The sequence below is a fragment of the Chenopodium album genome, chromosome 9, assembly GCF_948465745.1.
Source record: "Chenopodium album chromosome 9, dcCheAlbu1.1, whole genome shotgun sequence".
Taxonomy (NCBI): Eukaryota; Viridiplantae; Streptophyta; class Magnoliopsida; order Caryophyllales; family Amaranthaceae; genus Chenopodium; species Chenopodium album.
The window spans coordinates 67,102,168-67,173,648 of NC_137842.1; the positions used below are offsets into that span (position 1 = coordinate 67,102,168).

The following is a 71,481-nucleotide window of genomic DNA, read 5'->3' on the forward strand; positions in this document are numbered from 1 at the left end:
TTGTACTAGTTTTATTATTTCTACGAGAAGAATAATTTTAATTTTGGCAACACCAAAAAAACAAAACCCTTCTAATTTGGCAAAACCTTCCAAGAACATGAAAAGACAAATTTACCCCTCAACTACTGTGTGTAACGGTAACAAAAATAACATGCAAGAAACAACATTCATTAACTCACACCTCTCAGTCTCTCACATTCTTCCATACACGAGTCCTCCTTCATCTATACTCCACCACATCAATATTCATGGAAGTAAACAAAGGTTTTTTCCTCTACAAACGCACCCATGTTAAACTCAGTGAACCTGGCCCCACTACACCAATCAAATGGATAAAAAATTTAATCAGACGGTTAAAACAGTAAAAACTAACTAAAGTGTAAATAGACCACTTTCAACAGCGTTACACCATATATACCCCCAACTTTTTCCTGCCACGTGATAGTTTTCTCACTTTCTTGGTACCACAAAGTAGGGGCAAAATGGGTATTTCATTAAAACGGCAACAACGTTGACACTTTTGTTCTTTGTCTAAATTTTTGGTAAAGTACTGTAACACATTATCATAAATTTTTATATTGATCCCAAATAGTATTATTTTACTAATGAACTCCCGTCTTCTCGCCTATTAGACAATGACACAATTACGGAGTACAAAGTATTTCTTAACCATTATTAATATAATTCTATTGATTTTTTCTCAAGAAAAGTGATTATATCGTCGCTCTTCTAACGTAAGAGTATTCATTATTGATTTAAGACTTATTTCACTTTACAAATCACAACATAATTTTGTACTACATTCCTAAATCAAAATATAAAGTAATTTACCATTTTAAATTGTTGAAATTTCTAAAAGAAATGCGAGGAAGGTAAAAGTAAAACGACCACCCATGAAACAGTCAATGATATGTTTTGGTGGTTAGTTTTCACACCATGTTTCCGAAAATACCCTTTTCTGTTTATTTCTGCTTTTTAGGCCGGCAATTTTAGAGTTTTTATTAAGAAATTTCGCGTTTTTGTATTTTCAAACTGAGCGTTTTAGAGAGAGAGTGAAGAGAGGAGAGAGAAATCAAAATGAGGTGACAAAAATTTATCCTAAAAAAAAAAAATTAAAACACAAAAATTCAAGTTTTTCGGAGGATCCGATATTTTTTGTTGGGATTTTTCGGAATTTTTTCCCCTTTAATGAGGTACACTATCTTAGACTTAACTCTTCTATAATTCTTCAACTGTCAAAAAAACAACGGCATTATTGTTTTAATTTTGAAATTAATTACTTCTTAATTGCTAATTTAATGCATAAAGTTTCGATCTTGATTTCATATTCTGTGTAATCTTGCTATTAATCTTAAAATTTCGTTGATTTTAAGATTATTAAGGGCTGTTTCATTGACTTTTCAAATTTTTAAAACGGTAAAAATATAAAAAAAATCTTAGAAAAATTTAAGGTTGTTCAATGTAGAAGAAGTTTCAGAAAAAAAAAAAAACTGAATTTTAAGAGAGAGAAAGTAGAGAGAGAAAGCTTGGGTGGGTTGCTTTAGAGTAAAGGGAGAAGCTTTATTATTAAGATTGCTGGGATTTTTATTTAATTTTTCTTTTTTGGAAACTTAAAAGGAAAGATCAAGCAAAGTTTGATTAGTTTTTGATTTATGATTATCAACCTAATCCCATGATTATAACCTCTAAACCCCCGTGTTTTTCTGTCTCATAAATCTTAATTGTTTAATTTTGTTGTGTTTTTCATGTTAATTGAATTAAACCCAGTTAAGAAAAGTGAGAAAATTGCTATAATTAGTTTCCTTTTCTCTTTATTTTTTTCTTTTGTTTTTTGGGTGTTAATTTTGCAGAGAATAAGGTAAAAAAGGTACTTCATTTGCTTTTATGAGCTGTTGATACACCAAATTTTAATGATGACAATGCTTTTCTTGTGAGCAATTAACTGACTTTGTTGATTTTTGGAGAATCTAAGGTTACTAAAGTGAGTTGTTAATTTTGTTGTAAATGTTGTGTTTATTTCCTATTTTAGGGTGTTTTTTGCATAAGTTGTGTTGTTGTGAGTGTTGTTGATTGTTGTATTATGGCTACATTATTCAGCTTTGGGTGTTGAATGGGGGCTATTGTCGCCGAGGAGTCAAAGAATTCGGACAAGATGACCGGAGGGGCGGGCCGAGAGGAGAAGATCTTGGTGTTGGTGAGGTTAAGGCCCTTGAATGACAAGGAGGTCTCCAAGAACGAAGTAGCTGATTGGGAATGTATTAATGATAGTACCATTTTGTATAGAAATAGTCTTCAAGAACGCTCTGGACTTCCCACGGTTTATTCATTTGGTAAGGCCAAGCTTTAACTAGTAGATCATTTAAAAATCGTGATCATATGTTGATGCTTGATGCTCGATACTCGTGTTTATGTCCTTTTTGAGGTATAGGATTGCAAGGAAATTGTGAATTTGTGATGGATATATTATGTAGATAAGTGAAAATTATAACATGTCTAATGTATGATTATAATATTTTTGCTCATGCATTTCTCGAACTTTGACATTTTAACTTATAAGGTGCAATGTTCTTGGACAAGTGACTGCATTGTAATTAAAATGGCTGTTAAGTGAAGAACCCGTGAGGGCCCGTGATTAAGTGAATTTTTTAATGATTTTGGAGGTTGATATTATATGTTTGTAAGCTGTAAGTATGTGCTTGTGCTCAAATGGAATGTAAATTCTTGTATGTTTATTATTAATTTTGGTTTATCTTTCTCTTGTTTGGTAGACAGGGTATATTCAGGCGATTGCCCATCCAAGCAGGTGTATGAGGAAGGAACAAAGGAAATTGCTCTTTCTGTTGTTAGTGGGATTAATTGTAAGTAAATATCCGTGTTTATATATCTACCTCACTAGGTATATATTCAGACGATACAATTTGACTATTTTTGACGTTTTTTTAATCGAAAACCTTTTTGCTCATCAGCCAGCATTTTTGCTTATGGACAAACAAGCAGTGGAAAAACATACACCATGAATGCAATTACCGAGTATACTGTTGCTGATATATACGACTATATGCAAAGGGTAATGGAAACTCAGAGTACTTTTTTTCTATCTTGGAACTTTGGATAACTAAGTCGAATGAATGTTAGTATGTTACTAAGATAAGCTTCTGTGGTCTTCAGCATGAAGAGCGGGCATTTGCTCTCAAGTTCTCTGCCATGGAGATCTACAATGAAAATGTGAGGGACCTTCTTAGTTCGGACAATACTCCTCTGAGGCTAATGGATGATCCTGAGGTAAATATAATTCTCTTGTACTAGAGTATTGCGAGAATGCAATTATGCAAAAACTGATATGCTTGCATTTTTCCAGAAAGGAACCATTGTAGAAAAGCTGACCGAGGAAAAATTAAATGATTGGAGCCATTTAAGGAAGCTTCTGTCTATTTGTGAAGGTAAAGCTCTATGACTACCAATTTGATATATTTTCTCTGATATTATGTTCTTGTTTATTCAATTTTATCATGACATTGCAGCTCAAAGGAAAGTTGGAGAGACCTCCTTGAATGAACATAGCTCAAGGTCACATCAAATTCTGAAACTGGTATTATTTTTTTCTTTGATGTTTTAATTGAACTTTATTTCTTATAATTTTTGTATCCATCTCTTTATTTGTTTGTTGATACATGCAGACAATTGAGAGTTCTGCTCGTGAGTTCATAGGCAAGGGAAACTCAAGTACCCTTTCAGCTAGTGTGGTAAGCAACTCAGAATTCAAGTATCTCTAGTCTTATTTTGAAAAAATGTTTAACTTTCTGTATATCAGTTCTTCAATTTGTCTAAATATATTCCTTGAGGTTGAGGTTGTCAAACCAACATGATTTTATTGGTGTTCATCTGCAGTTTTTTATTGATCTAGCTGGAAGTGAACGGGCAGCTCAGGCAATGTCAGCTGGGACACGATTAAAGGAAGGTTGCCATATAAACCGGAGTCTGCTAACACTAGGGAATGTTATCCGCAAGCTAAGGTTTCTTCCTGAATCCAGTTCTCTAATTTTCTTTTTCTTGAAATGCCTTCTGACATACCGCTACTGAGATAAACTATGTTTTAGAGTCGCTTCTTTAGTGTGATGTTTAGTGTTTAACTTTTCAGTATGGCCCTTATGGATTTCTTCTTGCCTGCTTGTCATAGTGATACTCCGTATGTGTTACTTTAGAAGAATACTACAAGAGGGGGGGTGAATTGTAGTTTAAGAGAATTGAGCTAACTTTTTGCGGAATTGAAAACTATTAAGTTGCAGGAACTAGAAGTGAACACAGAGAGATTTTACATGGAAAACCTCTTGGCCCTAACAAGAGGAAAAACCACGACCACTTGGGATTTTAGGAAAGATTCTCCACTATAACAGGGCAAACCACCTATTACAAGCTAAAGAATCAGTCTTCAAGTTCCTCTACGAACTTGAAGTTCCCAGCAGCAAGTCCCACTACTTACTGCTCTTCTCTTCTCTATTCTCTTTTCTCTCTTTCTCTTCTAACTTCTCTAAGAGTTCACTCAAACTCCCAATTCCCAAATTACAACTCAATGACAAATTTCTAGTGAAAGTAATTAAGAAAAATACTTAAGTGGAATGTGACTCTTGACTCTTTTTGTAAATAAGAAAAATAGATAAAAGTGTTTGAGCAAGGTGAAGTTATTCAGAAAATAACTTCGATATTTATAGGAAAGTGTTGCTTGAAGAAAACGCCATAATCTCCACCACTTGCACCACCACTGTTTCATATCAACTCCACTACTCAACACCAATTCCAAAACTCTTAATCATGTCCTAGAAACCAGGGCACGTTTAATTCTGAAAGAAGCAGTATGTTTATAAGTGGGGAAGACTAAATCAAACAATCAGTAGCGCAAGTTTAGGAGAATTAATTTTGCAAAGATATTTTTCCAAAAGATAGCTCCTCAGCGTTTAAAAGATAAAAACAGAAAATATTTTCTCAAACAACTTCTCCTATATTTTAGCAAGTCAATAATTATCCTTTTTCAAATGCATTCCACTTAGCATTAATCCTAATTATCTTTTACTTACATAAAATCTAAAATAGAAAAATACTTCAGACTTTATGCTTCTCTAAGAAGTCTCTTCTCCGAGTCTTCTTTCCTTAGCTTCTGCTCCGAAGCTCCTGTTCCTTCTCAGGAACTCTTCAGCTGATCCCTTGAACTTTTAGCTCTGCGTTTGCCTTAGCCTTGAGTGAATCCTGTGACTTATAAACAAACTGCAAGACTCTCAAAATTCATCAGTTTACTTGTTTGTCTTGTGTTATCATCAAAACATCAAGGGCAACAGTATGTTACTTAGTAGTATCCTCAATGGGTAATTGACGACTAATTTGTGGTAATGGGGTAAATGCTAGCTCTTTTGTTGCTGATAGTTAAGTTCACAGCACCTTCTGATAAAAAGTACAAGTACTTGGAAATTCTTGCTAAATTTTGTACTCCTAGGTTACTTAATCCAATCTCTCATATTTTTGTTTTTACAAAATAAATTTATTTCCTCGTGTTACTTGACGGTTAAATCACTAGTGATCGTTGGGTAGCACCTTCATTGACTGCTTATCAATCTGTACTCTTTCTTACTGCAGCAAGGGAAGGCAAGGACATATCAATTATAGGGACTCTAAACTGACTCGCATCCTGCAACCCTGCTTGGGAGGCAATGCTAGAACTACCATCATCTGCACTCTGAGCCCTGCACGTAGCCATGTGGAGCAGTCAAGGAACACTTTGTTGTTTGCTAGTTGTGCTAAACAGGTGACAACAAATGCACAGGTGAATGTTGTCATGTCAGACAAAGCCTTGGTCAAACACTTGCAGAAAGAACTGGCCAGACTGGAAAGTGAGCTAAGGAGCCCAGCTCCCACATCATCATCTTGTAATTGTTCAGTGACAATCAGAAAGAAAGATCTTCAACTTGAGAAGGTAATGTTTCTGCTCTGAGCTTTTCTACGAAGGTGTTTGAGCATTCTAGCTCTATCTAGTAGACTTGGCAACTTGGGTATGACCATGGTTCAGTCGATTGGTTCTATCTAGTAGACTTGGCTCTATCTAGTAGCTCTATCTGTATGAGCAGTTACCTGGTTTGTTTTGTAAAATAGTGAGATTTACACATTTTTTTCTAAATATTTACTCCATCCGTCTGAAATAATAGCTACTACTATTTTGGGATTTATGGACAAAGGATTGAGAAATAGAGAGAGTGTGGACAGCCCAAATACAAAGGTTCTTTAAGTAACATTATGTCTACTGATGAACGAATATACTTTGAAAATCTTCCTCTTTTTGGTACTGCAATCTAGACCAGATTAGCTAATGATTTTATATCTTAATATGCTCTGCTGCATGTGAGATTCATTTTAGTCTGTCAGGAAGCAATGTGTGTCACAGGAGCAACTATTGTCCAGGGTTAGAAAAAGAATGTATTATACTATGATGCACATTCTTATACAGTTACCTGAACGAAACCAACGATTATCACTTTTGGTCTATATGCTGTATCTACCAATTTATTATTTTTTTTCTAGCTATTGAATTAATATTGCGTTGGTCCGTTGGATGCTAAAATATGTCCCTTTTTTTTTAACAGATGGAGAAGGAGATTAGAGAGCTGACAAAGCAAAGGGATCTTGCTCAATCTCGAGTTGAGGATCTATTGCAAATAATTGGAAATGATCAATCATCTAATAAACAGGTAATTAGACAATAATTCCTCCGTTTTATAGTTGCAACGCTTCTCTTTTCACATGTGCCAGTGCGTAATTTCTATCACTTGAATCACTTATTACCAATAAGTAACTATCATTTTCCTTTTTTTTTTTTTCTTTTTTTTTCTCTTCTTGAAATTACAAACTGTTTGAGATGTACATAACAATAATTTTCGTTAAGCAAATAGAGTAATTCATTAAAGAGTGTAAAAGTTGAGTACTAAGGTATGTGAATAGTGTAAAAGTGAAGTCGTTGCAACTAAAAACAACAGGAAAAAGTATTAATATTGTTCAATAAACTTGTTGCTAGCTGAGAGCATGCTTCTATTTCTGTGGATAGTGACAAATCTCCATTCATTAAAAGTAAATGCACCCTGAAATTTGCTGCTTTGGTAACTAATTGTCTCTGTTTTTTTCCATCAGCAACGGCATAAACCCCATGCAAAGTGGAAAGTATCGAACAAATGGGAAGACGAAGGTTCTATTTCAGACTCAAGTGTGAACGGTCATCATCGTGTGGATGGTGTCCAAGATGAAGACGATGAAAGTTATATTGAAGATCCATCTTCACGGGCATTAGAGCATGAAGATTATACATCTGAGATGGGTGACGACCAGTGTAGAGAAGTCCGATGTATTGAGATGGAAGGATCTGAAGCTTCAACTACGTTTGGTAATGGGCATGGAAGCAATGGCAGGAGCTCCCATCAAAATGGTTATTTGTATGGTTCATTGGAACAAAGGATCCAGGAAGTGCAAAGGTCAATTGATTCCCTTGTTAGTCCTCAACCTGAAAATCCATCTGTGTGGGATGATTCTGCCGATGCATCAAGCTCCAGAAGTATGAATTTCAGTAAGGTTCGGGGCTCTAAGGGAAGTTATTCAAATGGCCAATCTTATCCCTCGAGTAAGGAAGAGTATTCGGAGAGAACCCCTCCTAGTGATGTGGAGATGGACTACAGTGGCAGACCTGGAGAATTTAAAAAGTTTGCTGTACTAGATTATGGTGGTAACTCTGAAAAGTTGTCACGTAATGGTTCTCAGTCATCTGTCGGAACAGAAGTTGTTGACGATGTTAGATCACTGAGTGGGAACAATGTTGCTGATGAGGAGATAACAAGTGTACAGACTTTTGTTGCAGGCCTCAAGGATGCTAAGCTTCAATATGAGAAGCAACTTGGAGACGGCCAGGTTAGCATACTGCTATTCTCAGTTGTAGTATAGTAGCACTGGTAAAAAAAAAATACGAGTAGATCTCAGCATTTAATCATCTAATCTGCAGTTTTTTTCCTGATATTTTCACTTTTATTTTTGTTAAGAGTTTTTCTAATCCTGCCAATTATTTTAAGATATTATTTTTGAATGGTGCTGGATGAATACATCAAAACTACCTTCAAGTTAGCTAAATTAGTCCTCTACATTTTGGTGAGATTTATAATTATGTATTATTTTGTTGATATGATTAGGGACCTCCTGAATTGAGAAAGTCGTTGAGAGACGTGGGATTGGATCCCATGATTGATGGAGAAGATTCAGAAGACACTACATTGGATTGGAACTTGCAATTTGAAAAGCTTCAGAAAGCTATTGTTGAACTTTGGCAAATATGCAATGTTTCATTGGTTCACAGGACCTATTTCTTCCTTCTTTTTAAGGGCGACCCTACGGATTCCATTTATCTGGAGGTCGAGTTAAGGAGGCTTACTTTCCTAAAGGATACATTATCCCATGTTAATCGTTCAGTAGATGGTGGACATGCACTGAAATTGATTTCAAGGTTCACTCTTCTTCCTTCCTCCAATTACTTATCAATGATTGCCTTCACACTTTTTTTTTTTTAATTAGAGTTTTTGTAGTATGTTATGGCGTACTTCTGCTTTAGTTGAACAATATAACCAGTAATAGACTAATTTAAGGTTGAAACAAGCATCCAACCAAGTAAAATGTGTTTGGTGGTGAAACAGTGAGAAGGCACTTCGAAAAGAAAGGGAGACGCTGAGCAAGCTGATCAACAGAAGGTTTCCAAGTGAGGAGAGGAAGAGACTCTACACAAAGTGGGGTATAAAGCCAGATTCAAAGCGTAGACGAGCACAGCTTGTAACTCGGTTATGGACAGAGACAGAAGACATGGACCATATTGTGGAGAGTGCAGCTATCATCGCCAAACTAGTCAAGTTCTCAGAGCAAGGACGGGCGTTCAAAGGGATGTTTGGGCTTAGCTTCTCACCTCCAATTTTAAGGAGGAGATCATATGGTTGGATGAACAGCAAGACATCCCTTGTATGAGTATTTAGTGTATGACTTGTGTTAGTGTGTAGGTAATAGGATCTATCTATATATAGTCGAAGTTAGCCACAGATATCGTTCGATTTGATTACAGTGTTGCCCATTCTTTCCACGTTTGTAGGTGAACAGAACATTGTTTCTGTGATTCTTGTAAGCTCAGATTAGGGAGTGTATGTTGGTTTTTGGTTTTGTGCTGCTTCCTGCTGGTGATTGTATCTAACTAAGAGTTGATGAATGGGAAAGTTGTTTTAGTTACTTATTTTTTCGCTTCGAAGTTGGTGTGGTGTGACATCTTTTACTAGTACAAATTATAATACTAATGGCTTGGAGTATTGTATTTCACAATATACAACAGTTTGAATATCTCATGTTATTAATTATTATTCTAACCTAATATAATTCCGGGCGCTATAGAGTATATGCCACTTGATTTCTCTATAGAGTATGCCACTTGATATAATTCCGGGCGCTATAGAGTACATGTATTGGTTTATTTTTGACACTAAATGTGTTGTAGATCCACCTTGATTTCTCTATAGAGTATGCCACTTGATTTCACTATCAATCTTGCATTTCTTGATTTAGGCTCTTGTCAATTTTCACAGCGGGCAAGGTGCAAAAGTTAAAGGTATTCGAGGGTTGTGTACCTACAAGTCATTAGACCAAGATTTTTTAGTCTGTTAATCCTAGTCTTGCTCACAATTTCCTTTTCCCACGATCCGTCCAAATGTTTTATATACAGATAGACTTACGAGTAATTGATCCTTCCTCTAGAATGTGAATTGGTGTCAGTGCACGTCAATTTATTGAAGGACATTGTTAAATAGGTTGATTTGATTTAGAAGGCTCAACACTTTAACCAACTAAGTTAGTTGACATTCACAACGCAACATTAATCCGCATATGCCACATAACATTAAAGATGTGTCTACTTCGTATATCTTTACTTGTTACACATTACATGTCTACATCATTTACCTTTCGTCATCAACGGTCATAAAGCCAAAAAAAAAAAAAGAAATATTTTTAAAAAACCTCCTAACGACGTCGTAGGGAGTGAAACTCAGTTACTCACCCCATTGTTGTAGCAAATGCAAAATTTCTCTAGAAAACAAGAAAAGAAGAGAGAGAAAAGTTGAAAGAAAATCCAGAGGAGAGAGAAAATGAGCTTGTCGACGGCGTCGTTCTTTGCCAGAAGAGCCGCTCAGAAGCAGAAGGTCCGCCTTCTCTACCGCCGTGCTCTCCGAGATACCCTCAATTGGGCCGTTCATCGTCATCTTTTCTACCAAGATGTATTCTCATTTTCCCCAATCTCAAACCCTAATTTCATTCCCATTTCCCCAATTCATTTCTAGGGTTTTGATCTGATTCCATGTGTTTAATCTTTCTTGCTTTCTTTTGATCTTCTTGTTTTGCAGGCTGATGAACTTCGGAAAAAGTTCGAGGCTAATAAAAATCTGGTACCATTTCCCTTCTCCTTTTGATACAATGTAGAAATTAGGAATTAATGTTTTTTTTTTTTAATTAGTTAATTTTAATGGGTATCAATTGTTCAAATTAATACACAATGTATTGGATTAGTAGCTGAATTAGAGTGTATAAGTGGTGACATTGACAAATGGACAGTCTTTCGATCGAAATTTGAGTGCTTTTGTGTATTCGATGATCAGTAAATTTTGGTGCTTTTGTGTTAGAAGGTGGTGCTGTTGATGTTAGTTTTAGTGTACCTGTATAGAGAAATGTGATTGAGGTATAATTTTCGATAGCGAATAGGTTATGCAATTGCTGATTGATTCAACTTTGTGTGATTCTTACTGTGTTTTTCATTGTGTTATAGGAGGACCTTGATACAATTGATAGAATGATTGCAGTTGGTGAATCTGAGTACAATAAGTGGCGACACCCTGATCCTTATATTGGTAAGCAATGACATAAACTGTGGTTTCTTATTGTTTGATACATGTTTTCATCCATTGATTGATTGACGTGTAACTGCGTAAGTTGTATATCAATGTCATTAATTGTAGTGTTTACGAAAGGAGCTTTCTACTTTGGAACCTTCATAAATGCAATGTATTGTAGGAAGATGCTATATTGGTTAGCTTAATGTATGTATTGGATAGGAAATTAGAAGAAGAGGATAAAATAAACACCTTTGATCTCAATTTGTTTTGTTTTTTTAGATTGGCGGAGCGGGTTGTATAAGAAATCTTTTAAATGTTTAACAGACTGTCCTTACTCGATTCTGCAACTATATTTGAAAGCATGGCTGCTTAGGTTAGTGACTGCTTGGAAAATCGTTTTAGATGAGAGAAAATTCTTTTAGCTTGTAGCATTCCACAATGTAGGTTACATCAGAACCTTAATGATTACATGTATTTTGATCCTTATCCAATTGAACCATATGTGTCAACAGAGTTTCTTCCTGTGTTTTTCTATTGCTCGCCAATTTTAACTTTGTGTCACTCTAATGCCTGGTGTGGAGTCTTAAGATAAATCTGTACTTCTGTAGTGTGCTAAATAAAATGGGTCAATGTTGAGATTTTTCCATTTGCAATTTATAAATATGCCAACACCCTTCTTTTTGAACAAGTTAATGAAGTCTTATTGCTCTTTGTATCTTATAGTGTTGTAACTTGTTGATAATGGACACTGTAACTCATGCCTTTTCAAACCCTCTGCAGTTCCATGGGCTCCTGGCGGTTCAAAGTTCTGCAGAAACCCAGAGCCACCTAAAGGGGTATGTGACAATGTGCTATATGGCTATATTCTGTTCTTTCGCTGGTTGGAAAGTGTTTATTCTTTCTTTGGCACAACTATTCTGTTTTGTCTCAGGATACTCATTTCTGATTATTGACATCATATTGCTATTTATTTACCCTAATGAAATGGAATGTGATAAGTGCTCTATTTTTGCATTACTAATATTTAAATTTTGTACCAACGACAGCTTGTGTTAACATGGCTTTATGTAAGTTTCAAATGTTTGCTGGTTTAAAGCTTTGTTGTCTTCATATTGTAATTAATACGAAGTATGACTACCTTCAAGCATCAACGTATCAAGCTCCTTTGGCTGATTTTAAATAAAATGTATTTTGATTCTTTTGTGGAATATAAACGCCTCTTTTTACGCATTCTATGCTAAGAAAAACCCCTTAGAATACTCTTGCATTTGCAATCACTAGCCATGGAACTAATTCTATTTTAATTACTACCTCTGATTTTTTTTAGTTGCAACTAAAAAAAATCGGAGGTAGTATGATTTGTGGCATCATTTAGGTGCCATTTTTTACATTGGTATTGTGTCCCCCCTTTCCATTTGTGTGCTATTGGTTGTGCATGTGTGTTCAAGTGTTAGGGTGTATACCTCTTCAGTTTACTGATTTGATAAAACAACTCCTCCTTACCAAGAGTGGGGAGATTCTTTTTTTGGTTTCTTTTGTCCCCCTTTTGGAGAGAATTACATAGAGCTGTTTTGGGCTTTGTGGTGCTGGTCTCTGTTTCAATATTATTCAATATCATCTAGCAGCGTTGAATAGTTGCCATGACTCATGAGTTAGCAACTCAATGATGTTGTCCACTTTTCTATGCTCATATAAGTTAGTTGCTTGAGATTATTTGATTATTTGGATCAATTGCTTTCTTTGTGCTCTCTTGTTTGTAAATATCTTGAATTTATTAAGGTTGATTTAATTTGCCCATTTGATTTCTGATTTCTACCTTGCCTGTTTCTTAAACTCTGTCAATTGCAGATTGAGATTATATACAACTATGGCCAAGAAGAGGCCGAGCTAAAGTAGCTGCATATACTTGGTGCCGTAAGTTTGGCAGTGACCCATTTCTTTCTTTCTCCTTTTTTATTTTAGTGGAAAAATTGGCTTCTGACCTGACTTTGGATTGTGTTCTTTCAGTGATTGTTAGTCTTATGTGCTTCCTTACTGGTTGATGCAGATGGATTATTCTGCCTGTGGTGGGAAGATAATGATGAAGAGTCATCTCCTGTTTGCATTTAATTACGCTTCAAACATTTTGAGATGTTCAGTTTCCCGTTTTGAAATTTACCTAGGTTCTCCGCACTTCATGTAAACTGTTTGAAAATTTGTGCACATGAATTGTTAATCTTCTGAAGATGTTAATAATTTACCATCATGAATAAGTTTCCTTCTTTTGTTAAGGCATAATTCAGTAGCTTCTCTTATGGTAAATTGGTGATTGTGGCTCGGGATTGTATCAGACAGGGAGCACTCTCTTAATTGCTAGGATGCCGTTACTGTGTGTTGGACATTGAGCCAATAACTTGGTATTGCTAAGAAAATGGGAAATAAGCTTGTAAATTTCAGTATATACTTCGTAGCTGGTTTGAATTATCTTACATTCTTGCGGCTGCAATTGCCACCAGGACTCAATATCGACTAGGGGCTTAAGAAGCCACCTAAGCGAAAGCCTGTTGTTACACGGCATTTATGCAAGATTATAATAATAATAATGATTATATACTGTATAATAAAGGTTCATATATTATGTTCAAGAGACTATTATAAATCCATGGTTTAAAATGTGGTGAATTTTAATCATGTTGTCAATGTCTTTTGTCAACCTACCAACCAACCCCTTTCATCGTTGCAAGACTAACATTGTCTACTGGAAGATATACATCAATTGTAAATTTGACAATCAAAGAATTGCGGGAAGACTGCGTTGCACCTAGAGCTGTCAATTTGGGTAAACGGGTCGGATTTGGGTCAGGTAAGAGTGGGTCGGGTCAATTCGGATTAATTCCATAACCTATGCGGGTTTGGTTTGAGTTGGGTCATGCTTGAGTCGGGTCATACTTCTTATCAGGTTTGGGTCGGGTTTAGGTCAGGTTAATAACAGGTCGGGTTACATTTGGGTCGGGTGAACAATAGGCCGGGTTTAATTCGGGTTTTGACGAGTTAAAACGGGTTAGGGTAATTCTCCGGTTCGAGTCGGGTTCGGTTCAAGTCAATAATTTGCGGGTTAGAATCAGGTCGGGTCATTCTCGGGTTTGAGTCGGGTTCGGTTCAAGTCAATAATTTGCGAGTTATAATCAGGTCGAGTCATTCTCGGGTTCAATTCGGGTTCGGTTCAAGTCAATAATTTGCGGGTTATAATAAGGTTGGGTTATTTCCAAGTCGAGTCATTCTCGGATTCAAGTCGGGTAATGTTCAAGTCAATAATTTGCAGGTTACAATCAGGTTGGGTTATTTCCAAGTCAGGTCATATTCGGGTTCAACTAACTATAAATAGATCATTATCATTTTTATCAAGCTAATTATTTCCTTTGACTATAATATATATGGCAATATACTAGGGAACTATAGTCCATAAATTAGGAAGATAATTATCTCCTTTGACCATACAACAAATATACTATATTTAACTCTTAAATTTGAGGATGATACTCCTTTCTTTTGCTGGCCTGGACCGACTTAGTCTCTCTAGACAAAATGCTTTGATCAACAATAATAAGGTGGTCTAAATTGCATTTAAGGTGATTTGAAATCGCGCCAAGAATAATTTTGGTTGAATTTTGGGTCAATAACAAGTGTTAATTTCAAGTCGAGTTAGTAACAGATCGGGTTGAAATTTCGGGTCAGGTAAGTAATAGATCTGGTAAAATTCGGGTCGATCAATAACAAGTCGGGTTGAATTTGGGTCAGGTTAATAACAAGTTGGGTTGATTTCGGGTCGGGTTTGTAACATGTTGGGTTAATTTTGGGTCAGGTTAGGAACGGGTCAGGTTGAATTCAGGCCAGGTTAGTAACAAGTCGGAATAAATTCGGGTTTTGACGGGTTAAAACAGGTTTGGGTCAATTTAGGTTCAAGTTGGGTTCGGTGCAAGTTATTTAAATTGGCCATTGCAAACCGGTAAATCGGTGCAAGTTGTAAATCGGTAAATTGGTTGTTTAAAGGCAAATTGGATAGTTCCACCCACCCAATTGGACTCCCGGAGGGTATAAGGGACCATGGTAAATATTTCGTCAATTTTTATTTCCGGGAGAATAAAAGTCAAAAAATTCTAAAATTGAAGGCTAAAATCCATGCTTTTTCAGTAATTTTTGAGGTTTCGAGGCCCGGTGTCGAAAAGCCTTGAAACTTTATGTGCATCTCGAGGTCATATAATGTCGTTTAAAACCATATATAATCATTATATGTTGTCATAAATGTTCGTGGTAGAGTTGATTTAATGAAATCGGTGCAAGTTGTAAACTGGTAAATTGGTCGTTTAAAGGGAAATTGGATGGTTACACCCACCCAATTAGACTTCCGGAGGGTATTAGGAACCACGGTAAAAATTTAGACAATTTTTATTTCTATGCGAAAAAAGTCAAAAAATTCCAAAATTAAAGGCTAATATCTACGCTTTTTGAGAAATTTTGGAGGTCTTAGGGCCCGGTCTCAAAAGCCTTGAAATTCTAGGGAATACATCTCTGGGTCATATAATGTCATTTGGAACTATATATGATCATTAAATGTTGTCATAAATGTTCGCGGTAGACTTGAGTTAATGAAATCGGTGCAAGTTGTAAATCGGTAAATTGGTCGTTTATAGGCAAATTGGATGGTTCCACCCACCCAATTGGACTCCCGGAGGATATTAGGGACCATGGTAAACATTTAGAAAATTTTTATTTCCGGGCAAAAAAAGTCAAAAATTTCCAAAATTAAAGGCTAATATCCACGATATTTTAGAAATTTCGAAGTTTTCGAGGCCCGGTGTCGAAAAGCAATGAGATTTAAGGGGATACATCTTGAGGTCATATAATGCCGCTTGCAACCATATATGATAATTATATGTTGTCATAAATGTTCGTGGTAGGTTTCAATTAATAAAATCGGTGCAAGTTGTAAATCGGTAAATTGGTCGTTTAAAGGCAAATTGGATAGTTCCACCCAGCCAATTGGACTCCCGGAGGATATTAGGGACCATGGTAAACATTTAGACAATTTTTATTTCCGGGAAAAAAAAAGTCAAAATTTTCCAAAATTAAAGGCTAATATCCACGATATTTTAGAAATTTCGAAGTTTTCGTGGCCCGGTGTCGAAAAGCAATGCGATTTGAGGGGATGCATCTTGAGGTCATATAATACCGCTTGCAACCATATATGATAATTATATGTTGTCATAAATGTTCGTGGTAGGTTTCAATTAATAAAATCGGTGCAAGTTGTAAATCGGTAAATTGGTCGTCTAAAGGCAAATTGGATGGTTCGTTCCACCCAGCCAATTGGACTCCCGGAGGTTATTAGGGACCATGGTAAACATTTCGACAACTTTTATTTCAAGGCGAAAAAAAAGTCAAAATATTCAAAAATTAAAGGCTAAGATCCATGCTTTTAGAGAAATTTTGGAGATTTGGGGCTCGGTATCGAAAAGTCTTGAAATTATAGGGAATAAATCTCATGGTCATATAATGTCTTTTGGAACCATATATGATCATTATATAATGTCATAAATATTTGTGGTAGGCTTGAGTTAATGAAATCGGTGCAAGTTGTAAATCGAAAATTTTTTCATTTAAGGGAAAATTGGATGGTTCCACACACCCAATGGGACTCCCGGAGGGTATTAGGCACCATTGTAAACATTTCGGCAATTTTTATTCTCGGGCGAAAAAAAGTCAAAAAATTCCAAAATTGAAGACCACGCTTTTTGAGAAATTTTGGAGGTTTATGGGCCCGTTGTTGAAAAGCTTTGAGATTTTACGGGATACATCTTAGGGTCATATAATGTTGTTTGGAACCATAAATGATCTTTATATGTTGTCATAAGTGTTCGTTGTAGGCCTGAATTAATGAAATCGATGAGAGTTGTAAATCGATAAATTGGTCGTTTAAAGGCAAATTGTATGGTTCCACCTACCCAATTGGACTCCCGGAGGGTATTAGGGACTATGGTAAACATTTCAACAATTTTAATTTCCATGCGAAAAAAAATAAAAAAAAATTCAAAAATTGAAGACTAATATCCACGCTTTTTGAGAAATTTTGAAGTTTTCGAGGCCCGGTGTCTAAAAGTCTTGAAATTCTAGGGAATACATCTCTGGGTCATATAATGTCATTTGGAACTATATATGATCATTATATGTTGTCATAAATGTTCGCGGTAGGCTAGAGTTAATGAAATCAGTGCAAGTTGTAAATCGGTAAATTGGCCGTTTAAAGGCAAATTGGATGGTTCCACCCACCGAATTGGACTCCCGGAGAGTATTAGGGACCATGGTAAACATTTAGATAATTTTTATTCCGGGCAAAAAAAAGTCAAAATTTTCTAAAATTAAAGGCTAATATCCACGATATTTAAGAAATTTCGAAGTTTTCGTGAGCCGGTGTCGAAAAGAAAAAATAATTAAGGGGATACATCTTGAGGTCATATAATGCCGCTTGCAACCATATATGATAATTATATGTTGTCATAAATGTTCGTGGTAGGTTTCAATTAGGGATGGCAGTGGGTCGGATTAAATGGGAGACCCGCCCCATATCCGCCCAAGTGGGGCGGGGATGGAGGGAGGTTTGGCGGGGATGGGTATAAAATGTGTACCCGCCATGGGTGATGGGGCGGGTATGGATTTTAGAGTAGACCCGCCCCATATCCGCTCCACCCCGTACCTACCTTATACCCGCACCATATTATTTTTAGAAGAGTTGAGAATTTATGAAACTTGATACCCCCTAAGACCCAATAAGATTGAATAGTGAAATTCCTAAATTTCTTAACCTAATTTGATATAATCGTCATTAATGTGATACAAAAGAGCATCATGGCAAAGGGTTTGAGGCAATTTTGGGGCGGGTATAAGGTGGGTATGAATATCCAAGTGGGTGATGGGGCGGGGATGGATCCAATCTTGTACCCAGTGGGGAGGGTATGGATGTTGATATTGTACCCGCCACGGGTGGTGGGGCGGGGATGTGTATAAGATTTTTAGGCGGGTATGGGTATAGAGGTACCATCATCCGCATCCGACCCGCCCCATTTCCATCCCTAGTTTCAATTAATAAAATCGGTGCAAGTTGTAAATCGGTAAATTAGTCGTTTAAAGGCAAATTGGATGGTTCCACCCACCCAATTGGACTCACGTGGGGTATTAGGGACCATGGTAAAAATTTAGACAATTTTTATTTCCGTGCGAAAAAAGTCAAAAAATTTCAAAATTGAAGGCTAATATCCACGTTTTTTGAGAAATTTCGATTGTTTTGGGGCCTGGTGTCGAAAAGCATTGAGATTTTACGAGATACATCTCAGGGTCATATAATGTCGTTTGGAACCGTATATGATCATTATATGTTGTCTTAAATGTTCGTGGTAGGCTTGAGTTAATGAAATTAGTGCAAGTTGTAAACTGCTAAATTGGTCGTTTAAAGGCAAATTGGATGGTTCCACCCAGCCAATTGGACTCCCGGAGGGTATTAGGGACCATGGTAAACATTTCGGCGATTTTTATTTTCAGGTGAAATTTTTTTTTTCTAAATTTAAGGCTAATATCCACGCTTTTTGAGAAATTTTGGAGTTATCGGTTAGAGCTGACAATTCGGGTAAATAGGTCGGGTTTAGGTCGGTAAGAGTGGGTCGGGTCAACTCGATCGGGTCGGGTTAATTCAGATTAATTCCATAACCTATGCGGGGCGAGTTTGGGTTGGGTCATGCTTGAGTCGGGTCATGTCGGGTCATACTTTCTTATCGGGTTTGGGTCGGGTTACATTCGGGTCGGGTGAACAACAGGTCGGGTTTAATTCGGGTTTTCACAGCTTAAAACGGGTTAGGGTAATTCTCGGGTTCGAGTCAGGTTCAGTTCAAGTCAATAATTTGCGGGTTAGAATCAGGTTACGCTGGTCATTCCCGGGTTTGAGTCGGGTTCGGTTCAAGTCAATAATTTGTGGATTATAATCACGTCGAGTCATTTTCAAGTTGGGTCATTCTCGGATTCATGTCGGGTTTTGTTCAAGTCAATAATTTGCGGGTTATAATCAGGTTGGGTCATTTCCAAGTCGGGTCATTCTCGGATTCATGTCGAGTTATGTTCAAGTCAATAATTTGCAGGTTACAATCAAGTCGGGTCATTTCCAAGTCAGGTCATATTCGGGTTCAACTAACTATAAATAGATCATTATCATTTTTATCAAGCTAATTATTTTCTTTGACTATAATATATATGACAATATACTAGGGAACTATAGTGTATAATTTAGGAAGATAATTATCTCCTTTGACCATACAACAAATATATACTATATTTTATTCTTAAATTTTATGCTCCTTTCTTTTGCTGGCCTGGACCGACTTAGTCTCTCTAGACAAAATGTTTTGATCAACAATAATAAGGTGGTTTAAATTGCATTTAAGGTGATTTGAAATCGAGTCAGGAACAATTTGCATTGAATTTAGGTCGGGTTAATAACAAGTCGTGTTGATTTCAAGTCGGGTTAGTAACAGATCGGGTTGAATTTTTTGGTCGGGTTAGTAATAGGTCTGGTAAAATTCGGGTCGGGTCAATAACAAGTTGGGTTGAATTTGGGTTAGCTTAATAACAAGTCGGGTTTGTAAAAGGTTTGGTTAAATTTGGGTCGTGTTAGGAATGGGTCAGGTTGAATTCAGGTCAGGTTAGTAACAAGTCGGGTTAAATTCGGGTTTTGACGAGTTAAAATGGGTTTGGGTTAATTTCGGTTCAGGTCAATAATTTATGGGTTACATTCGGGTTGGGTCATCTCCAGGTCAGTTCATGTTCGGGTTCGGGCCTCACATACTCGGGTCTAGGGTTGGTTTCAGGTCGGGTCAGGTCGGGTTTGGGTCACCATTTTTTTTAGTTCAGATGGTTTGGTTAATAATTGGGTTTGAGTAGGTATTTTGGGTCGGGTCAACTTTGATAGCTCTAGTTGCACCTCTTTTTTAGTTTTTATTTTTTTATCTTAATTTAACTAATTTTCAAATAACCCTTTATTTTAATTTGACTGGTTAAAACCAATAATTAAGGGCTTGTTTGGCATCATTTTTAGTTTTCAGTTTCCTATTTTTTTAAAAACTAAAAACCAAAAATAAGAAATAAGAAAAAGGTGTTTCCACTTTTCTGTTGTCAGTTTTCATAATTATCATGATTTTAATACGTCTAAATAATTTTTGATTCATTATGTAACATATATAATGTACTTTTAAAAATCAAAAAACCAAAAAACAGAAAATCACAGCGATGCCAAGAAGTTAAGTACATGTAGTTTTGCATTAATAAAGTGAAAGTCTACCCTTTGATCAACTTTGTTGAACGTTTTACCTTTTCTTAAAAGAAAAGAGTTGGTATTTAAATTGTTCTTAAAAGGATAAAATTGAGATTTAAATAAATCAAATTTAACAATTTTAAAAGGCAAAGATTTGTCCAAGGTAGTATTTACCACATCCAAAACAATTATCTTTAATGAAAACGTATTAACCTTCTCTATTCCGTCTTAATAGTATCAAACTTGCTCAATTGTCTCGATAAAATTTTCACCTAAAACAAAATCCTTAAAACCGGATTTTTTTAAAGGTTTCCACCTTCGTAAATAATTGACAAGTGCTTCCTTCAGGTTAATAGCTACGATGCTGTTATATAATGGCATCACATTAATCCAACAATAATAACATAATTAGCAAAAAAATGTGAGTTACTATATTTAATCAAACGTGATGTAACCCGTTAATACAAGATTGGACAACGTAATTAGTGGCTTAGTGCTACTCCATACTCAACTCAACTTCCACCAACCTTCTAATGGAATTTCCCCCTAAATTTAAAAGTGGAATTAGTCAAAATATATGCAACTTCCATTTTCTGGATTTGGAAGGCACGGACCCAGTTTCTCTCTCCTATTTTTTTGCAATTTATGTGGTTCTCTAACTACCAGATCATTAAATCTTATTGTAATATAACAGAATTTGTCAACCCATTTTATTTTATTTTTTTATGTAAGAGAACAAGTCATATTACTCCTCTTAACAAGCCTATAATGTCTCCTACTAAGTGTTAATTATTAACCTTCTTCACACGATCAACCAAGTAAGTGGAAGAATAAAGCTGATTATGACATCCAAAACTCAGATTTTATATCTTTGATCATCATTAGCTATAGGCTGTTAATTGTTAAACCTATTTAAGCGACGAAAATCCGAGTGACAAACGTTGCAGTAACCTTCCTCTGATCTTTCTCTCTTGTGTTTCATCTGAAGTTCTTACGTGTCGTTACAAGAAGATACTGGCAATGGAGGATGATGAGGCTAAGAGAGGTAGAAGAGGTTGTACGGATACTGTTCGGGTTATTGGGTTTGTGCTTCCGTTGGTCATGCTTGTATGGATGGTCCATATGGGATATAGACTGACAACTGAAACGAGAGATGATGATGGTGGTAGTTTTGAGGGAAGCTACATAGCTCTTTTGTTCGGGATTGTCACGGTAGTTTTTGGTTTGATCTATTTCATCGTCGGGTTGACCATTGTTGCAGAGTTAGCTCAGGACTTGGTAGCTTGGGCGGACAAGGAAGAAGACGGAGAAATAATCAGAAACCAAGGTAATTACAATTTAATTTTATAGTATTAATACAACATTGCTTAATCAGAAACCAAGGCAATATACAACGCCATCAGGAATGTTAAAAAGAGTTACGCTAATTGGCTAACAGTTTGGCATACAACGGGGCAAAAACTCTTTCATGTCTTACTCTATCTCTTTCATTGACTATAACAATCTCTAGTTTGGTCCATAAGGGCATTTTGGTAGATTTGTCAGCATTCGTCGCCTAAGTTTTTAAGCAAATACCAAATACACTTCTTTTGCTATATGAAACAGCTAATCAAGACAAACATATTGGAGTAAGAATAGAGGGCCTAAATCCCTAAGCGAAATTTCTTATTCTCTACAATTCATACAATATACTTATGAACACATTAGCTCTGTTTTCTTGAATGAATGATACAGTGTAATAGTCTAACTATATGTAATACGTGCACAGAAAAGGAGCAGAAGACCATTTGTCAGATCGTTATACAAGTTTTAGCCACCATGATTTCAATGTTCATGCTCACGTGGACAATATACTACGGGTATAGGCTAGCAGCAGAAGCGCAAAGGGTTGTCATGTACAGTCACTTGGCATTCTTGATAGGAGTAATTACCATGGCTTTTGGCTTCATATACTTTATAATTGGGATTGCTCTAGTAGCAGATTCTGCACTACATCTCTCAGGAAGATTACAACAAGATGGCTCTGAAAGTGATCTATCCTTAGGCAAAGACATAGAAGCTAGTCTTCTGGTGTAATAGGGCAACCACCAGAGAAATACCACTGACTACATTTTTTTGTTCTGGCTGCTAACAAGCTGACACCCTATATGGTGTGATTATGTTCACCGTATATGGATAACGCCAAGGTGCAGACTTTACAATCCTGAAACAGGATTAAGCTACAACTCTTGTAATAAGCTCGACTGGTGGGAGAGGAAGAAGAAACAGAACATGCAAGTGACGCATCCTTTTTTGAGCAAAATTTCAAGACACGATCACAAGAAATGCATTTGAGAAGAGCGATTCCAGGGCATGTTCCATTTGACTACTAGATCACAACTAACTGATCAAGTTTTGACTCTAGACAGATAATACAGTAATTCTAATATGAAAATAATTTAGGATAGAAGCATGACATTAAGCCATTAAATTCTATACAGTAAATGTTCTTATATTGTAAGTTTTTCCAAATCATGGCATTGTATGCTGGATATTATCGTATTTAAGTATGTTTCTCCATATGTAAGCTAGCTATACTCCTAGAGATGAACTGATAAGATTCCTCTAAGCAAATTCTAAGTTTTCACTTTCTAGGCAGCATTACAAAATTGTCTCTCTATATCTGATCACATCTTCTGTTTGCAACTGACTCACCAATTCAACAGAAGTTAAAACAGCCACCTTTCCCTCAACAACACTTATAGCTAGATCCTAAATGTGAAGCTTACACAAAACCATCAGGTAAACATATAAACACACAATAAGAAACCTAATGCACTGCATTGAACAGGATTCTACAGAACGCACGCCTCACACATGAAGGCTCCCATGTAAGGCTGTAAGCTCTCAATTCGTAGATTTGTGATCAGTACCTCCCTTGGTTGTTCAAAGGGAGTGCTATTATGAGGCATAAACCACCCCAGACCCACTGCCACATCCTCCCATCATTAACAACTTATCCACCATAAATGCCACCTCCCTTTACCACATCTGAAATACAACAAATTAATCTATATACTCCTAGAATCGGAATCACCGGACACAATCGAGGTTTTTAAGAACGAACATGGAGTCCCTCTAATTTCATAGCCAATGCCAAATAATAGACTTCCTAAAAATCCTAATCTACGTATAACTCTATGCTTTCATTCTCCAGTTCCACATACTATTAATGCACCCTTCACTAATTGATATATTGTTTTCAGCTCAATATACTATCAAAAACCATAGAAAATCCTCTAAACAATCCAGGCATCACACAATACCAATCAAAATTAAACAGAAACCCAATAATAAAACCAAACAAACTCACATTAACAACCCCCATATCATAACATAAATACTTGTATTTCAAATACCAAGCACAAAATTTCATATTACCATTGATCCAAAATCAAAAATTAACAACAACCCAATTCAAACATAGTAACATATTATTAAATCAACATCCATAATCAGCAAATATCAGCTGAACTATAACGAAAAATAACAAAAATTAGATAACTTTGAAAGGAAGAGGCCAAGGAGTGTTACTGGGAACTTCAAGTTTGTCTTTAAACCTCTGAATCATATCTTTCTTCTTGGGTCTGGAATTACCATAAGAACCCTTGAATCTCTTTCCTCTCTTCGTCTTCTTGTCACCTCTTCCGCACACTATTGCCTCTGGTATTGATGAAGAAGACGCCATTGATGAATATGAAGAAATTGGGGAAGCTGGAATCTGATGGGTTGACATTATTCTTCTTGCAATTGAGCTGCATAACTGCTTCATCGCCATTTTTGCTCGGTTTTTTTTATGGGATTTACAAATGGGGTTTTCAATCGGATTTTGGGGTTTTAGGAATTTTGATTGAATATTATTTTTTTATTTAAGATTGAAGATTGAAATCGGTTGTATTGGATTTGAGGCTTTGAACTTGATTTGGGTTCAATTTTGCCCTAAGGTTTTGAAACTGAGCCCATGTTAGCACTCACCCAATTGACCCAATGTATTTTTTAATTTATTTATTTAATTTATTTAATTTTATTTTTATTTTTTTTGTGAAAGATTGACCCAATGAATTTTTTTCCTTTTTTATTTTTCTCTTTTCATTGAAAGAAATTTGCAAATATTATTACTCTATATCATAAAATGGTAATCATTGCTATGGCCTGATAAGTTTCGGGTTTAGACAATATTCTTAGTCTTAAGTTAGAATCTGGCTCGAAAATCATAATTTAATAAAGCGAGTTTTGGTATGAATTTTCGACTAAAGTCTGGCCTAACCCAATCTTTGACAAAATTTATTTCATTATTTCTATCTATATAGAGTGTATTTCTAATTTGGGATGTCTCAAATCGAGCTTTTGTTGTATTGAGACATTGAGTTTCTTAAATTGTCAATTTTATCATATTATTCTAAAATTCTTCTTTCGTATTTATTTTATTTTATTTTTTTTAAGGTATGGTGTTCGTGTTGTTGTGATAAGAACGCTTGTTCAATTGTAACTATTGTGCTTACATATATCATCAACCATATGAGTAGTTATGCTATTTAGAGCACAAATTCCTTTTTTTTTTTTTTTTTTTTTTTTTTTTTTTTTTTGACACAAGAGCACAAATTTCTTATAGAAGTTATTTAACTATTAAGTAATATGACCTATACATAGTGAGATGAAAAAGAACATACTAGTACAAGTTTTAATTAGTTTATGTACCTTTTAATTGTCAATCAAAGCACCATAAAGATTTTGGCTTGGTATTTGATTACCACACCACCTATAGCTCATTTGCAAAATAATATTATTGAAAAATAATTTTAACAACCTTTAATTTATCAATAATACTCGTATAAGCTTTCTAAGAAATATGTAATCATTGAACATTGATGATACAAATTACAAAGTACTCCGTACTAGACAATAATTACCCACTGATTGAAAGTCACAACTCACAAATTATCATGTCCAAATCGTGAAGCTCTACTCAGTCACAAGCTAATTGAAATTGTTAAGTCTTTGTCCTTTAAATCCCTATTGATAAATGAATCTAACTTGGTTTTGTATGTTGTAATACCATTAGGCCTTCACTTTGTCATAGATGTCTATTTGCCTTTTTTTTTTTCCCGGTTATGACAGAAAAATTAAAAGACACTAATAACATATGGAGTACTCCTGAGTCCTCACCCAAACTCTTATATAACCGAAAATCGTACTCTCTTACATCAACCATGAATTCCAACAAGTTGTTCATGACATCCAATTGATCAAATCATATGTGATCCCATAAGATAGACAACACTTATCACCTCATTCTTTTTAAATATGTAACAAAATTAAAGCAAGATGAAATAAAAATTTGGTTCAATTAATCAAAGCATCATGAAGTTCCAATGTCCAGTCAAAAAGAATCCTCCTTTACACCAATGAGGTCAAACAAGATCATCCCACCAAATCTCAATTATACAAATTTACCACAATTTACATTTTCATATTTCATACGGAAAGGAAAACACCTGCTATAACAGATCACATGTTTTACTGTCTTTGTAATTTTGGCAAAACTTATTTATTTTTTTGTTTTTTAACGGTTAAATTAATCCTTTTCTTACGTTAGCATAAAACATTATCTTTTTTTTAAATTTATTAAAATTCATATAATATGAAAATGATATCTGAAATAATTAATTTCTGACAATTTTATAATGAGCTAATACATAGTTTTTGATCAGCAACATTATCAGAATTCACCAGAAAATTCCTCAGAACTTGTTTGCCTGCCATTTGACACCTTTTTTGGTTCTCCAATTTTAGCTAAAATTTTATTTCAGCTAATTTTAAGCAAAAAAATGGTACAGTATCTTTTTTATTTTTATTTTTCTTTTTTTACCCAACATTTTCCCCTTTTCAGATTTCTGAATTTCTGGCCTCATAGTATTGGCATGCCATATTAATTATAGTACGATCCAATGACGTCCATCTCCTCCTTTTTTTTCATGTTCATTGAGTGAAAATTACTGTGTTACACTAATCAATTAATAGCTAAACTAATCAGATCTTGCTCTAATTATGATTGAATTTAACTTATTTAATCTACACAACATTGATAGAATTACTAAATAGTAATAATCAATTAATCATTATTCATATGAGTTATATCTTTGCACTAATAATCATCTTATTATCAATCATGCATCGATTCATAATATTCAAATCTTTCAAGATAGCTAGATTAATGACGACTTTGTATGTAATCAATTGATGTCAATAAACATGAAGGTCACAAATTCAAATAAAAGTGAAATGAGGAATTGGTTAATTTACTATTTCTATAACAATCAAATATTGTTTACCTACTTTTTTTTTTTGTGTGTGTGTGATGATCTTCATTTAATTTGCTACCAATAATCATTGTGTAAATAATTTGCTAATTAATATCAAAGCTTAAAAATATTAAACAAAAACAAAAAAGAGTCAATAAATACCATTTGCATATAACACTAACATAATTGAAATAATTACACACATTTAACAATATAAAAAAGAGGTTATATTACATGCATAATAAAGGCTACTAATAATAATACCATAATAATATGCTTAATACCATATATAATATGAGTTTATATTTACACAAACTAAATAAAAACCCATCTACTAAAAACGACTAATACAAGTATTATGCATTAATCTTCTATATTAAAGTTAAACATTAGTACTATATTGCCATAATATGTGTAATTAGACTAATTACTAATTAGTCATCCTAGTATAAGTAACTAAAAACAGATATAGCTAATAGATTAATTAGAGCCAAAGTGCACCAGCCTCTTTAAGGAGAGGAACAAGAGAACCATTAATATGAGAAGCCATAAGAGACTCAATCCCACCTAAAAACTTCCCACCAACAAATATCGCCGGAAGCGGGTGATGCTCACCGGAGAGTTGGTACAACACAGCTTGAATCTCGGCGCTACCCTTGTCTGAATCGAGCTCGATAACAGTAGGGCCAACGCCGAGGCTAAAGAGAAGGCGCTTCGCTACATGGCACATACAACAATCACTTGAACTAAATACCACCACCGCGCTTTCGCCTACCACGGCCTTAACTTTGTCATACATCATAACCATCATACTGTTGTTGTTGTTGTTTTTGTTGTTGTTGTTGCCAATTTCTTGAGTCATTTTTAGCTCTTTTACCATTGCCATTATTATATGTTTGTTAGTGAAGTAGTAGTAGTGAGATGGTTTAGGAGGTATTTTGGTAGAGAATGTTTTGAGAGAGGGAGACAGTCATGATCTTTTTATAGAGGAGAGTTGTACTATACAAGTAGTTTATTTGATTTTTTTTTTTAATCAAATTCAAATGTCAAGGGTAGAGAGGTAAATTACATGTATGTCTAGATCTAATTTTTACCTTATCCTAAATTCCTAATTAACTTAGGGTTTTCTTAACCAATTAAGGGCAAAACTACAAAGCATTTTGAATTGATGATTATGTTGCTAAAAGTATTTAAATTATGCTTTTATAAACATGGTGAATATTTGAATTGGTGCGCTTATTATTTTTTAGGTTTTGGTTTTGTGAAATTGCAAAATTAAAAGCAACGAACAACTATTAATTAGCAAGGATCGATATTGTTTATAATTTATATGCGAATAAAATTATATTTCGCACTAAATTTCTTTTGTTATGTGTCAACGGTTTGACTAGACGAGTTACCTTCATTCTTATCAATTGTGTGTGTGTGTGTTTTTTCCCTTTAACTAGGTTAGATCCCGTGCCATGCACGTTGATTTTTTTTTTTTTTTTTTATTGATTGAGAAATATTATAATCATAAATTAGTCAAGAAATAATAAAAGTATGTGATATGTTAATTTGATATTTGCAATTTTAATTGTAGCTTCCAATACACAACTAAAACAAAGTAGAAAAAAATCTTTATTGTAAAATAGATCACTAATTATTTAAAAATATTGATTTTTGGTATATATTGCCCAATTTTTATTAGAAAGATTTGCGAATAAATCTTTTATTTTAAATATAATAAGTATTACGTGTCAATATGGAATATGTACAAAATAAAATGATTTGTTTCCCTGATTAAAATATTTTTTTTTAAAAAAAATTAATTAAGGACACACCAGGAGATGACACGTGTCATCGCTGGTGTGTCTTTTAGTATATAGTATTGATATTTAGGTATTTTACATAACTATATAAATTTTAAGAATTCTAGTTCATACTTTCCATACAATAATTTTACAACTTTACTTCTTAACTTTTTATTGGTTTAGAATTTATAATCCTTTTGAACTTGTTTGACTAATTCGAATTTATTTCACCCTAATTATTTACTTTTCTAGATTTCTCAAGGTTAGCTTAGTTTAAACATGCTCATTACACAAATTATAGATTTATAAGCCAGGCCTACAATATATATAATCAAAAGAATTGTTATTCGTCACACCATACCATACATGATACATATATATTGTACATACAATTAATTGAGACATTTTTACATGATAAAAAAAAAAAAAAAAAAATAGAGGTCATAATAGTACTAAAAAAAAGGAGGAAGTGATATGGAAAAAGAGGAGGATCTTTAATGGCATGCCTTTTGTAGCCCAGGCTGGTGCTGTGGTTCCTAGAAGGCAGTACTTCTACTTGCCTTTCAATTTAATCTGGCAGTACAAATACAAATAGGAGAGAGAAATATGCATCATCATCAATATATCATGAGCTTTGTCCCTTACCTTAGGGATCTCAACATTTGGAACATTTCAACTAACCCCTCAAATAACAACTCTAGTGTACTACACATGATCAAATCGACATCGCATAAGGGTGGAAAACATTGGTGTTGGTTAAACTACGACTACACGAGTTTAATTATGGATGTTATTGGAATACAGGGTACCGTATTAGAAACATTTAAGGTGTTATAAAATTGTTTATTACGGAGTATTAATAATGATAAAAAAATCTCTTACATAATTAGTAAGTAATACTTGAATCAAGAAGTTTTATATACCTATATTATTATTTGCTTACATATTCACAATTATAAATGATCATCAATCATCATTTTGAATGCCAAGTAATGGATAGCATACATGTGTTACTTAGTATATGAATAATATGATTGTTTGCTTTCACCAAAAAAAAAAAAAAAAGGTAAATAAAAAGAAAAATAAATAAATAAATTATTTTCTTATATATAATTCACAATGTAAATGGTCATCATAGTTCTTTTGGTTTTTAACATGTTGAGTTCAGCAAAAATTGACTTATTTTTTTAATGATATCCGATAGGTGTTTCTTAAAAAGAAAAAAAGGTCATCGTCGTAAATAGGCTAGCTATATTGATAGAAGTTTATATGATAGAAGTTTATAGTCGGATGCGTTCTAATTATATAATTTTTCACTTATATTTTGACACTTGAATTTAAATATGGGCACTCCATAGTCCATAGTCCATACGACACTAAGATGCATGAACATAAATGAGTGTGTCTTACACTTGAGCATGAGTTAATACTACCCCTGTTTTATATTAATTGGCTATTTGCAACAATTTAACATAAATTAGAGAGAAAAAAATGTCAAATTGTCGCAAATAATATGAAACGGAGGTAGTATTTGACACTTTTAAAGGATTTTGATTAGAAACACGTGATCAAAATTTATACTTGTATAAATCTTTGTCTTTTGGGATTTTATTAGCACTATAAATAACATTGTTCATACCAGAGCGTAGTGTCATACAAGATATGTGACACGGATAATTGATACTCCATATAAGAAAATAAAAGTGTCAAAATGAGAATGTGACACACCAAAACTTCAATGAAAACTACTCTCTCCGTGTTTTAAAAAGTGTTACACTATGTGCAGGTCAAACTGTAACACTTATTAAAACACGGTGAGTTTAGCTTATCTGATAGCAATAGTACGGAAGTTACTAAGCAAAAATTGATGAAATTGGTGGGAAAATCACATTGTGACTTTAAAATTACTAATTTGAGTCTCACCAACTACAAAATGATGCTCGGGAGTAGAGGGATTTCCTTACGTATCCCTCTACTCTCAAGCGTCAGTATTCGGAGTTAGGCTGAAAAAAACGGAGTAGCGTTATTAAAGAAATGGATCCAAGGTCCAATTAACAAAAATAACAGGTAGATAATCCAAAAGATATTGATCAAAAACCGTTGTGGCTCAAATTCTTACACGAGGAATAAACAACACGACGCATCATCGACTCATCGTCTTCAATTTCTTCATGTTCCCTCAATTTTATAGACACCCAAAAATACTAAAAATAAAATAAAAATTGGAGCTTGGTTTGGTATTGCAGAGCATCAATGGAGGTTTTCAGAGCCACAAATCCTTTGTCATGGACTACATCAATCTCTAAGCCCCCTTCTTTTCACATTTCCTCTAATTCCCAGGTTCCAAAATTTTGTCTTTCTTTGTAAATTAACCCAATTTCAAGCTTATTAATTGTCTTAGTTTTGCCCATTTTTTTCAGGGTTTCGAGACCAGAAAGTTAAGTTTATGGTGTCTCAGCAAAGAAAATGGGTCTGACCCATCTTCCAAGGTACTGCATTTTTCATAATTCTTCAATTATGAGTGTATTATTTTCTTTGATATTGGTTATTGTTGGTTCATGACATTTTGATGATTAATTTGTGATTGGCATTTACATTGTATTCAAATTATGATTATCATAATCTTCTTTCTTGTAAGATATTCTTATTTTTGGTGGATTGGGAGTTGCAACTAAAGTGATGTTGACTGAGTTTGATCTTAGGTTTTTGATACTAACCCCTAGACTATAACCATTTAAATTATACTTTACATTAGGGAATTGGGGAAGATTAATAGCTGGAGTGGCTAAATGAATTCAAAGTGATAGTAGAATGTGAAATAGTATTACATAAGGTAGCTTATAAAGCATATATTTCTTCAGAAATTCATTTGATATATTTTATTTGTTCATAATCATAGGGCAATCAGATGGTTGTATCAATAACAGGGGCTACTGGTTTTATTGGCAGGCGATTGGTTCAAAGATTACAAGAAGGTAATCAAATGAATGTGTATTGTATTGGCTTTGTATCTTGATAATGATTATTTCTTTTGATTTTTTACATGTTGAGTTGAATTTTTATAGTTTTGGGTGCTATATTTGGACATTTCACTGTTTAATTTTGTTGAAAGTAGGAGCCTTTATGGCTTGTCTAGGTTGCTACAATATAGTCCTTGCTCGAATAGCTAAGCGATCATCCTCATGTAGATTAAGTGATTGGTTATTTAGTTGGCAGTGGGTCTTAGTACTATGGATGAACATGAATAAGAAACAAGTTGAGGTTTAAGGACGTTTTGTAAAAGTGATGATTATGATGGCTAAGACTTAGGAACTATTTGCTAAGAGTAATTCTACCTAAAGGCCTAAACACATTTGGCTTTGTACTGCGCGTAACAATGTTATGGACAACAACAGACTATTTGCTGAATTCATATAATGTTTTTATGACTATTTGCTGAATTCATATAATGTTTCTGTTATCAAAGATATCACAGCTGGTTTTCTCTGTCCTGCACGTGGGGCAATGGTTATGAGTTACTGGGGCTAATTTCCTTCTTATTATTACTTCAGATAAACATCAAGTTCGTGTCTTAACGCGATCCAAATCTAAAGCTCAGCAAATATTTCCCGGTAAGAAGGTAATGATAATGCCTATAATGTATACTAAATGTGTGTGCACAGCTTTTGAATATTAATCTTAGAGTTTACGTCCTATAACAAATAACCGATTTTGTTGTTCTTAATTCCAAAAGACATTTTTTTTTTGACAAGAAATTCCAAAAGACTATACTTATCCAGTTATCCTTGTTTTTACTTTTTTCATCTGCAGTCAACAAGTTCCCAGGAATTGTGGTTGCAGAGGAACCACAGTGGAAAGAGAGTATTCGAGATTCAAATGCTGTTGTAAATCTGGCTGGTACTCCTATCAGTACAAGGTGGTCATCAGAGGTATGTATTAGTAGCCTCAGTACACCTATATGGCTACATGTATTACTGTATTAGTTTCACAGTCATCAGGATTCCGAGTATGATTTAATTCCATTCACTGTCAATATACATAAATGTCCTCTACCATTTAATCCAAAAGAAGGATCTTTATTTAGCTCATCAGTGAGTCTCAAACCTAATATTGTTATTACCATATTTAAAGAAGTGCAACACAAGATCTCTATCTGAAATACAGTCCAGACCTTAAAATAGTTGATTGCAATTTCTTTTCCTCTATAACAGATCAAGAATGATATCAAGGAAAGCAGAATAAGGGTCACTTCTAAGGTTAGCCCCTTCAGTATATTTTCATCTGCAAATTGCTTCCTTCTTGTTTTTTCTTGGAGAAGTAAAATTGCATATCGCCTTTTCTGTTTATTATAGGATCTAAAAGGTTGCTATACCATTTTCATTCCTTCTTAATTGTGACATTCTTTTCCTTTCTGAAGGTTGTAGAGCTAATAAATGACTTGCAACCTGATAGCAGGCCTTCTGTTCTGGTCAGTGCAACAGCAGTTGGTTATTATGGTCAGTCTGACAAACCATTGTCTTGGCATATTATGTACTTGTATATTGCATCTCCACTGGGCTCAATATCATACTTATTATTTTGTATGTTGCATCTCCTTTGTGCTTGGTATGGTGCTTATAATGTTTTCTTATGTCTTAATATTTTAAATACCCAGGCACAAGTGAGACGCAAATATTTGATGAGAAAAGTCCATCGGGAAATGATTACTTGGCTCAGGTGAATAATATAACATTGATTATGTGCTATTTCATGCTATTAAGGATAGATGCATCAAGTTGTAAGACTTGTGAACCATATTTTTGGATTTAAGACTCTAATATTGTTGTTTCTTGGTATCTAGCATGTTCCAAGGCTGAATTTTCGGTTCCCTTTTGATTGTTTTTGAAATGCAGCAATTTGTTTGATGGCAATGCATAAGAAGCATGTGGTTTTATTCTAGCCATCTCACAAGCCTCTGTAGTATTAGATCCTTGTAAAATACGAGTGCTTTATTGCTTTTAGAATCCCTTAGTTTTTTAAACAGAAAATCCAACTTAAGTGGAATCGTCTTAACTCTTTAAGAATATGCAAGGAAACAGATATTATTTAGTGGTGGTAGTTCATGATGAGTCAATATTTAAAAATATGATGGTTACTTGTCAGCAGCTTTCCAGCCTGGTGTAACTGATGTTTGAGGCCATTAGATGCAATCCTTAAAGACTTTATTTTCAATTTTTTGAGAATTTCCCATGCTCTTCAACTGAGTATAAGCTTGTGGTAAACCTTTATTATTGGGCTCTGGACATGAGGCAGCCAAGGGAAGTCTCTCTCAATTTCTGGGTCTAGGGTCTAAGTGTTCTCTTTTTGGAATTATCTGTCCATGTCTGACTGGAAACTATCTTCTACCTTTGATCCTGACCATTGTCGTGGAAGTCTTTCAAATTCCATTAAAAATTTCTCCTGTTGTCCTGGAGTTGGGGGTTTATATATGTTTAACTTTAAGATGTATCCTTTAGAATCGGCCTATCTACAACACATTGTTGGATTTTAGTGTTGAGGATAAAAGTTGTCTGCAATTTTCTTAAGATTTGCCATCTAGGGTCTAATATGCTTGATTTTAGCCTTTGGAATGGAATTTCTTGCATAATGTTGGATCCAGGTGCAACATTTGTCTCAGAGACTAACTCCTCTGAAAGTTGAAATCTGGGCGCCTTGCACTTCTTGTCTTCATGAGATAAGGATGATTTTGTATGCATTAGAAGTTTGTGGCTGTGAATGCTGAGTACCTTTCTGCCTCCTCCCCACTGCATCTTTTAGGATGTGGTAGATCATCCTTACTGACATGCATTTACCTAATCGTGATAAGCAATTCTGTCTTCCTTCCCCTGCATTCTCAAGGATATTGTTTAATTCATCCTTATATACATCATGTACCTAATATTGATAAACCATTCTTCAGGTTTGTAGAGAATGGGAGGCCTCGGCACTGAAAGTCAACAAGGATGTAAGGCTAGTACGTATTCGCATTGGCGTGGTTCTAGGAAAGGATGGCGGTGCTCTAGGTACTCATTCATCATTAGAAACTGGTGTTATCATTTCAGCTGAGCTTCTCTCAAGAGCATTATCTAATGAATCTTTTTTCCTTGCATCATTCCTGAGTAAAAGATTTATGCGATAGTCAACTGATCTTGACTTTTCTTCAATTATCTGCAGCCAAGATGATCCCCCTTTTCATGATGTTTGCTGGTGGACCTATAGGGACTGGAAAACAATGGTATAAAGTTTACTCCTATCTTCACTCCCTTAATCCTTTTTATACATAAATGGTAATGCTCTCAAAAAACAGTGATTTTTCTTTGTTATATTAGGTTTTCCTGGATCCATTTGGATGACATTGTAAATCTGATTTACGAAGCTCTAGTAAATCCGAGTTATGAAGGTTATATTCTTTTTTACTTGGGCTTTAAATCTGTATCATAATTATATCTTGACTGCTTATAGCCAAAAATAATACCGTCTTATGACTCTTATCATTAGTCCTTTATTATAGCCAAAAATAAGATTCAGCCTTTATATATGAAGCTTTTGTTCTGTATTTGATGATGTGCAATTGATATTTAGGAGCTAGGTCGTGTAACTTATCTCATGCGGCTTAGTTGAAAATTTTGGTGTACTAAACAGTGGATGTCATTTAAAATTCAGGTGTTATCAATGGAACTGCTCCAAACCCTGTTAGACTAGGAGAGATGTGCCAACATCTTGGAAATGCCTTAGGCCGGCCCTCATGGCTGCCAGTACCAGACTTCGCACTCAAGGCAGTTCTTGGAGAAGGAGCTACCGTAGTAAGTTTTTTCTTCCTTCTGGCTCCCGTGCGCCTGTTCATTACTTCCTCTCCGGGTTGCTATTTGTGCTGATTCGTAATGGTATACGAAAGGAAACAAAAGACTCATCATTCATTCATTTGCTCTTGGCCCCTCACAGGTTTTGGAAGGGCAGAAGGTTCTTCCTACAAGAGCCAAGGAATTAGGTTTCTCTTTCAAGTATGCCTACATAAAGGATGCCCTGAAAGCTGTCTTATCATCGTAAAGTGCAAAAAATTGCTTGAGAAACTGGTCATCATTCTTTAAAATATTTTTTGGGCAAACATGCTAGAACCATGAAGATCTCTGTTTCAATTGTGTAGTAGACAGAGAACTGGGTGTCTGTTTTGTTTCTCACCTTGTTGTAGATTAATGAATACTTATACGATGGCTACGTGATGTCTCCGACAGTCCGATCAGAGTTTGTGAAATATGCGCATTTAAGGTAAACTTCTTTTGTTAGTGAACTGAGAAAGCTAAATTGCATTTTGCTCCTCAGTAATAGGAACTTTACCAATTTCTGCATAATATTCACAATTCTTACTATATACAACTACAAATGTTTCTCATACTTCTGTTGCTGCTTAAAGTGAGTTTTTTTGTTTGCATTTCTGTTTATCAACTACGACCCGATTAACATACTAGCTGCCCTGATTAGAACCGTGCTCGGGCTGACTCTTAAGTCCTGATTCCTGATTCGGTAATCCTGGCCAGTTAAATAGTTAATAGGAAGAACAAAAGAAATACTGTACCATGAATCATGAGCAACTACTTTTGAAACTAAACTTGAAATTTGCAATATTAAGAAAAAATCCGGTGCCAGGTGCTCGATTAAAAAAGGGTGAATTATATCAATGTTAAACACGCCTAATTAATCCAAGTTAATACATAAACTAAAATTAAGTACCTCCGCAATTTGCACAACGTTTAACCTGTGCTAGTGATTCAAAGGATATTTACTTTTAAGATGCTCGCTTTAGAATTCCCTCAAAGAGATGCCTACTTTAATGTTTATATAGTTGACAAAATTCGTTTCATATACTATCCCTCAATTTGTAAATACTCTCAATTGTTTTACGCCACGTTTATATGAAATATTAGGAATTTGTTATAGAAATACTTGTACAATAATTGTGTTAGCTAATGTACCTTTAATCAGAAAAATTTTGAGGGTAGAAACAATCAAACGCCATGATCTTGATTCTAGAACACAAAAAGAGCAAGCATAATCTTGATTCTCCAACTAGCTTGACGTATCATTGTCATTTTTGCTAACATAGGGCTCTATAATTTGACAACGTAAACTCTCTCAATCTCCCCCTCTTGTGCTCTAAAAGTCTTAACATGATTGAGGACCCACTATAGATACTTTTTATTTTTTATGGTAAGAAGAAGGCCCATCGAAAGGAAATTCCTCTTAGAATGAGCATGGTGAGATTCGACCCTTGGCTTCACGCCTGAAAGTAGGAGAACTAGCCAACTACTCTAGCATCCTATCTCAAACCTACTAAAGATATGAAAGGGCAAAGGGGGTTATTCCTTGAGAATCAGGTGCATACCTAGTGGCCCCTTGACTTCTCTATAAAAGAGTAGACCTAGCTAATACAAATAAACAAACTCACAAACAAAAAAACACATACATACACCAAATAGAACCAAAAGTTTCCAAACTAATTTGCAAACATGCAATGCTATCCTCCCCCTCCAACTCAAGGGTGTCCTCAGCAGCAAGTTTGTCCTCCACAATTCATCCCGAACCACGGGTATGGAGGCGGCTTCTATTCCGGGGGTGACGTTAACCATTCCGGCATACAAAAGAATGGAGACATCAAAGTCGGAAATAGCAAGGTGAAATCCGGAGGTGTTGATATTGATTCCATTGGTGGTAACCATAACAATCAATGTGGACAACAAACCACTGGCAATATTTCATTAGGCAATATTGGTTGTTGATTTTGATTACATATATAAATATCAATTTCATGGCCTAATAATATTACACTTTCAATCGAATACTTACTTTTAAAATAAGACTGCTTGAACACGAGTGAAAATTCTACTAGCTTATTATGTATTTACGTGTTAGCATATATGTACGTACGAAGTATTACTTCGTGTTATCATCTATTATATAAAAATTAATTACTACGATAAGTATATATTATTCCTTATTAGTCTATTGTGAACCTTTTGTTCTAAATTTCTAGCTATAAAAATAATATCTAATTAATTGTTTACTTCATTTGTACTATGATTTTTAAAGTACAAATTCTTTGATGATAAAATGGCATGATGATGAAGTTGACCAAGTGTGAATCTTAATTTCGGTTAACATATATCAACTATTCTATTATTGTTTGATAATCATTTTTTCTTTTTACAAGTTGATAATCATGTTCATTTTTAATATTAAATGTTCATATTTTTTTTTTTTTTTTTTCACTTTTTCCCTTTCCTTATGAGATAACTCTTATGAATAATGTGTAGACAATTAAATCCTCTAAAATGTTTATATACTTTATTACCCCCATTAATGCTAATTAGCTATTTTTTAAACTCTTGACAATAGTGTGCGGACATTTATACCCCTACAAATATTTGTTTACATACCTTCCCTTATTAATGCTACTAAGTACTAACAACTAAATTTGTGATGTAAGGCCAAACCGAAAGACCTTCCGGCCAATTTGTGATAACTAAATTTACGCTAGCTATGACGCTCGCATCGCACACGTTAGCCACCCTATTATTACTAAATGTTCATTTTAACATGTTTATTTTTATTACTAAATGGTCATTTTTTTTACGTAATCTTAATTTTTACTAAATGTTCATTTTATAGAGTGATTTAGTCATCCTTTGATTATATAATAATCATGCTCATTTTTAAATAATAAATGTTCATTTTATTAACATATTCACTTTATAGCGCTAAATATTCTTCATTTTACGTGTTCATTTTTTATTACTAAATATTCATTTTTTTACATGTTTATTTTTTATTACTAAATATACATTTTTGTACGTGTTCATTTTTTTATTACTAAACTAGTTATTGGCCCGGGCGATGTCTCGGTACATCGTATTTATAATTAAGTTTGATCTAAATTAATTAAAACAGTTAATGTTAAACAAGATAGATTATAATAAAGTGATCGATGAAAAATATAATAATCTATATTATCTTTTATTAATATATATACTTAAAATATATGCATGTCAAATTTAAAAATGGAGGTTTTATACATATGAAAAGTTTTTTATGAAAATTAAATATTATTATAGAGAATAAAGTTGTAAAGTTATAGAGTAATATTAATTAACTACACATTACATACTACATACAGAATTCAATGTAGTGAGAAAAAAAATGATACACATAGGATGATACATGTCGCACTTGCAGTGGCGGAGCCACTATAGGAACATGGGGGGACAGCTGTCCCCCCATTTTTTAAAAAAAATTAAAAAAATTATTTTTGTAAGCATAAACAGCTTCAGTAAATAACAATATATATATATATATATATATATATATATATATATATATATATATATATATTATATGTGCAACTAGTACCATAAAGGCTGAATATGGTTTGGTGGCTGTAGGGCTTAGAATAGGGCTTGTTTATTCCTTCATTTTTAGGATCGAGTCTTCACAAATACATATTTTTATTTAATTTAAATTCCTTTTTCCTCTTTTGAGAATTTTTTATTTCATTTTATAGTTTATACAAAGTGCTCCCATTTAACTTTTTTTTCTTGATTTTGGATTTTTCCCTTTTATTTACTTGTATTTGGATTTCGTTATATAGTGTATAATATATACTTCGTATATTTAAAGTACAGTATTATAAATCTTCAAACCTCTAACTACTCTCATTTAGCTATTTAATCAAGTACCGGCGTACTGCCTTGTTGATAATGATTACTAATGTGTTATTCGACTATATATGATCTTTTGATGAATACATATTTCCGTAATTTTTTCATCTCTTTAATTATGTGCGCTTAAATTCTATTTTATTATTTTTTGTAATTGTTTGGAACTAATTTTACTTTATAGATTACATTGTAATAATTTCAATAGTCAAACAAAGTTGTGTTTATTTTTTTCGAATGTAACCCAAATCTCTTTATATCTATTATCAATTTATTTAAATGCTTGTTATTTGATTAATCATATTTATTACATAACTTAAAATTGGGGTTTACCAACAAAAAATTATTTTTTTGGTTGATAATTTTCTTAATATATATGCAATGAATCTTTTAACCACTCCTCTTTTGTCATATAAGAATATTCGTCATATTTCATATGCGATTTTAATTACATATTAAGCAATTATGTTACCAAAAAATTTTGTCGATTTATTAAACATTTAAAATTTGTCCTCTCGGATTACAAATTCTGGCTCCGCCACTGCGCACTTGTTGCACTAAATAATAATTAAGGGTGACACGTGGCGTTAGCAGGTTGTTCCTATTGTGGAGAATAGCACATATGCGACAATGCTCGACTAACGTTTACGGCAGCCTGTAAAATAGGTTGAACAAAAGCAAATTCCTATTTTTGCATCAAAAGATCAACATCATACAAATATATGTTTGGTATTTCTCCAATAATTATATTCAAAGTAAGATAAGGTTAAAAGTGGTTAAGAAGGCTTATAACCACATATATTCTAAGGCATTGTTTCAGGCATAAAAGTTTTTCAAAAAATATTCCATGTTTCCTCAAAATCTTAAAAATATCAAGTGTGTAGCCACTGTATGTCTGTATGACTAGTATGAGTAAGGTAACACAATACCAATTGATTGTTGGTGCAGTAGTGGATTGGAACTGCATCTGAAAGGGAGGATCCGTGTTCGATTCCCCACAACAACAGTAGGGAAGGGACTGAACCCAACCTCCTATAATTGATCCCCGAATTCAGGTTATGTGAGAGTTGCATAGTTAGCACGGTATGATTAATTAATTAATTACATACCAACATATATTGATACTTGATTGTGTTCTAGATCATTACTTGTAATCTTATAATTAAACGAATTTTGTAACCTTAATAATATGCATATTTTTTAAGAAGGTGACCATTCAATGATGAGGTGCTCATTTTCAAATGTGAGTGAGTGACTAATCGTATCATTGAAGGTTGACTGTTTGATTCAGAGGCCCCATTCCTATGAGTTTATTTCACCCATAAATGAGTGATACACAATTCACTACAAAAATTTCGCCTTTTAGCAACAGGTGAAATCCGTTGCTAATTGCTAAAAATCCGTCGCTGGACATAGCTAGCTACGGATTTATCAACGGAATCACTCCGTTGGTAAAAGCCTTGTCGCTAAATGAATTTAGAGACGAAAAAAAAAATAAAATTTTGAATCGAAAAAAAAGCTGCTATTTGGGTCGACCTCACTCGGGTCAACCCGACTCGGCTTTCCATGTAACGCTCCTTGAATCTCAAATCGCAATATTACTGTTAGTAGGAGTCGAACCCGTGACCTCAATGTCAAATATTGATACTCTTACCAACTTTACCAAATATTATTTGTTTACTTTTACGCACATAATTGATAATAAATGAAAGAAATATTAGAGACGGAATTTAAAATCCATCTCTAGTTTAGAAACGGAATTTAAAATTCCTCTCTAATTTAGAAACGGATTTTCAAATCTGTCTCTAATTTAGAGACGGATTTAAAAATCAGTTTCCAGTTTAGAGACGGATTGAAAATCCGTTTCTAGTTTAGAGATGAATTTAACTTACATAATTTGTCTCTAATGTAATATTTTAAATAATTAGTTTCAAAAATTATCTAGAGACGGAATAAAAAATCCGTTGCTCATATTAGCAACGGAAAAAAAAAATTCGTTGCTAACTTAGCAACGGAAAAAAAATTCCGTCTCTAAATTTAGCAACGGAAAAAAATCCGTTGCTAGATTCATCAACGGAAAAAAATCCGTTGCTAATTTAGCAACGGAAAAAAAATCCGTTTCTAATTTAGAGATGGATTTTCAATTCCGTTGCTAATTTAGCGACGGAATTTTTAATTCCGTTTCTAAATTAGAAACGGATTTTTAAATTCCGTCTCTAAATTAATTTAGAGACGGATTTTTTGATTCCGTCTCTAATTTAGAAACGGATAAAATTCCATCACTAGAATTCCGTTTCTATATGGACAGTTTTTTGTAGTGAATGGACAACCACGCGCACAAAGATCATATAAGACTAATTAAGGAGGAATAATGAAAAAAGAGCCCTTGCTGTCAAATGACATATATATTTCATGCATCGGAATATATTATTTGTTAAAGGTAGTAAGAAAAATACCCTATCGAGTTAGCACCTAGTACTGTATGTCTGTATATGTTAACTTGTCAAGGTTAGTGAAGGAGTCGAGCTATGGGTAAGGGAAAAAGACCCCACCCCAAAAGAGTTTTGCCTTGTATCATGATTGCTTGTGAGTTGAGAAATACAAATCCTTCTACTAGCTAGGTCAGGCCTTGCTTGATATTTTTTTTTAAAATAAGATAAATTATCCTACTGAACCGACATCTTTCAAAGGTTTAGCCAGCTAGTGCTTGATAATAGAGGGAGAAGGTTAGGGGATCCCACTACTCACAAGCATTAAAATTTGTAGTTAGTGAGGTTCGAACTTGTAAAATCAAATTCACAAGATGAGTTTCCCACCAACTCCACCAAGCAGACCTTGCTTGATGCCTTGATGTGTATTGCATAAGAATAATCTAAAGTAGGTAGAGCTGTCAGTTTCTAACCTGAACCGTAAAACCCGTTGTTTCGAACCGATTAAAAAGGAACTGAAACGTTAAAAACCCGTTTTCGAAAACCGAAAATCGACTCAACCCAATTTTTTCTAACCCGAAACTGAATTGAACCGAATTTGTGCGAACCGTTAATGACGACCCGACCAGTTATCAACCCGAAACTGAAAATAACCCGAACCAATTACGTCTGAATTCGATAGTAACCCGACCCATTCTAAATAGAAAATTGTTAAAACCCGGTAAAAATCCGATAAACCTGAACCGGTCTAACCCGTAACTCGTTGTGACCGAACCATTTATAACACGTAACCCGTAATGACGACCGAACCATTTCCAACTCGTAACCCGTTGAGACTAAACTGCTTATGACCCGTAACCCATTGAGATCGAACCGTTTACGACCCGTAACCCGTTATGACTGAGTCGTTTACAACCCGTGACCAAATACGTTTATGATTTGATCTGTTTCAACCCACTACTCGATAAACCCAACACTTATTTATGACTTAATTTGATTATAGCATGACCCGTTCCCACCCATTATCTGACTAACTCGACTCGATAATAATGATCCGAGCAACTCGATTTTAACCCAATATGATTTGGACTGAAACCCACTTCAAATTGGGTAAACCCGTTTTCAAATCGACCAAGTTTAATCCAAATCGATTATGACCGGACCCCCGATTTCACCCGATCTGTTTTGAACCGAAACCCATTTTCAAACCAACCTGGTTTAACCCAAACTGATTATAACCCGAACCGATTACATACAACCCGATCCGATTAGATCCCAAACTGTTTTGAACTGAAACCCACTTTAAACTGGCTAAACCGTTTTCGAACCGACTCGGTTCAGCCCAAACTGATTATGACCCAAACCAACTACAATCCTTCCCGATTAGGACCCTCGCGCCTGAATAGAAACCGCAATGAATAAACCAAACCAAACTGAACAATGATTTTAATTTCAAAACTGACCCAAACTGACCCGCTACTCATTTCAACCCGTTATAATCCGAAATTAATAAACCGAACCAGTAAACCCAAACCCTAACTGTTTATCCGAATTGACAGTTCTAAAAGTAGGATATCGTCCCGGGCCTCCTGGCCTAGCTAGGATAAATAGGAATATATTTCATGTTTTTTTTCTTTGTGCTCACGAGGGGCTTGTTCCCAGAAAACAAAAATAGGAATATATTTGATGAACGTAAGTCACATTGGTTAGATTCTTATATTCTATTAATCAAAATTATAGTACATTTACTTAGAAATTAGAATCGGCTAGTCACTAGTAAGTGCTTCCTTTACCCCTCTATAAATTGGTAAATTCATCAAGCAAATCTTACACAAAACCATACATTATTATAAACAAAAAAAAAAAATAGTATAAACAAGCTAATTATTAAGCCTCCTCAAATATAGAAACCATGCAACAACAAAGGAAAAAACCTCAAGGAAGCACATTCAACTCGGGTGGCAACTCAAATGGATCAGGGACACAGACGAATGGAAATGTGAATGTTGGTAACAATACTAAGAAGAAATCCGGGAGTGTTATTCCTGCTGGAAGCGCATTCAACTCGGGTAACAACTCGAACGAATCGGGGACACAGAAGAATGGAAATGTGAATGTTGGTAACGGTACTAAGACTACTAAGAAGAAGAAACCCGCCAGAGTTACAAACAGGAATAATAATCCAGGCGGATATACTCTATGGTGGCCTAGAAGATCGTCCATCTGGGGGTGGCCATGTTAATGCTACCAACATTAACATTACATTGGTGCTAATCAATTATCACATGATTTAAGGCCACCTAATTATATTTATAGATTTCGGTTTGGTGTTGTTCCATCTATCAAATAAGATGTGCGTGCTAAGATTAGAGTACACTATTAGTGACTAATTGTGTACTTAAATTATATTTGTATGTGTGCAATATAGCTTCGAATGTATGAATGCTTTTGTTGTTTAATTTCCTTGTCAAGCTATATATATAAAGCTTGTGTATTATTATGTAATGAGTGGAGTTGAAGCTTATATTATTAAATTATGTAATGACTCTAAGCTATGGTTTGTTGATGAATTGCTAAATTAAACCTAGTTTTGGTACAACATTTCCCTTGAACAATTAATTATATATCTTTGTGCAAAATCCACCATGCATCATCTATCCGATTACAAAAGATTTGCTATAAATAGAGAGTATAAAATGCATGTCATGTTCGTTAGGTCTTAATTTTATGGCACATTTAAATATTCAACAAACCACACGTAAAGCTAGCTTAGGGGGTGTTTGCACTCACCGGACTACCTATATATATATACACTCCACTAGCACTACAAGAAATAAGATCAAAGAAGGCAACTCTAATCGCCCTCTTAGAGCCAAATTTCGCCTTCTTAGGCAAAGAGGGCGACTTTTAAATCGCCCTCTTAGCATCGTTGTATTAGCTTCAGAGGGCAATTTAGATGTTTCGTCCTCTTTGTATGAGATCAAAGAGGGCAAAAAATTTCGCCCTCTTTGAATGAGATCTAAGAGGGCGAAAATTTTTGCCCTCTTTGACTGATTCAAGCAAGGCAACTTGTTTGTTCGCCCTATGAAATCAACTCAAACAGGGCAACTTAGTCGTCCTCTTTGTCCATTATCAAGAAGGGCAAAGCAAAAAATCGCCCTGTTTGTTGATTTTTTTTTTATTATTATTTATTTTTTAAAAAATTAGTTCTCTATAATAATATTAAAAAGAAAAAGTAATACAATTATATAATTATGTAATCAACATTATTTATTAGCAAAAAGTATATTACAAAAGAATGTCTTTACAAGAAATATATATATATATATATATATATATATATATATATATATATATATATAAAAATAAAAAAATAAAAAAAAATAAAAAAAAATAAAAAAACTACTTTCATAAACATGCTACTTGGACAACAAACATAATTAAGCTAACATAATGCACAACTACAATATTATTTTCACTCCATCGCTTGTGAAGCTGAAATTCGAACAAATTAACTAGTGATAAACCCGAGACTTTGAAATTGATATATTCAATAATATAAGAAATAATACCTGATAAACTGATTTGATGGAGGAGCTACTTCAATTGGAGGAGAGAAAGATCAGAAGCTGCTTCAATGAAGAAGAAAGCTCGAAAATCGCTTTAATGGAGAAGAAAGCTCAAAATCCGCTTCAATGGAGAATACGAAGTATGAATCCACACATTGTGAGGAGAGAGAAAGATTTTACAATTTTATATTTTTGGGTTTGTCTTACTCCGTAGTGTTTTACTGAGCACTCAGTCTATGTTATTTATGCGAGAAAAGAGCAAAAAAGACAAATATAAGACAACGACTTGTTTTTCGCCCTCTTTGATAACAATAAAATAGGGCGAGTTACGTATGCCCTGCTTGGTAGTTTATAAGAAGGCAAAATTCAAATTGCCCTCTTTGCCAAAATATAGTCGCCCTCTTTGAATTGTTTTCTTGTAGTGTAGTAATGGTGTATTTCACTTTTAAGACAGTGGGTACCAATCCATAGTGTAACTATAGATTTAGATATACATTCAAGGAAAGTCCTTAATTTGTTTAAATGTCATTGATTTTTAACAATTATTTTACTACGTATGTGCATACTAAGCTATTTCATGATTGTAAAATACAATTAAATATTTCTACTAGGATTGGCGGCCTTGCTTGGAAGTTGGAATACATGACAATTATATAAGTTTCTGTCATATAAAATATCATATCATACTCGTGCGTGATTAAAACAAAGACAACGTAAATATGCATGTCCATGTATGATAACTAGAAATATAATTCATGAATACTATATATTATTAAGTTAACATATACTACGTAAATCATAAACTAATTTAAGTAGTAATTTTATATCAAAACATTTAAAGTTAATACTACGTAAATCTATATTATATATAGATTTCGATTTGCTTGTGTTCAAATAAATAAAGTATATAGAGTTTGCTGCTGTTGTAACAAATCTCGCAGAATCTACATATATGTAACAAAAAAAAATGTGCAATATAATTAATGTATGCATGGCTTGTGTTATCTCTTGTGTAATATCAAGCTATTATAATATAACTTGTACGTGTTTAAGTGTTTTCCCATGTTATGAATTAAGTGGATAGGAGTAGAAGCTTATTATACATCTATGAGCTAAATAATTTTTTTCCCAACTATTTACTAATTAACAATTTAAATGTACTAACTTTGAAGTAAAGGGTTGTAATGAATGTTATGCATGCTTCAACAAAAGTAGGATGATATCTCCCTAATGATGATTAGAAGCCTAATAAGTGATAGGTGGTAGGTATTTTAGGAGAAAATAATCAACGACATAAGATAACAAAAAGTACCACCACATGTATAATAGTACAGAAAAAGTACTATTAATACAATTTATACCTTAATGGTACATTATAATACACAAAAATGTACCACTGTAGAAAAATATTAAATGAAAAAATATAATAAAAACCCCATACTGCCCTCCTATATGCATGCTAAACATATAGGTGCTATGCGCCTAGATGCACTATTCTAGATGAGCATAAAAAAGAAAGTGAGGTAGATAAAGAGAAATTAGCATCAATGTCCCAACTAACATTTACGGCCTGTGATATAAGTTGAACAAAAGTAAATTCCTACCCTTATTGCGTCAAAAGAACAGCATCATATAGTTATATCAGTATATGTCGTAATATGTGGGTTTGGTTACTTTGGTTTTTCTCCAAGACAAAGTTGTATGCGAATATAAGTTCAAAGGCGGATTTATAATGTGAACCATATATTCTCTCCTAAGGCATTGTTTTAGTCATAAATGTCGCTCATAAAAATATTTTATGTCGATTTAAATTTAACCTAGAAAATATCTAGTACAAGTGTGAACTTTTTTTATGGAATTAATGTACATCTTTTATTTCGTTCCTTTGAAATACCAACTAATTTATAATAGATGGAGGTTATGTGACAATTGCATTGTTAACATGCATGTTACAAGTAATTGATTACATAATAGCATATGTTAGATATATATTCTTAATCATTACATGTTATAATCTTTTAATAATAAAATTTAAAAAAAAAATCTTAAAAATCATTTAAGCTAGGGCAGACTTAGGGATTGGAGTAACGTTATGAATGCAATCATGAATATGAATATTTTTGAAGAAAATGACCATTCAAAGTGATAGAGTATAAAACATATTCCTGAGCCTCAACCAATAGTTGAGCCCCAGGAATATGTTTTATACTCTATCACAAAGATCCATGAGATGCTCATTTTCATCCATCAAAACTCTAACCATAAAAATTAAAACTTGTGATACCCTTTTTTTCTTGGTTCGTCTAGAGTGACCTATCATACTATTTAGGGGTGACTATTTTATTCCAAGCCTCCTTTGTTGCGAATAATCTCACACATAAATTGAGTGAAATTGATCACACCGATGGCCAATTGAATCCACAAATGGACAACCATGCACACAAAATAAGACTAGGAAGGAATAATGAAAAAAGCAAGAACCTTATCAAATGACATAAATTCATGCATTTTAATAATATAATTTATACCAAATTAGAACCTCACAGGCTCATACAGATTAACCTGTCATGTACGGATTTGTGATGGAGTTAAGGGTATAAGGAAAATATCTAGAATCCCGGCCCCACACCAACAGAGCCTCGAGTAGGACTTGATATTACATCCTCATGATTGTGAGTTACATATCTATATCCATTAGGACAAGTCTCGCTTAATATATACTTGAGAAAGGCCAGGTATACGTATAGTACTCTCAGCTCGCTCCATCATATCATCTTGTGCACTATTGATACAAGACAACATATTCCTAGCCATGATAACTAGGAATATATCTCAGCTCAATCATGAACAATAGTAATAGCTCATACTAATTAAAGTGGTAATGTCTAAGTTAGAATCAGGTGCTAATAAGTGCTCCTTTTACTCCTTTATAAAAGAGTTAGATTAACTCATTTATTCACCAAGCAAATCTTACACAAAACAAGCTAATAAGCTAATTAAGCCTCCTCAAATATGGAAACCATGCAACAACAACAAGTTTTTCAATCTCCACCTCAAACTCAAGGCTATACACAACATCCTCAACCATACCATCATCATCCTCCTCCAACAAGCTACTACCCTCATCCTCCTCCTACCCATCACTACGGTTATCCTTCGCCGTATTTTTACCCTGCGGCTCCTCCTCACTACTACAACCCCTCCCCTTTCCCTGCTGGCAGCACGTTCAACGCGGGTGGCAACACGAATGGATCAGGGATACAGAAGAATGGAGATGTCAACGTTGGTAACAGTAATCAGAAAACTGGTGGTGTAGATATTGGTACTATTGGTGGAAATCATGGCAATCAAGGTGGACAACAATCTTCCGGAAATATTACTGCTGGCAACATTGGGTGTTAATTAAATCATTCAATGATCACATAGTTAAATTAAAGGCCGCAATTTGGTGTTGTTCGATCAAATAAAACTTATATCAACTTATATAATTTGCTACTTACTCCCTTTGTGTACTACGATATGATCCAATCAGTTCCACTACATTAATCACTGATTGTGTACTTATTTTATGTACGTACCATTATAAATATGTGCAATATAATGTATGAATAATGGCTTGAGTTGTATTTCTTTTGTGATATATATCAAGCTATTATAATTAAACTTGTATGTTCTCAAAAAAAAAAAAAAAAAAAAAAAAAAAAAAAAAAAAAAAAAAAAACTTGTATTTTTCATGTAATTAAGGGGAGGAGAAGCTTAGATGAGCAATTAAAAAACAATTGATCTGATCATATCATGCTTAAGGACTAATGGCTTATTTTAGCTTTTATCAACAAGATAGTAATTTAATGACATACTTTAAGCCATATATGATTGATGAAATGCTAAACTTAGCTTAGGTACAATTTTCCCCTTGAAACAATTAATTATTTTTAATTTGTGCTAATACACCATCAACTTATAAATCATACTCGTAAATAAATTATAAATTATAAATAGAACTACCTATGATTATTAACCCATGAATTGAAAAGGATTAGCTATGACACCACCTTGCCGCTCCAATTCAGATTGCATATTGGCTTGAACCCGAAATCAGTCAAGTATATATCCAACCACACCAATCTCTCTAGTCATGTTGAGTTTCATTGTTAATTAATTGTAAGGGGTGTAATCTTGTGTATAAATCAGAATATAACAACATACTTTAGGGCTTGAACTATGAATGTTTTTATAGTCTTGGTAGTTTTTCTGCCTCCTGGAGCAATGTGTATATTTTCATTGATCTGATCACTAGTGTTTTGGATTAAAGCAATGTGGATTAAAGAAAGTCCTTAGTCAGATGGCTAGAGACTAGCTCGGTCCAAAGATCTTTGGGCCGAGGATTTCTTGCACAAAAAAAAAAACACGTTAACTGGCCTCAGGGATAATCTAAGGAATGTCCTCTAATGCCTGAAGATATTTAGTGCTTGAAGCTAATAATGAATGTCTGAAATGGTGGTAAATTGAACAATTTATACCCATGGGGTAGTATATAATGCGGTACCCTCGGGACACGTGGCAAACTCTCAGCATATGGGCTGATTTAGAGGCTTTCTATTGTCTTTTGGGCCTTGCTTGCATTGACTTGAGGCTCTAAACACACTTGTTTGACTTATTGGGCTTGAGAACCCAATTATAAACATAAGGCCCAATATGAAGGGCTATTTTGACATCCAAACAATTGGTTTCTAATGTCCATACCCATATTAGATTATTAGATTGGCAATACAAGAATCTGACAAAGGGTACTTGAGGTGAAACTAAGAGTCCAAAACTCCAAGTAGCTAGTATAGCATCACGTACCATTTACCACTATACGTGTGTGTATGTCACCATGTAAGACAAGAGCAACAACATTAGACTATACCACTTTGACTCTTCAATAAAACTAAGGGATTATGGAGAATACTTCATGCAATATCAAGGAAAGTTACAATATCAATTTCATAAAGCACCCTTAATATGACAGGAAATACTTCATGCAATATCAAGGAAAGTTACAACATCAATTTCATAAAGCGCCCTTAATATGACAGGAAATAACACGGTTATACATAATCAGAACATAAAACTTATTCCAACCATATACACGTTATTAAGAATAAAGAGCTCATTTTAGTGGAACAAGAATAACATAATCGGCTCATAAAATAAATAACAATTTCATGTTGTTATTACTTGTTTCATAAAAAATCTTGAACAAATTCAATGAAAACTATTGAAAAGTACTACTCGGATCGTACTTTACTAGTCCAACAGAATCTGATACCCAACATACTACCACCTCTATAAATTATTGAACACTTAATATTAGTTCATCATCAAGCAAATACATACAATCAACAAGTTTTTGAAAAATCAAAATTGAAGGCAATGCAGTACGCTTTTCCTCAAGGTCATCAAGGATATACATATCCTCATTTTCGCGGTCCTGAAGAACCTCGTTACTTCTATCATCACCGTCCTCATCCTCCTCCTACTACTAATCACTACACTCCTCATAATTATGGTTACCCTGCAGCTTACTATCCTTCAGGATCGTCGAACTATATTAGTAACAATCCTTTCACAGGTCATGTGTACAATGCTGGTGGCAACCGCTATGATGGACATGGAATACAGAGAAACGGAAATGTTAAGATTGGAAATAATGGAAGTTCTAAGAAACGCAAAAATCGCAAGACTACAATTGTTGGGGGGTGTCATAACAATCAAGGCGGTCATCAGGTTTCAGGGGATGTAATCTTGGGTGACTTCTACTAGTTTGCTGCTACCACACTACGCGTCATGAAGTAATACTTGATATTTTCTAGACTTGTGTGCCTGATGTAATAAAAGGTGTACTAACTGAAGTGCTGCTGTATTGAATTGCTACTGTTAGTTCGACTCTACTGATGTATCAGAGTATTTATTTCAGTCTGTACGATGATTGTACTATGTATTGTATGTGTTTTTATTTGTAACCCTACCACTTCAGGCTTCTGCTTAATGTCATAAATCATATTATTTGTAATTCATTTATCAGATAATTAGTCATTCTTATTGATTCATAAGCTACTGGTTTGAGTAAACTGCCTCTGACAATATATGTAACTGACACTTATTCAGTGAGCTGAAATGATCATCTTGGTTCCAAATCGCATAAAAAAAATTGTATTCTTCTAGCTAGTTTCCGGAAAGGCTGTTATCATTGTTGATTGTAGATCCTTCATCCGGATTTACTAGTCACTATCCTAGTAAATTCTGGGCACAAAAGTGAGCTAAATCTTAACAGTCAACTAAAAAGTATTGTTTAAAAAATTGTATGTACTAGTATAATTAACTAAATGGTTATAAATTGAATAGGATTAGTTAAAAAATAACAGACTTGCATAGGGTAAAACTGAATAGTCCGGACTTCAGAATTACTGGTAGAAAAGTGGATCGCGCAACCTCAGGAGAACAATTGGTGCAATCGACATAACCACATTATAAGGCTGGCCGGCTAGCTCTCTGGCCTGGCCTAAAATTGTGTCCTGAGTCCTGACCCAATTACTCCGGCCATTTTTCTATGGTGCGATCAAGCCATACTATCTTATATGATAATATTATCATTTTTCTATAGCCTATATTTAGTGTAATGTTATTGATTCAGCCTATATTACTCTGACACGCTTGATCATCACTCGTATTGCATGTCTATGGTCCAAAGTTCAGATTCAGATTCGGCCATGATATGAATTTTCTTTGTACATTTAGTCAACATTAAGGTTTTAATAAAATCTATAGACTAGTCTACGTGTTGAGTACTCGACATAGACAAGTAGATGTAATATAATACAGAGTAGCATACAACTATATTATTTCTTAGTGAAGACTAGTCTTATACTCCTATAAGCTAACAGCAGCCTGTACCACTATTTATCAGATCAATATGAAAAGAAATTGATCACATGTCAAGAAACTTCAACCTTATGAATCTTAATCACTCACTTTAGTATTGACAAATTATGATTTGAACAAGAAAAATAAAAGACACTAACACTGTTGACCACTTTACAGAAATCAAACGTTTTATATGATGATTATGATTTGATCATGATTTTCTCTAATTAAATACATGTCTAAGAATAAAGTGTACATGATAATGGAGCAGAAATTCCAAGTTTTTAATTATTATTTCATAGATTAATATTAGTAATTCTACATGCGTTTTATACCACTAATCTTGAGCTAGTACAAAGAAATTATATAACATTAATAAACAGAATCAGGTACCAAACATATTGCTGCATTTGTTTTCTATATAAAGACGTTACAAATTAACAGAACAAACAGCAAACCGTATTAAGCATAACTCGATCGATTCTAAGCCTTCGAATTAAGCCAATGGAGTACGGTTTTTCTCAAGGTTGTCAAGGATATCCTTACTATCCACCACCTTCTCCTCCTACTGATTGCTACCCTCCTCTTAGCCATGATATTCCTATAGATTACTACCCTTCTGAATCCCCAAACTATTATTACAATGATCCTTATACCGGGAATTCGTTTAATACTGGTGGCAATTGTTATACAGGACACGGTATACAGAGAAATGGAGATGTTATACTTGAAGCTGGATCAAATCATGGCAGTCAAACTGCTAGGCACAAACGTCGTAATCCCAAGTTTGTTGGTGGATGTCATGGTAATCAAGGCGGTCATCAGGTGTCTGGGAATGTTATCTTAGGTAACATGTAACTGCACGCCAATACAACGCGCAATTAATGATCATTTTTTTCATATTTGCAATTTGTGTGACTGATGTAATAAACACCAAAGGTCTGAGTTGATTTGAGTATGTAGTGTGTATTGTATTGTGTGATTTTTTTGAAACTATTAATTGTTTCAGGAATTTTTCCAAGTTGATATTGAGTATAAGCTACTGAGTGATGATCATTGTTCTCTCACTATTTACTTTTGTTTTCTTAAATTAGTCTACATTTAAGCACTATTCGAGCTCATAGTTCCAATTCCCGAGTTTAAAGTTTATTTTGAAACAGAGGGGGTACAATTCTGTTGGGCTATTGGATCCCTTCTTTTGCAGAGAAAGCCTGATATTTTGTGTAAATTATATGATTCTTAGCCCACATTCAAGTTTCTTTTTAGCTAATTGGAGTTCAATTTTGTAATTACAAATTTTCCATAATTGAACTACATCTTATACTTGGAACAGAAATCCCAAGTTTGGACGCCAAATATACCTCAAGGGCATTATTGAAGCCGAATGGCATCAGAAACCATTCATACAAGCTTTGCTTTGTCACAAAGGCGGCTTTACACTCATCTCCTTCACAACATTTCCAGATTTGGAGATAACACATGCTTAAATCTATCTCACGGAATATAACCCCTAAATGGCTAGACTTAATGCTTCTACAAACTCAAAAACATAAATTACAGCACTTTACTTACAACAGAATCAGTACTGCTGCATTTTCCCTTACCCTATATAAAGAGGCAAACCTTACAAACTTCTTAGCAAAGAAAACCCCATTCAAAAAAAATGCAGCCCTCGTTTCCTCGAAATTATTACTTTCCTCCTCCTACCACTAATTACTACTATCGTCCTCCTCCACCTCCAATTCCACCTCCTTGTAATTACTACGGTCATGTGTACCGTGGTTATTACCCTTCACCTTCAAGCTATTATTACAATCCTTTTCCTGGAAATTGGTTCAATGTTGGTGGCAACCAGCATAGTGGACCTGGAACACAAAGAAATGGAAGCCTTATACTAGGAAACGGATCCGAGCTCAGCAATCATACTGTCAGGCAAGAACGTCGTAAGGCCACCATCATTGGTGGATGCCATGGCAATCAAGGTGGCCATCAGGTATCTGGCAATATTAACTTAGGTGACATTTAGACTATTTATACCTCTTGCTCTCACTATGCGCGATTTTAGTCCTGCCTTGATTGGCTCTAACGACTTTACGAGTAACTAGTTTTAAGCTTTTTCATGCTTTGGGTGTTAGATTACTGTCTGGAAATTCAGTTGTATTTTCATGTATGAAGTATAATTGTGTGTATACATAGATGCCTGATTCTATGCGTTCCAATAATTAATGGCTTTACGTTATATAACTCTCAATGTCTAGTTAATTCCCAAAAACAATCTGTGAGGAAAAAATAAAGAAATGAAACACATACAGAGTACCAAACAACCCATAAATGAAACTATGTAAATTGAAGATAAAAACTTGATAAAAAAAAGCAAAAAGACAAAAGTCGCAGAATCGGATCTTGAAAATTTTTAGGGAAACATTTCGAGCAATTTCGATTCGTGTAGACAGGTGAAAATTTGAGCAAATGGACCAAAAGTCTATAACTTATATAACAGGTAACTAGTTTTTTGGTCCAACTCAAAATCAAGAACCTATTCTAACGTTCTGATGGTACAACCAAAGTGTTCAATTTTTGTGTTTTCAACCGAATCAACACTGCAACAAGTGACATAATTATACCAGTAGATCAACCCCTCAGTGAATACTTCTTTCCTTGAAAAGGCTGGAACTTTGGCTCTTCTTTTTGAGGTTCCTCTGGTTTCTTTTCTTTAACAGGTTCCTGTATAAATCACGCAACATTGGTAAATAATTGATGTGTATCATTTGATCAAAGGCTTCACAGAACAAGATAACCGAAAAAAGAAAAGGCTTAACACGGGGAAAAGGGTGATATATAACAGTACCTTTGGTGCCTCCTTAGTAGGCCGATTGGCGTTGGAACCAAAAACAAGCTTTCCTTGTGATTGGCGATTGGTGCTCTGTGAGCTAGACCCTGCAGTGGACTTCCCAGCCCCAGAGGCAACAGCAGGCTGCTTATCTTTGGATACAGACGTAGAAGCAGGAGAAGGTGCCTGTTGTGCAGGCTTTCCATCCAAGCGCCTTCCAACACCAGTAAAGGGGTTAAACTTTGGCTCTTCAACTGGAATTTCTTCATCTGCACCAATGCCAACATTTACTTAGCTAAACATCTGTTGTACAACTCTTACCAAGTTAACATTATCCCATTCCCAAGTAAATCTAGTGGAATTCCACATAGTATAATCATCACCCTGCGCAAGCCATAAAAAATATATTCCTTCCAGGAACAAAACTTACTGTTACGTCAAGCAGTAAATGTCACTGTAAGAACTTAACAAGGTTCAGCATATTAAGTTTGTCATTTCTGGATGATTTTCTCCAATATAGAAAAACTCCTTTATTATTAAGCATCTAGTTGAGAAGTTCAGTACAATGAGTTAATAATTCTTGACAAGTTTTTCCCATCCTACTAAATTTTTGAGGCTTTGGTAAGTGGTAAGTTGGTAACCCAAGTAGATCCCAACACTTTGGCCGTAATGGTTCCTACCAAATTCGTTCAAACTATAATATATTCAAAGAAACTCAAAGACAACACCACGAATATAAAATATAACACTAATCTACTAGTATAAATTAACTACAAAATCATGGGACAAGCACATTCACATTATGTTAACTAAGGAGAATTGGTACAAAATATTTGCTTCAATGGCATTTACTGCAGTCTCATGATTCTCAGCAGCTCCTACCATAGGCTAATAGTTTATTTATTTAGGACTTCCAAATTAGTGGGTAAAACTTCTAGAACTATTTGATACATATCTAAGAAAAAGATAAGAATTCTCCCATATATCAGAAATTAGAATGCAGTTATACTACAAAGATTATCACCCCATCCCAGTATATTTTACAAATTATATAATAAAATAAACTAAAATAAAAAAGTATGCACAAAGTGCTTTCTACGATTGAGTACAAAAGAAAAAGTCATGTGCATTAGGTTTTGATTACTTCATGCAGCAGTCATAAAGCTATGATTCCCACTGTGAAAGAAAGAAGAACCCAGCTATAATAGAGACTCAATAAGATCTCTCAGTATAATCAAACTTCAACTAGGAATAAAGTTTGACACAACGAAATTTATGGGAATGTGAAGATAAGTAACCAACTAAATCAAGGCTTTAAGAGAGGCTCCATACAATCTCCAGCATCAGGGAAACTCTTGGCAGCCTAGTTAATGGCAACTATATAAAAGCTAAACATATACTACGTATATATTGTCAGAAGAAAAGAAAAGCATATAAACAAGCATGTTCCATCAAACGCAAAGAGAGTAAAGTGATTGTGCATACCTTGAGCTGGTGCCTTGCCAGGAGCAGATACCGCAGGTCTTTCAGGCTCTTTGTAATCAAGAGGAGGGGCAAAGTCCACCTCACAGTCTGTCTCGATTATACTAATTGCATGAGAGGGCTTTGTTTCAATAATGTCAATGTAATACTTCTTATTATTATATGCCACCATGATACTGTCTCCAGAAGTCAAGCAGGAATAATTTCTCAAAGTAGTCTCCAAACTGCACAAGGAGTTAAGCAAACAATGGTAAGAAAATCTCGAGTATATTGACCAAGCCGGCGGCAAGCCACACATCATTACAAAAGATGCAGACAGGGGATGTCTAAACTCCAAAATGGGATAGACAACCAACTTGTGAAGTGAAAGAAATAGCCACTGCAACACATTAATCATGGATTCAAGCAAGCTATAATATGATTCACGAAGTGTGAGTCAATCTAGCATTCTACTGACATGATCAACCACAAATCTGCCAACTACATAGAACTCCTTATAATCCTGGAAGTGACCATTGATTTCATACAACAATTCACTTGCAAAGGAATTTTATTTGAGGCACTTTCATAAGAATCAAAAGCACAAACATCTTTCCTTGTGTTTTCTCAGCAAAAAAATTTCAACATAAAACCCAAAGTTCCCACCCCACTTGCTCATTCAAATTTATCTGACACAAGTATGAAATGGTAGGAAATACCTAAACAACTGATTAGGGAAGCATGGTCTAATCTAAACAACTAGATAACAATTCACTTCAGCTCCTGAAAACAAAACAAACAAAGGGAGGAAAAACACTTACATTGCCTTTGGATTGGAGATATCCAAGAAGTCTTGTGTGTGAGGTTGCAGTTTAACATACGTCCCCTTAGGCAGAGACACACTCTTAACCCTAACAATGTCTCCCTCTTGCAAAAGCATGTTTTCCATCATCTAAGACAAATAAATTCAACAAACAATCAGAAACTAAATCGGTCATAAATACAGCATTACCAAGCATATAGCCAAACCAGACACATGACTGCATACCCAATATGGCATATAAATCATGCCTTCCTCAGCAATGAACTCCAGAACACCACAGTGAGAAACTCGATTTGCACCATCATTTCGCAACTCAAAAAGCATTGGGTAGTCAATATGAAGAGAAGCTGCACAATGTAGAATATCAGTATCACAAAATAGACCACAACATAATTCAGAATGCCAATAGAGACTACTTTCAGTTACTGACCTAAACGATCGAGGGCTGAAGGAGGCATGATAACTGCAGCAGCATAAACAGAGTCAATATAATTTCCACAGAAAAAGAAAAAAAAAAGATGAAATTGCACATATGAACTGACTTACTTTTATCACCACTTTCAATTTGTGGCTGAAACAGAAAGGCAAAAAAAATATTAGAGGTATATCCACATAAAGAATGATGGCATGCAGAACCATAAATTTTCGCAGAGAAGAGGAAAACATCACTATTTAAAAAGTTGAGAAGGGCAACCAAACACCAAGAGATATCAAAGAGTAGCCAAATGATTAATATCATATTGACAAAACTAAGAAACACCCATAAAGGTACAGTGCAGATGCTATATACATTAAAACAGTATTTACTTCACAAAAAATTAAAGTAATAAGAGTTCATCAGTAATTTCAAAACCATATCAGTATTTACAAAAATAAGCCATTGAACAATTACTTTCTGCAATGTCCATTAGTGGTACAACACAAAAAAAAAACTAAGATGTCTAGTTACAAAAAGTATGAGAACCTTTTCAATAAAGGATGCTGGGTAACATCGATAGGATTGCTCAAATGACCCTCCATGGTATGGATAACCATTGAAAAACTGCAACCACAGGAAAATAAACCAAAGTCAGCAAAACAACTTCAACATATTTATAAGGAACACTTTACAAGCAAGTCATACAACAATCAATATCCTCAAATTGAGCATGGTGTAACAATAGGAGCCATGAAGCATGTAACTTGATAATGATAATATGGTACAGTGTGTAAACACAAAAAAGGGCTAGTACTATGTGTACACTAGTTCAAAACACTCATCAAATATTCCAATTATCCCTAATATCCTAAGATGCAATTGAGCAAGAGAATGCTAAAGCTAAAATATACAAACTAACGACACACTATCAAAATTCAACTAATAGCATAGATAGAAAAGAACATGGTGCTCGCATTGAGCACCACGACTCAAAAGTATCCCTAGGTGTTTATCTTTGGATCCTATTCTTTGTGATTACAATAAACAATAATAAAGTGCAATATAGTGAACCCTCCACCAAAACCCACCCCTCTAATTTGAGCAGGAATTCCACACATTGAACAACTCGCATTATTTGCTGTTTTCTTTCAGAATACATACACGTTACTGATTAAATATAATTACTGTGGTATTCAATCAAAAGTTTTACACTCTTGCTAGAAATAGGAGTGAGAGATTGTATGTAGCTATATAGTTTGTCATTCTCGTTCGAAAGGCATCAAAACTGACTAACCGAGTCTTTCTACTTTTATCATTATAGGGAAAGTTGTCTTCAATTGAATTTACAGGATTGAATCTGTAAGTGTGCCTACATTCCGATTTTCTTTGTACCTAAAGAAGATTAATTCATCTTTTCTTCTTTGAATTGTCTACTCTATAAAGCTTTTTTTTTTCTTTCCAACCCTCCTTGCTCTCAAGAATTTATCTTCCTCAAAATTTAATCAAATTCAACCAAAATTGCAGCAATTCGATACGAAAGCAACCAAAATTAGCCTAGAAAACAGTTATTACACCCAAATCGAAGCGCAAAACTAGTAAATTCAAACCTTATTATAGAGTAAAACCTACTAACCATTTTTTTCTGCTTAGCTTTAAAATTACGAAACCGCACACCTCAAATACCCTGCAATTCAAACCATAAAAGATTAAGGGCATGTTCGGCAAAATATAGCTGTGAAGGTAGCTGTAGCCGTAACTTTACACAAATCAACAAAATTAAATCACCGGAATAATTATAACAATGTAATAAGCTATCAAAATTCAAACTTTATCAAAATTAGGTTTAGTACAGAACTCAATCAATCGATCATAAATCAAAATCCAAACAATTATAAATTATTCGTACCGATCGAGCGAAATTAAGTATGAATACATTGCAGAATAAAATTAACAAAAAATGAATTCAATAAAAAGAAAATAAAATTAGAATTGAAACATAAAGCAAGAAGTAAAGGATACCTGAGTAAGGAGAGAGAGAAAAGTGTAGAAGTGTAACGCTAGAGATTCCCAAATTTAGAAAAAAAGCAAGAGGAGAGAGAGAGAGAGAGAGAGAGAGGTGGAGGAATATAGAGAGTTGTGAAATTGGCTGAATTGCAGTTGGATTTGGAAAGATGAATCGACGATCACCTCTCCAATAGGACTTCTTAATTTTCACGCTTCTCTAATTTTTTCGGGTTTTTGTTAAGTTCGTGTGTTGTCCGAGTTGTATTATTCGTATTATATTACGTTTGGGTCTTAGCTTGTTGAATGAAAATGCAAAGTAATATGGTAAATTTACTTTTATTGGACATCAAATACATTATGATAAATCTTATTTTCACTTATTTTAGGAAATTTAATTTTGCATTAATGTTGATAAGAATTAAGGTAGTGTTTATTTTTCTTAAATGGAAAAATTAGAAATAATAATCCCAACTTTGTCTAATTTATATAGAATAATCCCAACTTTCGTTAATACTGGAATAATCCGAACTTTGGGGGGTCTTCTTTTTCTTTAATCCCAAATACCGGTTACCGGTAATTTGGGTTAATTTTATTTTTTTTGCTAAAGTGACACGTGTCACAATTTAATTGGTTAAAAAATAAATTTAAAAAACAAATTAAAAAAACCAAAATTAAAAATGAAAACCCCACCAGCCAAACCCCAACCACCCAGCCAATCCGGCCACCTCCCTCGCCGTCGCTGGACGACCGGAACTCCCCCACCACTGGAGTCGCCGCTCCGATTCAAACTACCATCCCCGTCCCCAAAACTCCCACGCCACCGGCCTCAATCTCGAAAATCCCTCCAAAGCCACAAGCCCTACTCGAAAATCCCCATAAACCACCATGCCCACATCGGAAATTGGCTACGATTTCGTTGGCTGCGGTTTCGTGGCTGCGGCTTCGTGGCTACAATTCTGTGGCTGTGATTTCGTGGCTACGGTTTCATGGCTGTGATTTCGTGGCTGCGGCTCCATGGCTGCGATTTTGGGGTTACGGTGGTTTGTGATCTCGGTGGTTGCGTGGGGTTTCGGAGAGAGGGGAAAACGTCGACTCAAGGGGTGGGGGAGACGCGGCGGGCTGGGCTGTGATGGTGGAGGTTAGGGTGTAAGGTGGGTGGCGGGGCGGACTGTGGTGTGGAGGTTAGTGTGGATCGGTTGGGGACACTAGTAGAATAAATGTAATGGCAAGCGGTTCAAACCCCCTAATGGCAAGCGGTTTTGAATCGCATGGACTTAGGGGGCTTGCCATTTGCCATTTAAATGGCAAGCGGTTCAGAACCGCTTACCATTACTAGAGAAAGGGCAGCGGTTTTGGCGTCAAACCACTGCCCATTATGGGTGTAAAAAAAAAAAAAAAAAAAAAAAAAAAAAAAAAAAAAAAATTGATACACAAACCAAACTTGTGTAAAAACATTAATATTTTTATTAATTATTTGTTGTAATATTACATTTACATCAAAAAAAATACAAGTAATAAAATTAATACAACTAATACAAAAAAAAAAATCAGCTCTATTAATAAAAAAAAAAAAAAAAAAAAACCAAGCTCATGTTGCTTCGTATCACCAGCCACGACCACCAACACCACCGGCCCACCACGACCCACCAATACCAGAACACCCACCAAGCCACGACCACCCACCACGACCCCCACCAATACCAGAACACCCGTCAGCCACGACCCCCACCAATACCAGAACACCCACCACCCACGACCACCCGCCCACCCACGACCCCCACCAACACCAGAACACCGGCCAACACCACCACCCACCACGACCCCAACCAATACCAGAACACCCGTCAGCCACGACCCCCACCAATACCAGAACACCCACCAGCCACAACCACCCACCACCACCCGTCCACCCACGACCCCCACCAACACCAGAACACCGCCTAACACCACCACCCACCACGACACCCCACCAACAACAAATTGACCTGAAACAAACCAATTAAACCACCCATCACAATAAAATTAAAAAAAACACTGAAAAAACAAAATAAAAGATTAAAAAAAAAAGTAAAAACCTTTAATACCACCAAAAAATCGAAATTGGCTTTAAATTTGGGTTTTATGGGTCAAATTCGACCATAAAAACTCTAGATCTAGAGTTTTTATTGTCAAATTCGACCATAAAAACCCACACGCACCACCACCGGACTACCACCATTTAAACCCACACGAATTGGCTCGAAAACCCATGGCTCGAATTGGCTCAAAAACCCACCGAAATTCGCTCGAAAACTCACCGGACTACCACCGGAATTGGCTCAAAAACCCACAAGCACCAATGGGTCTTGGCGTGAGAAAGGAAAGAAAGAGATGAGAGAGAAAGTTAAGAGAAGGAGATGGAGAAAGGAGAGTTGAGAAGAAAGAGAAGATGCGTGACAATGGAGGGGGGAGGGGAGGGGGGAGAGAGAAGTGAGGGAGTGAATTAGAGGAGTGAGAGAGAACTGGTAATAGTGGTGAAAGGGGAGAGAGGAGAGAGAGGCCGTGAGAATGTGTGGGGATTTATTGGCTTAGGGTTTGTGATCCCAGTTTTTTTTTTGCTAAATGGCAAGCGGTTTGGGGTTGAACCGCTTGCCAATATATCTAATGGCAAGCGGTTCAACCCCAAACCGCTTGTCATTATATATATTGGCAAGCTGTTCGCGCCAAAACCGCTTGCCATTTAATATTACAGGTTTATTTTTAAAAAATTGGGTAAATGGCAAGCGGATTTTTAAAACCGCTTGTCATTTGGGGCTTCCCATTACTTATTTTCTACTAGTGGGAAGGGGGAGTTGGGTGGTTTTCTTTTTTCTTTTTTTTAATTTTTTTTATTTTATTTTTGGACCAATCAGGACTTGACACGTGTCAAGTGACCTGATATAATAGGTCATTGACTTTTGTTGACCGGTTTGGGATTGAAGAAAAAGAAGACCCCCAAAAGTTCGGATCATTCCAGTATTAACGAAAGTTGGGATTATTCTACATAAATTAGACAAAGTTGTGATTATTATTTCTAATTTTTCCTTTCTTAAATATCAACTATGTTACTCCCTCTGTGTTTTTTTAAGTGTTACACTTTCCATTTCTGGCCGTGTTTTTTTTAAGTTTTACACTTCCTTTTTTGGCAAAAAAACTACATTAAAATATTATATCTCTTTCCTCTCATAGTCTCCACTCAAACTCACTACTACTTTTTTTTTATTATATCTTCCCTCTCACATTCATTACTCGGGTTCAAGTCGGGTTCGGTTCAAGTTAATAATTTGCGGGTTAGAATCAGGTCGGGTCATTTCGGGTTTGAGTCGGGTTCGGTTCAAGTCAATAATTTGCGGATTATAATCAGGTTGGGTCATTCTCGGTTTCTATTCGGGTCGGTTCAAATCAATAATTTGCGGGTTATATTCAGGTTGGGTCATTTCCAAGTCGGGTCATTCTCGGATTCAAGTCGGGTTATGTTCAAGTCAATAATTTGCAGGTTAGAATCAGGTCGGGTCATTACCAAGTCAGGTCATATTCAGGTTCAACTAACTATAAATAGATGATTATCATTTTTATAAAGCTAATTATTTTCTTTGACTATAATATATATGGCAATATACTAGGAAACTATAGTCTATAATTTAGGAAGATAATTATCTCCTTTGACCATACAACAAATATATACTATATTTAACTCTTAAATTTGAGGATGATGCTCCTTTCTTTTACTGGCCTGGACCGACTTGATCTCCCAATACAAAATGCTTTGATCAACAATAATAAGGTGGTCTAAATTGTTTTTAAATTGATTTGAAATCAGGTCAGGAACAATTTGGGTTGAATTTAGGTCGGGCCAATAACAAGTAGTGTTAATTTCGAGTCGGGTTAGTAACAGATTAGGTTACATTTTTGGGTTGGGTAAGTAATAGGTATGGTAAAATTCGAGTTGGATCAATAACAAGTCGTGTTGAATTTAGGTCAGGTCAATAACAAGTCGGGTTGATTTCAGGTCGGGTTTGTAACAGGTTAGATTAAATTCGGGTCGGGTTAGGAACGGGTCGAGTTGAATTCGGGTCAGGTTAGTAACAAGTCGGGTTAAATTCAATTTTTGACGGGTTAAAACGGGTTTGGGTCAATTTCGGTTCATTGGATTCGGTGCAAATTAATTAAATTGGCCGTTGTAAACCGGTAAATCGTTGCAAGTTGTAAACCGGTAAATTGGTCGTTTAAAAGCAAATTGAATGGTTCAACACACCCAATTGGACTCCCGAAGGGCATTAGGGACCATGGTAAAAATTTCAGCAATTTTTATTTCCAGACGAAAAAAAGTCAAAAAGTTCCAAAATTGAAGACTAATATCCACACTTTTTGAGAAATTTTGGAAGTTTTTGGGCCCGTTTTTGAAAAGCCTTGAAATTTTATGCGATAAATTTCAGGGTCATATAATGCCGTTTGAAACCATATATAATCATTATGTGTTGTCCATAAATGTTCGTGGTAGGCTTGAATTAATGAAATCAGTGCAAGTTGTAAACCAGTAAATTGGTCGTTTAAAGGCAAATTGGATGGTTCCACCCAGCCAATTGGACTCTTGGAGGGCATTAGGGACCATGGGAAACATTTCGGCAATTTTTATTTCTGGCCAAAAAAAAAGTCAAAAAATTCCAAAATTGAAGCCTAATATCCACGTTTTTTGAGAAATTTTGGAGGTTTCGTGGCCTGGTGTAAAAAGTATTAATATATTAGGGGATAACACTCGGAAACATATAATGCCGTTTGGAACCATATATGATCATTATATGTTGTCATAAATGTTCGTAGTAGGCTTGAGTTTATGAAATCCGTGCAAGTTGTAAACCGGTAATTAAATTAGCTGTTTAAAGGCAAATTGGATGGTTCCACCAACCCAATTGGACTCCCGGAGGGTATTATGGACCATGGTAAACATTTCGGCAATTTTTATTTCAGGCCAATAAAAAAGTCTAAAATTTCCAAAATTGAAGACTATCCACGCTTTTTGAGAAATTTTGGAGGTTTCGGACCCGTTGTCGAAAAGTCTTTAGATTTTAGGGGATACATCTCGGGGTCATATAATACCGTTTGGAACCATATATGATCATTATATGTTGTTGTAAATATTCGTGGTAGGCTTGAATTAATGAAATCGGTGCAAGTTGTAAATCGGTAAATTGGTCGTTTAAAGGCAAATTGGATGGTTCCACCTATCCAATTGGACTCCGGCAGGGTATTATGAACCATGGTAAACATTTCGGCAATTTTTATTTCTGGGCGTAAAAAAGTCAAAAAATAAAAATTAAAGGCAAATATCCACACTTTTTGAGAAATTTTGAAGTCTTCGAGGCCTGTTGTCCAAAAGTCTTGAAATTCTAGAGAATACATCTCGTGGTCATATAATGTCATTTGGAACTATATATGATTATTATTTGTTGTCATAAATGTTCTTGGTAGGCTTGAGTTGATGAAATCGGTGCAAATTATAAACCGGTAAATTGGTTGTTTAAAGGCAAATTGGATGGTTCAACCCCCCCAATCGGACTCCCGGGGGGTATTAGGGACCATGGTTAACATTTCTACAATTTTTGTTTTCGTGCGGAAAAAAGTCAAAAAAAAAAAATCCAAAATTGAAGGCTAATATCCATGCTTTTTTAAAAATTTCGAAGGTTTCGTGGCCCGGTGTCAAAAAGAAATGAGATTATAGGGGATACATCTCGGGGTCATATAATGTTGTTTGGAACCATAAATGATCATTATATGTTGTCTTAAATGTTCGTGGTTGAAGGAGTTGTGTCTTCGATAAGTGCAATTACTAGATATATCAAGGATCACTATTATGGAGATAATAAGTTCGTTCTCTTGGGGCGTCATCATCTGTTGCTAGACTATGGGAGATGATCTTTGGACTAGTTAAATAGTCCAAAGCCCGCTAGAATGGATCCTATGAGGTCACACACAAGGGTATTGGGTTAAGAAAGTTAGAGGCCCATTAATGGGCCTCATGAGCAATTAACTAATCATGAAATGGATTGGGCTAGCATAGTGAGATTGGAAATAAGTTTTGGGCTTTTGACATGGGCTCTTATTTAGAGATGAGATCTATAAATAAGATCCATGCCTAGGGTTGCAGGAGGAAGTCATAATTCACACACAGTGAATTTTGACATCAAGGCAACCAATCCCAAAACCCTTATTCCCTCTCTTATTCACGGCTCCCTCTCCTTCCTCTTTGGACTCACGGCCGGCCACCCTTGGTGGCGCGTGTGGTGGTTCGTGGTGGTTTATGGTGGTTCGTTGCTCGCACTTCTCCATAGAAGGTCAATTGAAGGGTTCAATTGCAACTAACTAGCATTAGTGGAGGTCTTAATCTGTGCCCGTGGACCAAGTAGAGGAATTACGCTTGAGGTTCTTTATCTCCCATTGTTCTTGCTCGATCGCACGTGGAATCACGCTTCAAAGGTACGATTATATGTTCTTTATGTGTTATGCATTAGATCTTGGGATTAGGTACTGTATGAATATGATTCATGTTTATTTCCGCTGCGTAGTACCTATAATTCCCTACAGTGGTAAGCTTGAGTTAATGAAATCGGCTGTGCAAGTTGTAAACCAGTAAATTCGTCGTTTAAAGGCAAATTGGATTGTTCCACCCACCCAATTGGACTCTCGGAGGGTATTAGGGACCATGGTAAACATTTCAGCAATTTTTATTTCCGGACGAAAAAAAGTCAAATTTTCCAAAATTGAAGGCTAATATCCATGCTTTTTAGAAATTTTGGAGGTTTCGGGGCCCGGTGTCGAAAAGGCTTGAGATTTTAGGGGATACATCTCGGGGTCATATAATGCCATTTAGAAGCATATATGATCATTATATGTTGTCATAAATGTTCGTAGTAGGCTTGAATTAATGAACTCGGTGCAAGTTGGAAATTGTTAAATTGGTCGTTTAAAGGCAAATTAGATGGTTCCACCCACCCAATTTGACTCCCAAATGATATTAGGGACCATGGTAAACATTTCAGCAATTTTTATTTTCGGGCAAAAAAAGTCAAAAAATTCCAAAATTGAAAGCTAATATCCACACTTTTTGAGAAATTTTAGAGTTTTCGGGGCCCGGTGTCGAAAAGGTCTGAGATTTTAAGGGATGCGTCTCGGGTTCATATAATGCCATTTGGCACCATATATGATCATTATATGTTTTCATAAATGTTCGTGGTAGTCTTGAATTAAAGAAATCGGTGCAAGTTTTAAATCGGTAGATTGGTCGTTTAAAGGCAAATTGGATGGTTCCACCCAACGAATTGGACTCCCAAAGGGTATTAAGGACCATGGTAAACATTTCGGTAATTTTCATTTTCATCGGGCAAAAAAAAGTGAAAAAATTCCAAAATTGAATGCTAATGTCCACACTTTTTGAGAAATTTTGGAGGCTTCAGGGGCCTGGTGTCGAAAATTCTTGAAATTCTAGGGATATATCTCTGGGTCATATAATGTCATTTAGAACTATATATGATCATTATTTGTTGTTATAAATTTTCGTGGTAGTCTTGAGTTAATGAAATCGGTGCAAGTTGTAAACCGATAAATTGGTCGTTTAAAGGCAAATTGGATGTTTCTACCCACCAAATTGGACTTCCGGAGGGTATTAGAGACCATGGTAAACATTTCGGCAATTTTTATTTCCGGACGAAGGAAAGTAAAAAAAATTCCTAAATTGAAGGCTAATATCCACATTTTTGAGAAATTTTGGAGGTTTCGGGGCCCGGTGTCGAAAAGTCTTTAGATTTTAGGGGATACATCTCGGGGTCATATAATGCCGTTTGGAACCATATATGATCATTATATGTCGTTATAAATCTTTGTGGTAGGCTTGAGTTAATGAAATCGACGCAAGTTGTAAACCGGTAAATTGGTCGTTTAAAGGCAAATTGGATGATTCCACCCACCTAACTCCGGAGGGTATTACAGACCATGGTAAACATTTAGGAAATTTTTATTTTCGGGCAAAAAAAGTCAAAATATTAAAAAATTAAAGGCTATATCCACGCTTTTTGAGAATTTTTGGAGTCTTCGGGGCACTGTATCGAAAAGTCTTAAAATTCTAGTGAATACATCTCGGGGTCATATAATGTCGTTTGGAACCATATATAATCATTATTTGTTGTCATAAATGTTCGTGGTAGGCTTGAATTAATGAAATCGGTGTAAGTTGTAAACCAGTAAATTGGTCGTTTAAAGGCAAATTGGATGGTTCCACCCACACAATTGGACTCCCGGAGGGTATTTAGGACCGTGGTAAACATTTCGGCAATTTTTATTTCTGGGTGAAAAAAAAGTCAAAAAATTCAAAAAATGAAGGCTTAATATCCACGTTTTTTGAGAAATTTAGGAGGTTTCGGGTAGAGCTGGCAATTCGGGTAAATAGGTCGGGTTTAGGTTGGTTAGAGTGGGTCGGATCAACTCGGGTCGGGTCAATTCGGATTACTTCCATAACCTATGTGAATCAGGTTTGGGTTGGGTGATGCTTGAGTCGGGTCATACTTCTTATCGGGTTTGTGTCGGGTTTAGGTCGGGTTAATAATAGTTCGGTTTACATTCAGGTCGGGTGAACAATAGGTCGGGTTAAAACGGGTTAGGGTAATTATCGGATTCTAGTCGGGTTCGGTTCATGTCAATAATTTGCGGGTTGGAATCAGGTCGGGTCATTCTCGGGTTTGAGTCGGGTTCGGTTCAAGTCAATAATTTGCGGATTATAGTCAGGTCGATTCATTTTCAAGTCGGGCATTATCGGGTCCAAGTCGGGTTCGGTTCAAGTCAATAATTTTCAGGTTATAATCAGGTTGAGTCATTTTCAAGTCGGGTCATTCTCGGATTCAAGTCGGGTTATGTTTAAGTCAATAATTTGCAGGTTACAATCAGGTCGGGTCATTTCCAAGTCAGATCATATTTGGGTTCAACTAACTATAAATAGATAATGATCATTTTTATCAAACTAATTATTTCCTTTGACTATAATATATATGGCAATATACTAGGGAACTATATTTTATAATTTAGAAAGATAATTATCTCCTTTGACCATACAACAAATATATAATATAATTAACTCTTAAATTTGAGGATGATGCTCCTTTCTTTTCCTGGCCTGGACCGACTTGGTCTCCCTAGACAAAATGCTTTAATCAACAATAATAAGGTGGTCTAAATTGCATTTAAGGTGATTTGAAATCGCGTCAGGAACAATTTGGGCTGAATTTTGGTCGGGTCTATAACAAGTTGTGTTGATTTCGAGTCGGGTTAGTAATAGATCGGGTTGAACTTTTGGGTCGGGTTAGTAATAGATCTGATAAAATTCGGGTCGGGTCAATAACAAGCCGGGTAGAATTTGGGTCAGGTCAATAACAAGTTGGGTTGATTTCGGGTCGGGTTTGTAACAGGTTGGGTTAAATTCGGGTCAGGTTAGGAACGGGTCGGATCGAGTTGAATTAAGGTCAAGTTTTTAACAAGTCGTGTTAAATTCGGGTTTTTGACGGGTTAACACGGGTTTGGGTCAATTTCGGTTCAAGTAGGGTTCGGTTCAGGTCAATAATTTACGGATTACATTCGGGTGGGGTCATCTCCAGGTCAGTTCATGTTCGGGTTCGTGTCTCACATACTCGGGTCAACTCGGATCCAGGGTTGGTTTCAGGTCGGGTTTTGGTCACCATTTTTTCGGGTTCAGATGGATCGATTAATAATCGGGTTTGAGTCGGTATTTCGGATCCGATCAACTTTTGACAGCTCTACTTATAACCCATAAAGCAAATGAAAATAAGGTGAGGATGACAAAGTTTAATAAAAATTGAGAAAGATTAATAAAAACTAAAATAGTTTCCCATAAAATTCAATAAGCTCAAATAAGTTAGAGTATTCTTTCAAAAAAAAAAAAAAAAGTTAGAGTAAAAGCTTCTCTGTAAAACTTAAGAGATTATTGTGCTTTAGACACCTAAACATGTCTCAATCTCTTTGTTTTCTACTTTTCTCAAATGTCAATAAAATAAATGTCTCATCTCTTACCCATAACAATATTTGTTATTTGATGATCACTTTATTTTATGTTATGGCTCTTTAGACACACTATTCCATTACATCTAAATAATAGTCTTGTTATCCTTCAAAAAAATATATAGCCACATTTACATGTGTCAAAATTATTTGCAAATTCTTAGCATTTAGTATGATTTCTTTATACTTTAAACTCATTATCTTACAAAGTATGACCCATCATCTTGCAAAATAGGACTCACTTGTAAAGTTGTAATCCACATACAAAACTTATTAAACCAGCACCTTTCACAAGTCAATAAGTCTAGTTGCACTAGTCAATTTTTGAGGTTAAGGGGCAAGGGAGAATTCTTAATTATATTTAGACGGTAAGACTCAATTTTGACACCTTAAAGAAACAAGGTGAGCCCTTGACCATTTCTCTCTTTCTTTTGAAATATACATTAACAGTAGTTAAGAACATTTTGGAACAAAATAGATGACTTGGATTATAAAGTAACGTGAAAGTACAACTGAAAATCTAAATGTTGATATTTTGAATATCATAGGTAGATGGTGAGACTCAATCTAATCAATGTAAAATCACAAGTTGAGTTGTACACCATTTCTCTCCTTATTTAAAATTATACTTTAATACTCCGTAGTAGTTAAGAATATTTTGAAACAAAATAAATGATTCGGATTATAAAGTAACGTTAAAGTACAATTGAAGATCTAAAATGTTAATATTGAATATGTGTGTTTTTTTTTTTCCCCAATTTGTATGCCACAAAAATTCTTGCAACTTTTTTTATACTGCATAAATGTCGACACGAAATTGCTAGCATCCGATTCATTTGGGCTACTTTACCACATGGACCATGGGGTGGCACCTAATTGGCCCAATCTTATCTTTGGGCCATTAGAAAGGCATCTATGAGTCACAACTCACAAGAACTAAAACTTTATCATAGTCCATCTATGTGATAGCAAAATAATGTCTAGATGCAGTCCATAAGTGAAGAGAACCAATGCTTCTGGTCAAAATTGAGTATATAATTCCTCTGTTTTTTTATACTTATAACAATTCTCTTTTCACGTTTGTCAATGGATAATTTCAATTGTTAATATCTTTAAATACCAATGTGTAAAAATTATAAAAAATTTATATTATAAAAGTATAAATCGAGATGAAGTGTGGTTAAATGGTGAAATAGTGGCATCGCTCCCATCTCGCATCCTTGAGGCCTAAGAATCAAACTCCATAGGTCTCATTTGAGAAACTTCCTTTATCTCCCTTCTCAAATGAGCCCCGAATACTTCATACTTTATATTCTTATCTGTTAATCATTTGATCTTTATGACTTCTTAAGATTTATTTATCTAAACAATATATATTAAATGCTAGTCATTTTCAGAATCTCTATCTATTTCTTTTCTATTTTCAAATGTTTACTATCACATACATATATCCTTGACCTTGAATAAAAAATCAATAGCATTACCTACACCATTATGTCACAAATGCTAGATGCATGGATGAAATTAATTGCACATGACAAAGGAAACCAAACTCTCTTCTTCAACGTGGCTACAAACATGTGCTAGTGTTCTACTTGGTCTATCGTTCTTCCCTAAACCAATCTTATACTATACCCGCATAGATGGGAAACGTGATATACATATAATTTTATTGTACAAGTATAATTTCTTAATAGTCTGGAAGCAAAAATTTATGTATTTTAGTGAGCGCGATCTGCACAACCAATGCATGAATTATGCACCCGAGTCACAAGCTCACAACTATTATTATGCCTTTAGACATTTATGTTAATGTTTAGCCTCACTTGTACCGTGATTGA

At 34.9% G+C, this 71,481-nt stretch overlaps 6 protein-coding genes and 1 long non-coding RNA gene across 10 annotated transcripts; 4 read left to right on the top strand and 3 right to left on the bottom strand.

Annotated features, from left to right (window-relative positions):
- The first annotated feature begins 1,021 nt into the window (after positions 1-1,021).
- On the top strand, positions 1,022-9,347 carry LOC145558895 (kinesin-like protein KIN-7E). 2 transcript variants are annotated; one of them, XM_081620261.1, is made up of 15 exons: positions 1,022-1,193; positions 1,851-1,981; positions 2,098-2,330; positions 2,769-2,858; positions 2,967-3,067; positions 3,169-3,282; positions 3,359-3,440; positions 3,522-3,589; positions 3,678-3,743; positions 3,889-4,013; positions 5,626-5,962; positions 6,627-6,731; positions 7,168-7,935; positions 8,211-8,521; positions 8,709-9,347. In XM_081620261.1, exons 3-15 carry the CDS (start codon positions 2,111-2,113, stop codon positions 9,028-9,030), a joined length of 2,709 nt encoding a protein of 902 aa, XP_081476387.1. In that variant the 5' UTR covers positions 1,022-1,193; positions 1,851-1,981; positions 2,098-2,110; the 3' UTR covers positions 9,031-9,347. The 2 variants fall into 2 exon arrangements, with proteins under 2 accessions (XP_081476387.1, XP_081476386.1); XM_081620260.1 differs by lacking the exon at positions 1,851-1,981.
- Positions 9,348-10,126: 779 nt separating this feature from the next.
- Positions 10,127-13,204, top strand: LOC145560272 (NADH dehydrogenase [ubiquinone] 1 beta subcomplex subunit 9-like). 2 transcript variants are annotated; one of them, XM_081621530.1, is made up of 6 exons: positions 10,127-10,322; positions 10,449-10,490; positions 10,868-10,949; positions 11,715-11,770; positions 12,783-12,848; positions 12,942-13,204. In XM_081621530.1, exons 1-5 carry the CDS (start codon positions 10,194-10,196, stop codon positions 12,828-12,830), a joined length of 357 nt encoding a protein of 118 aa, XP_081477656.1. In that variant the 5' UTR covers positions 10,127-10,193; the 3' UTR covers positions 12,831-12,848; positions 12,942-13,204. The 2 variants fall into 2 exon arrangements, with proteins under 2 accessions (XP_081477656.1, XP_081477655.1); XM_081621529.1 differs by having other exon boundaries at positions 12,982-13,204.
- Positions 13,205-20,889: 7,685 nt separating this feature from the next.
- LOC145560273 (uncharacterized) lies at positions 20,890-22,893 on the top strand. The gene is made up of 2 exons (XM_081621531.1): positions 20,890-21,592; positions 22,034-22,893. The coding sequence occupies exons 1-2, from the start codon at positions 21,286-21,288 to the stop codon at positions 22,339-22,341; spliced, it is 615 nt and encodes a 204-aa protein (XP_081477657.1). The 5' UTR covers positions 20,890-21,285; the 3' UTR covers positions 22,342-22,893.
- A 4,197-nt stretch (positions 22,894-27,090) lies between these two features.
- Positions 27,091-27,492, bottom strand: LOC145558015 (glutaredoxin-C1-like). The gene has a single exon (XM_081619172.1). The coding sequence runs from the start codon at positions 27,490-27,492 to the stop codon at positions 27,091-27,093; it is 402 nt and encodes a 133-aa protein (XP_081475298.1).
- A 2,988-nt stretch (positions 27,493-30,480) lies between these two features.
- LOC145560274 (epimerase family protein SDR39U1 homolog, chloroplastic-like) lies at positions 30,481-35,809 on the top strand. Its single transcript, XM_081621533.1, has 13 exons — positions 30,481-30,739; positions 30,820-30,888; positions 31,299-31,374; positions 31,951-32,010; positions 32,210-32,328; positions 32,611-32,655; positions 32,817-32,895; positions 33,054-33,115; positions 34,338-34,440; positions 34,592-34,652; positions 34,747-34,817; positions 35,081-35,220; positions 35,360-35,809. Exons 1-13 carry the CDS (start codon positions 30,653-30,655, stop codon positions 35,462-35,464), a joined length of 1,077 nt encoding a protein of 358 aa, XP_081477659.1. The 5' UTR covers positions 30,481-30,652; the 3' UTR covers positions 35,465-35,809.
- Positions 35,810-44,928: 9,119 nt separating this feature from the next.
- Positions 44,929-45,388, bottom strand: LOC145560275 (uncharacterized). The gene is made up of 2 exons (XR_014093118.1): positions 45,125-45,388; positions 44,929-45,047 (listed from the first exon to the last, which is right to left on the bottom strand). It is a non-coding gene; the product is annotated as an uncharacterized LOC145560275 (long non-coding RNA).
- Positions 45,389-54,355: 8,967 nt separating this feature from the next.
- LOC145560276 (ubiquitin fusion degradation protein 1 B-like) lies at positions 54,356-59,771 on the bottom strand. Of its 2 annotated transcripts, none has more exons than XM_081621534.1 (10): positions 59,579-59,771; positions 59,193-59,243; positions 58,106-58,183; positions 57,688-57,712; positions 57,572-57,604; positions 57,367-57,488; positions 57,140-57,270; positions 56,343-56,563; positions 54,876-55,126; positions 54,356-54,751 (listed from the first exon to the last, which is right to left on the bottom strand). In XM_081621534.1, exons 2-10 carry the CDS (start codon positions 59,193-59,195, stop codon positions 54,659-54,661), a joined length of 957 nt encoding a protein of 318 aa, XP_081477660.1. In that variant the 5' UTR covers positions 59,196-59,243; positions 59,579-59,771; the 3' UTR covers positions 54,356-54,658. The 2 variants fall into 2 exon arrangements, with proteins under 2 accessions (XP_081477660.1, XP_081477661.1); XM_081621535.1 differs by lacking the exon at positions 59,579-59,771 and adding an exon at positions 59,466-59,519.
- Between the last annotated feature and the right edge of the window lie 11,710 nt (positions 59,772-71,481).

Bases quoted from the DNA above. Each gene is read 5' to 3' on its own strand.
- LOC145560274 (XM_081621533.1), top strand. From the start codon at position 30,653: ATGGAGGTTTTCAGAGCCACAAATCCTTTGTCATGGACTACATCAATC. The intron at 31,375-31,950 runs GTAATCAAATGA...TTATTACTTCAG, and splicing joins GGTTCAAAGATTACAAGAAG to ATAAACATCAAGTTCGTGTC. The intron at 34,818-35,080 runs GTTATATTCTTT...TTTAAAATTCAG, and splicing joins AGTAAATCCGAGTTATGAAG to GTGTTATCAATGGAACTGCT.
- LOC145560272 (XM_081621530.1), top strand. From the start codon at position 10,194: ATGAGCTTGTCGACGGCGTCGTTCTTTGCCAGAAGAGCCGCTCAGAAG. The intron at 10,491-10,867 runs GTACCATTTCCC...ATTGTGTTATAG, and splicing joins TCGAGGCTAATAAAAATCTG to GAGGACCTTGATACAATTGA. The intron at 11,771-12,782 runs GTATGTGACAAT...TGTCAATTGCAG, and splicing joins ACCCAGAGCCACCTAAAGGG to ATTGAGATTATATACAACTA.
- LOC145560273 (XM_081621531.1), top strand. From the start codon at position 21,286: ATGGAGGATGATGAGGCTAAGAGAGGTAGAAGAGGTTGTACGGATACT. The intron at 21,593-22,033 runs GTAATTACAATT...ATACGTGCACAG, and splicing joins AGAAATAATCAGAAACCAAG to AAAAGGAGCAGAAGACCATT.
- LOC145558015 (XM_081619172.1), bottom strand. From the start codon at position 27,492: ATGGCAATGGTAAAAGAGCTAAAAATGACTCAAGAAATTGGCAACAAC.
- LOC145560276 (XM_081621534.1), bottom strand. The intron at 57,605-57,687 runs GTAAGTCAGTTC...ATGCTGCTGCAG, and splicing joins AATTGAAAGTGGTGATAAAA to TTATCATGCCTCCTTCAGCC. The intron at 57,489-57,571 runs GTCAGTAACTGA...TACATTGTGCAG, and splicing joins TTCAGCCCTCGATCGTTTAG to CTTCTCTTCATATTGACTAC.
- LOC145558895 (XM_081620261.1), top strand. From the start codon at position 2,111: ATGGGGGCTATTGTCGCCGAGGAGTCAAAGAATTCGGACAAGATGACC. The intron at 2,331-2,768 runs GTAAGGCCAAGC...CTTGTTTGGTAG, and splicing joins TCCCACGGTTTATTCATTTG to ACAGGGTATATTCAGGCGAT. The intron at 4,014-5,625 runs GTTTCTTCCTGA...TTCTTACTGCAG, and splicing joins AATGTTATCCGCAAGCTAAG to CAAGGGAAGGCAAGGACATA.